The sequence below is a fragment of the Tachypleus tridentatus genome, chromosome 12, assembly GCF_004210375.1.
Source record: "Tachypleus tridentatus isolate NWPU-2018 chromosome 12, ASM421037v1, whole genome shotgun sequence".
Taxonomy (NCBI): Eukaryota; Metazoa; Arthropoda; class Merostomata; order Xiphosura; family Limulidae; genus Tachypleus; species Tachypleus tridentatus.
The window spans coordinates 84,076,613-84,148,701 of record NC_134836.1 but is presented as its reverse complement, the minus strand read 5'-3'; the positions used below and the strand labels follow the sequence as shown (position 1 = coordinate 84,148,701).

At 32.2% G+C, this 72,089-nt stretch overlaps 1 protein-coding gene across 1 annotated transcript; it reads left to right on the top strand.

Annotated features, from left to right (window-relative positions):
• The first annotated feature begins 24,127 nt into the window (after positions 1–24,127).
• Positions 24,128–69,439, top strand: LOC143233846 (secretin receptor-like). The gene is made up of 13 exons (XM_076470621.1): positions 24,128–24,487; positions 31,745–31,855; positions 33,062–33,204; positions 42,778–42,872; positions 47,699–47,867; positions 51,184–51,340; positions 52,835–52,895; positions 54,605–54,674; positions 54,788–54,879; positions 57,972–58,116; positions 62,563–62,604; positions 67,010–67,154; positions 67,643–69,439. The coding sequence occupies exons 1-13, from the start codon at positions 24,373–24,375 to the stop codon at positions 67,972–67,974; spliced, it is 1,677 nt and encodes a 558-aa protein (XP_076326736.1). The 5' UTR covers positions 24,128–24,372; the 3' UTR covers positions 67,975–69,439.
• The last annotated feature ends 2,650 nt before the right edge of the window (positions 69,440–72,089 follow it).

Here is a 72,089-nt window from a genome sequence, read left to right as displayed (position 1 = left end):
GTGTTAGAATACAAATGTTTAGAAACTATTATTTTAAAATATGACAAAATTATAATTAAAAAAAAACAAACACATGTATGTGTCATAATACATGTCTCTCATTTATGTTCGGACAACAGTGTCAGAACAGTAGAACTTTACTCGCATTTTGTAACTGAACTCACACTTTACACGAGTTACGAAATGCTGTTTTTTTGTGACAGAACTGGTACTTAGTATTTACTTAAATACCTTAACTAATGTTTATCACAACAGCCTAGTGTTACTAAATACTAAAAAAGGTCATAGAGGAGGAATAACAATTCGCATTTTTCGTTCCTTAACAATGCCCTTAAGACTTGAAATATTAAAATAAATTGAACGTTTAACATTGATAGGAAAAGAAGAAAGAAAAGAACAAAAATATTCATACTTAACACACAATTATACAACATAGGGCACGAGATAAATTTTTAGGTCTCTGATTTGATGGCTCTTGCTCTTTGTTCAGAGCCTGTATAAAGACAATACATAACACCTGTGCTTAGGCTTAAGGCTTCCAACGATCGTTGGTCTGTTCCAGCCTCTCTTCCCTGACCATTTGCAACACAGACACATTAAATACAGAGAGGAACCCAGGAAATCACTCTTCATATCGGAGTAGAAAAATAGTGGCGACTATCTTTTATAGAATTCCATACTTTTTGTCTTCTCTTGTTCGTACCGAATCATTACAATTGCCAGAAGTTCCAAGAGCGCTACTAACATTATAATGAATATAAAAATACTGCGTGTGTGATTAGTTATACAGAAGTAAGCTTTTATTTTTAAAGTGACAATCAGGATGAACTATACCTTTACAGACATTAGTAAGGGAAGTAACAAAATAAACAAATCCATATAATTTTTTTATTAATGATATGCACCATTGAAGTCCAGTAAAGCCCATTCCTATTAAAATAAGTATTTATAAATTTAAACAATGCAATCTGTGACCTGTAAAAACAAAACAGAAAACTAAATCTGGGGTTAATACGTGGTCTTCCAATCCCTGTTTCCAATGTCATTTGGATTATAGTGTAAACCGCACTAATTAGACAAGCAACTGTTAGAAACACACAAAACAAACAGAACGTGGTGCTGGATATTATTTAAAAGCGATAATTATATTAGGTTTGGTTGAATAATTCTGTAACAGCTATACATTGTGTGTGTGTGATTCACTTGAAGTATTTTTAAGTCAGTTAGTTACTTGGATCTTCGGTATATTTCTCGTTACCTTAACTGAGTATTGTTACATTATCGCGTCTCTCGTTAGTTTGTCGAAAAATCGATGTTCGGTGAATAATTTATAAATATAAGCGACCAAACGAGTACAAGTCAAGTGCATTTCGTTCAGAAAATTAGTTAGTGAAAAAAAAAGCACATGAATATATCTGGTGTGAGTGTGATTAGCTGTAGCATGCGATGAGTTTCACAATTTAGTAGAGATAAGGAAAATAACTGGTTTTGTGAAAAAGTGCTATAAAGTATTTCAACTCACTCTGCGGACTTTGACAAAAATAAGACAATTATTGTTTGTTTTTTAATATCGCGCAAAGCTACTCGAGGGCTATCTGTACTAGCCGTCCCTAATTTAGCAGTGTAAGATTAGAGGAAAGGCAACTTGTTATCACCACTCACCGCCAACTCTTGGGCTACTATTTTACCAACAAATAGTGGGATTGACTGTAACATTATAACGCCCCTAGGGCTGAAAGGGCGATCACGTTTGGTGTGACGGGGATTCGAACCCGCGACCCTCAGATTACGAGTCGAGTGCCTTAACCATCTGATCGACAATTATTTAAGGTTCAGGGTATAACTATGTTAACCTACAGGGTAACGGAAGTGATTTGTATTGTGAAAAAAATAGAGATAAGGAAAAATAATTCATCTTGTCAACTGAATTCTGAAGTATTTGAATCAGTCTGTATGGACTTTTTGACATGAAAAGAAAATTATTTGGAATTTTAGATATAACTGTGATATCCCGTAGTGTAAAAAATTTTTGTACATACGTGTGACATGTTTTAAATATATTATTTTAAAACAAGTGGACTATGTGCTGTCCGTTTATTGTTCGAATTTATCGCCAAAATGTCAGAGACACCTACTGTATAATAATTCTCAGCCCAACCTACATATATAAAACTTTGACACGTGGTAATTTTCAACATTGGTAATTCAGTAGGTGAAACGATTTGAAAAGCAATAGTTTCATATATAAAAATATATAACAAAGCACTAGGAACACGACATGCTATTAACGTCCGTAATTTACTTTATTACACTCAGGTACATAATTGGAAAATAATGAAAATTGTGATACGTTGAGAATTAACATATCATGAGCATTGTTTTTATATGGTTTTTCATATATAACGTACTGATGAATATCAAATAAATAAATTGTAAAAACTAATTTCACTTGTTTCATCCTTTAAACAAGCTACCAAACACTAACTTATTTTTTAGAAGTTAAATTCATGTACATTATGCCATAGTTTGGGAATTTCTTTAAAACAAAGCTCGTGCCTTGCATCTGTACACCGGTACTTCAAAAACGTTTATTTGTTGTATAGGCTACTTGCTGAGGAATTTGAATTCAGAAGAAGACCATAAGAGCAAATATCACATAAGGTACCAAAATAGAATTTAGTAAGGCTATTTAGCATTTTACGTTTATAATATTTTGCAAATAAAGTACTTAAAAATGCTGGTAAATAATCAATACTATTCAATTAAGATATTTTGTTAATATTATTTATTGTGTTTGAATTATATTTAGCTAATATTGAACACGCAGTAAGATCTAAACGTATAAGTTTATATGATTTGTGTGCTTTCAATTCATACGGTGATTTTTTTCGAAGTATATTGATTTAACTGAACACTTACACCAATTCATTTACTGGTACAGAAACTTAACATGTAACACAGGGGCACATTGTGGCAGCGCATACGAACTGGTATCTTGCACCTCCCTTACTTTCGTCTCACTTTTTGTGTAAAAACAAATTGGAAACAAAGAAATGGGTTCATTTATAAATGAAGGACTGAGACCTGCAATTTTTATTGGATTGTTGCCAGTTTATAAGTGGGTTTTTAACTTGGTTTTTAACTTCCGAATTTCTTGTTGAGTGTTTGGCTTCTTCGAAAAGACATAAAATCTGATAGATAAGTTACGAAACGAAGACGCAGCAGTGGTTAAATAAAAGGTATATACAGGGTGTTCTGAAAGTCACTGTGCACTTATATATTTATTGACAGACATGTTTGAATATAGAATACAGGAAGTAAATATGAATGACAGTTATAAACAATGTTGAAAGTGACCCCCGTTGGCATCAATACAGGCCTGGATCCTTCTTATTTTGATTCTAAACACCGCTATCAGTTGCTGGCTTGAAATAGACTGAATAAAATATGATTACAAAACTGCACAGTGACTTTCCGAACACCCTGTATTATAAAATGTTAGCATTTCTACCAGTATCTAGAAGAATTTACCACATCCTTGTTGGACGTGACCTTACTAGTAACTTGATCGCAGACTGTTTTTTGTTTGTTTTTTGTTACCCCCAAGGAATCGTGTCTATGACTTTAGTATTATAAGTTTTCTAACTTACTGTAGGTCAAGACTACGTTGATATTAAATATTTTTAAGGGTTTAGGCGATATGTCAATAAAGATATTCACACATATGTTCCTTTTCCATATCGAAAGTAAAACATTTTCTGTAAACGCTCTTCATTCTTAATATAAATCTTCATATTCTTGTAAATTAGAAAACAATATGTGTTTGATAATTACTTTTGCAAAACATTGTTCAATATATTTTTAAACAGTACCTAAAACCTTGCTTCTATGTTTTCATATGAATGGTGTTTTGAAATCTCTTTCACTTTATTTGTATAGGAATTTCAAGAATATGCAACATTGATCTATGTTTCTTAAAACTGTATAACTCAGTGAGAATGCTACTAGGCTACTGGCTGATCCAAAACGTTAAGAGAAATGTAACTGAAGTGGTAGAGAGTGGTGAGAGCGAATTCACGGCAATCCCAAATTAGAAGGTATTTCTTTGGCTGTGTTGACAGAGGAGACATGAGACAAAGCTTATGAGTTAAGGTGTTTAGAAGAATGATAACAAGTACTTTGTTGACCTCCAATGTGTATTACAACAGGTTATAAATGTTATTAAGACGGCCATAGGATCTCAGGGGATTTTCATATCCATCGGGTGAAATGATACGAAATATCTGTAAGGAAGCCCATCAAATAATCACTAGGTTTAAGGCAGTAGGAAAACCTCTTTCATAGATAAAGATATTGGTGGTCTATATGTTCTGAATTGTAAACTGTCCTCGAGTATATTTTGATAACAGTACTTGATTATGTTAGCAAGCATATGGTGAAAAACTGAGGAAAATAAAGTGATGTCAGAGAGAAATAAAGGAAGAGAAGTGGATTAGGATTTATATTTTATGGAAAGAATATTTCTCATGTCTATAAAGAAACATTTTTTGCGATAAAAACTGATAAACACTTGTGTTAATAGCATAGATATTGAGTTAGTTGAAAAAGCACTAGTCACTAATTTGAATTTCGCACAAAGCTATTCGAGGGCTATCTGTGCTAGCCGTTCCTAATTTAGTAGTGTAAGACTAGAGGGAAGGCAGCTAGTCATCACCACTCACCGCCAACTCTTGGGCTACTCTTTTACCAACGAATAGTGGGACTGACCATCACATTATAACGCCCATACGGCTGAAAGGGCGAGCATGTTTGGCGCGACGGTGATGCGATCCCGCGACCCTCAGATTACGTACGAGTCGCACGCCTTAACACGCTTGGCCATGCCGGGCCTTTCTAACAGTAAAAGACACAGTAGAATAATTAATAAGTAAATATAGATGTGTTTGTGTATTTTTCTTATTGCAAAGCCACAGCGGGCTATCTGTTCAGCTCACCGAGGGGAATCGAACCTCTGATTTTAGCGTTGTAAATCCGGAGACATACGGCTGTACTAGCGGGGGGCATAAATAGAGATAACACACTAGAATATATATGCAAAAACGGCTCGTTTGGGTTGAGAAAATATTTTACATAGAAGAGAAAACAACGTTTCGACCTTCTTCGGTCATCGTCAGGTTTGTTTTTGTGAATCTGACGATGACCGAAGAAGGTCGAAACGTTGTTTGCTCTTCTATGTAAAATATTTTCTCAACCCAAACGAGCCGTTTTTACATATATATTTCTCTACAAGTGGGTTTTCTCGACATCACTGATTATTATTTCAACACACTAGAATGTTTTAGATGCAAAGAAAGTTAACACAGAGTATTTTAGAAATAAAAAGATCATACAGTAGAGAGCTTTAGAAGCACAGAAAGGTTTGTTTGTTTGTTTTGAACTTTGCGCAAAGCTACTCGAGGGATATCTGCGCTAGCCGTCCCTAATTTAGCAGTGTAAGACTAGAGGGAAGGCAGCTAGTCATCACCACCCACCGCCAACTCTTGGGCTACTCTTTTACCAACGAATAGTAGGATTGATCGTCACATTATAACGCCCCCCACAGCTGAAAGGGCGAGCATGTTTGGTGCGACCGGGATTGGAACCCGCGCCCCTCGGATTACGAGTCGAACGCCTTAACACGCTTGGCCAAGCCGGGTTATTTTAGAAGTAAAGAGAAATAGATAGTAGAGTAAAATGTTTCAGAAGTAAAAGTAGGTAGATAACAGAGTATAGCCCTGGCATGGCCAAGTGTGTTAAGGCGTTCGACTCGTAATCCGAGGGTCACAGGTTTGAATCCCGGTCGCACCGTTTCAGCCGTGGGGGCGTTATAACGTAACAGTCAATCTCATTATTCGTTTGTAAAGAGTAGCCCAAGAGTTGGCGGTGGGTGGTGATGACTAGCTGCCTTCCTTCTAGTCTTACACTGCTAAATTAGGGACGACTAGCGCAGATAGCCCTCGAGTAGCTTTGCGCGAAATTCAAAACAAACAAACAAACAAACAAACAGTATAATGTGGAATTATAGAGATATAACGACAACACAGTAGGATGTTTTGGGATTACAGAGATATATCACAATAAAATATTTTAATAGTAGAGAGATAAAACAGTAGAATATTTTAATAGTAAAGAGAGATAACACAGTGGAATGTTTTAGAAGTAAATAAAAATAGATAACGTAGTACACAGAAGAATGTTTTAGAGAAATAACACAATATAATGTTTTAGAACTAAAGAGAGATAACACAGTAGAATGTTTGAGAGGTAAAGAGATTACAGAATAGAATGTTTTGAAATTAAAGAGAAGTACCACAGTATAATGTTTTAGTAATAAAGATACTTATCATAGTAGAATGTTTTAGCACTAAAGGTAAATAGGGTATTAGAATGTTTAAGAAGTAAAGGGAAATAACATAGTACATTGTTTTGTACTTTGCAAGATTTAGTTACTGATCGGTTAAGTCATCTGATGAATATTTCGATGGCTATAACATTCTTTACATTCACCATAGCTGATTCATACCGTAACATAAAGGCAAAAGACAATTCGTTTCTTCCCAAAGAAACATTGATAATTTACACCCACTCTTTTTTGTTTTTTTTTAGAAACTAGCGATCCCTCTTTTAGAGCCTCGCAAACTGTCAACCTCCACAACTATCGACAACAATTCATTTTATAAGCCAAACAATCTGCTAGAAGAAAAAACTTTGTTTTTCAAATCTTAAACTTGTGTTCTCTCGCACTCGATCTTCAGAATATAACAAAGAAATAAAAGGCCTTCATCCTATTTAACTCCAGGATAATCTAGTAAACTTAAATAATATCATCTTTTATCCTTCTTTTCTGAAGAAAAAAAAGGTTCGTTCCTGGAATCATCCTAGTTAGCCTTCTCAAGTTTACTAATAACAACAGAGCGCTTCCTCATTTATTTTAGTGACTTATTGACCAGGAGCGTCTATAGATTTCAAACATTACGAACCATTCAACTTCACAAAATTAACTTCAGACGTTAGTATTTCTTTGAGGACATTAGATATTGTTATCAGTGAAAAACTTACGCGTGCTTCAAACCGTTAAGAGAAGTGTACCCGTGTATCAACATAGAATTAATTCGCTCTCCGTGAACGTCAATAAAAGATTCGATTTCCAACCAGATTGAAGACTCAGTATAGTTTGTAACTTTGTAAACTTTTTGCATATGAACCATTACTTGTAATAACTATTTATAATAACCGTTATTATCATTATTATATCATTATTTGCATATTAAAGAACATTTATGTTATTAAAGAAAATTGTGTATATCAATCTTGTTGGCAAATATCATAAATTTGTCACATATTGACATTCAGGTAACTTCTAAATTAAAATTAGAATTTCCGATTATTTGAAATCATAATACGTAACATAATAAATCGGAGATTCGTCCGAAATAAATTATAATACCTTGCATAATAAACTGCGGGCTTGTGCCCAAGATCTGAAACTGGGATAAAAATTGGTTCTATATTCAAATTCAAATATTATTTCAGTTTATATATATCAGTGTCAGCAAGGTTTGATCATGTCTGATTATCAAGGTTTTCAAGATAAATTATAATGCGTAACAGGGTTCTGTTGTATTATTTGGTAAAAATAATGCCAAGACCAGTTCATGTAAGAATAACAAATTTATGTGTATATTCCGCAATTAACTATTGCTTCAGGCTATTTTCACCTGTAGTTATAGGTCGAAGTACACAAAAAACGTTTCAATAGAATTCCGAAACAAATGGTAAGTACGTTAAACTTTACCTGAAATCGATAAACAAACACTTTAAGTCACTGAGTAAGTGAATAGAAAAATAGACGCGATAAACTCTAGTGTTAACACTAACAACCAATTGAATATTCATATATTCACGTACTTATACCGTACTTTTATTTCTACACATTTCATGAAGTTTCTACATGAGTAGATAATCATCATCATTAGCTTCTTCTGGCTGACATTTAAGTTAAAATATTAAAAAAAATTTAAAATGATTATTAGTTTTTAAATAACAGATGGAGTGTAAAATGGGAAGCGATATGCTGTTCTGATAATTCGGTTTTGTTGCCACATTGTTTTCAGTTTTAACATTAACACAAGCGTATCAGTACTGCTGAGAATATAGTTATCTAGAGCATGTCACGTGACTGTCTCGTTGCTGCCTTAAAGGTGAATTATCAACAAATTTAATAATTGCCTTAGAAACTGTACTTTGGTTAGGTATAATTCCTGTGTGGTTGCCATATTTTTAAACACTTTAGTTTTTGAGGAAAAATTAAACAAAATATGCGGGTCCTCGAACTCAAGTTCCTCTCGGACGTTCGGCTGTTTCCGTGACGTTTTACAACTATGACGCCATAGTTGCCAAACACGCTTTGTTGCGCGCCGACCATTGTGCTCCTTTCAGTGCTGGTGTTTTATGTAAATCTATCGGTGCTTTTCTCGGATTACATACTTTGTGAGACTACTTTTTGTATTGATATTGCTACTTGATGTTTGTTTTATGATAACATAGTTTACTGCGTTGCTTATGGTTGTAAAAACGGTTCAAGATCGGGCAAAAGCTTCTTTTCGTTTCCATGCAGGGAGAAGGAACCGGCAAAGTGGCGACAGTGGGTGCGGATGGTCAATAGGAAGAACTGGACTCCTTCACTCCATGCAAAGCTTTGTCAAGATCACTTTGAACGCTCATGTTTTGTGTCGGATCCCACTGTTTTAGATTCTGTGGGTTTCAAGCCAGGCAGGTTGAGACTGAAAAAACATCGGCAGGGGACAGGATATTTTCCATCATCTTTCCTCGTGTAGAGCTGAATACTGATCTCAGCCTGCAGCGTACAGGTTCCACTCCTCTGAAGCCATCCCTTGCCATCACGAAAAGAACAAACTTAAAGGTATGTGTGCAGTATAAAGCGATAAATATAATAATTTAAAATATACAAGTTTTTGAAGAATGTAACTAGACATACACATTTCACATTCATGAGCGTGTTTTGCATTTGTGGCACCTGAAAGTCAGTGAAACCTCGATTTCCTAGTCTAGACAGTGGACAAATCTATCCCAAATAGAGTATATTCCAAGTTTAAAAGCTGGTAGATCATTCTGAAGATGTTTTTGTATCATTTTAAAATATAAAAAAGTTTGAAGGACTCTATTTTTCAAATTTAACATTTCAAGATAAATTAACTATTCAGACTGCTACATCTAGTTTGATTTTATAGACAGAATTATGACGTATAATTGAAATTCATTTTGTTACAAGTCATAAATACCCGGTACATTGATTGTGGAAGGGCCGAGTATTAGTTACCGTAGTCGGCAAAGTATAAACAAATAAAACCCAGTCTGTGATACCAATAAGTTAGAAACACCAGACAGGTTTCGAGATGCTTAAAATTGCGCGTGAAATAATACAGACCATATTTATTGTCGTGACTTCGGCTTACCATTCTTTCACTGGAGGTATGACCGACTCGCAACCGGCCTGGGCGCTATCGGTATCACTCACAGTTCCGCTACTCTCGCTCGTGGAACTGTCCTCATCACTAGAACTTGTCAGATCTGTGTCAAAAGTAACTGTTCTAGGTTCGTTCAGAGTAGGTTCGAATTGATATGGCGCTACTCGACACTGTTCAGAACACAAAGTTAAAACAGACTTCGCCTCTGTTTCTCCGTATGCACTGGCCATGTTTACTTACATTCAACGCGCTGGCGTTGGCGGTTTGTTTGACAACTATTACGTCACAGTACTTTTCTTAGCGGCAAACGTAAAAACTAAAACGTTCGGATTGCCGCTCGGAAAGAGCTCTTTTTGTACCAAGTTCTATGTTTCATTTATTAGACATATTTTTTATAAAAAATGTGAACCTGCAAAATTCATCAGTATGAGTAGTTCTTTTGACTGCAAAGTTTTCTTTTTTCTGTAAAATTTACCTTTAAGGACTTAATATATTATAAGTTGTCATGTTATTGTATTTTAAAACAGGCTTAATGTATACATTCTCTAAATAAACATACTTGAATGCCAATTACGACCGCTACCATTTCCTCAGAACTTGTATACATAGGGCATTCTCCGACTTACTTTATTTATGATAACATAAAAGTTAATTTTTCGAGCTAATTCCGCGAGTTATATCTCTAGCAAATTAACTGTTTTGGTGAGTCATCTGCGTGTGGTATAGTTTTAATTTTACCTAAGGTAATTTAGAAAATTTTGTTTTTAATGCTTGTGTTTGGTTTGGATTGAATTACTCTCCAGGTGGTAACTTGATCAAGTCACGTACCATGTTCCACATTACTATATCGTCCGTAGCATGAAGACATGCGTGTTAATAATGACGACAAAAATGAAATGTCATTAACAAAATTTATGTACAATAAGGAAATAAAGTTTGAGCCTTGTAGCACTAGTGTTCGTAACATGAAAGTGTTAGATATCGAATTGTTAATATTTAGTTTTGCAGATCGGTTAGAAACCCAAAGAATTACGTCGACAATTTGTAATTTTACGACGTTGTGCCAAACAGTTTGAAAAGTGTTTTTTTTTTAAATCAAGAAATACTGCAATAACTGGATGCATGATTGAAACTTTGAAACACTATCTGTATTAACTCATATCAAATGTTTCGCAGTTTGCCTGTATTTTTAAATATTGAATAACAAGCTATAATTTCTTAATTACGATACGAGTCTCGAAGATATTATTTTCTGTAGAAGTTAACCAGTACAGTTTAAAGTACTAATTGGACGACAGTTACTTAGGTTATTGAGATTTTATTTTTCTTACGCAGAGCTATAATTATGGCTGCTTTCCTAGTAGAAAAATACTATCCAGATCGAAGGAATAGATTGAAGGTAACCATGAAATATAGTAGGAAAACTTAGGAGGTATTTTTGAGAATGATGTTATGAACGTGCCTATACCATGGACAGTATTGTTTGGGTGTTTGATGTGTATTCTTATTTCAGCTATGTTGTATTGTAGCCGTTACACATAGTTTTGCATTTTTACCAAAAAAAACCCTGAGTCTTGTTTTGAGTTATTCATAAAGACAGAGCAGTTCTTTCTATTCGATTCTTGCTGTTCCCTAATTAGAGGTTTAAGTGAGAAGTCATGATTTGCTATAAATAGAAATAGCAGGCTTCGTTTATCAGGATGAGAATTTCTGATTATTAGTTCCATGATTTTAGATTGCGATCTCTAGAGCGAGTGGGAATTGACTTGTTAGTAACTTCATAGCAATAACACAGTCAAATAAGTCAAACTTGTACATAGCAATAACATAGCTATCTATACCATTAGAAGAAGAAACAGAAGTCAAACGATACTAATTTTAAAGAATTTCCAGTGAGCTTTAGTGAAATCGAAAACTAGAAAAAGGAAGATATTGTTTCTGGTGATTATTAAAAATAATAAATGAGGTGTGTTAAAAAGGAAACATTTTAAAGTGTGAATTTTCGAAGCTAAGGTCCCGTAGAATGAAGATTAATAATAAATAGTAACTGAAGAAAGATGATGTCTCAGTGATAGAAGATGAAAGATATAAATATGGTATTTCCAAATCAATGATTTCTTGACAACTTTTACCAAATAAAAATACACATGTACAGTCATGTAAAAAAGTTAAGACACCCTATGAAAGCATGTGTATTTTTGTAACATTTTTGGATATATAGATATTTAATCTCAATTTCAACAATACTGAGAGATTATAGGAATATAACTAAACAATTAAAACTGAAGAAAAGACTTTTCAAGATCTTCTGTAAATGTAATTCTACAAAAATGCTCTACAAACACCCATAGGAAAAGAAAGCTTGGTAAAACAACACAGGCACGCTATATATAGGTATATAATGAAAAACGAATTAGGCGCAATGTTTTGACATTATTCACCTACCTAGATTAAATTAGGTTACCGTATAGGGAATTGAAAAGTACTTTAAACCTCGTGAAAACTTACATAAACTATTTCTCGATAAAATATCAGTTGATCCCTTAAGTAATGTCCGATTTTAGCTTCAGAAAAAGAGAAAAGAGAAAGGATTTCAAACGCTTTTAAAGTTATTTAATCAATAATGTTTGTTCCATTATTATTTTGACATCTTCATTTGTTACAAGTACTTTTCCATCAAGATAGTTCTGCAAACTTCGGAATACATGATAATCATATCGAACAAGGTCTAGAAAGTAAGGAGGATTTGCACGTTTTTTTTCCAGTCTTTGCAGATGTGATCCTTGCTATATGGGGCCATGCATTATCTTGGTGTAACACAACACCTTTACGATTGATAAAAGCAGGGCTCCTTTCTTTCAGTGCAACATTCAAGTGCTCTGATTGTTGACAATGAATATCTGTAGTAATCGTTACATTGAGTGGCAGCAACTCAAAGTGGATCACACCAACAATATCCCATTAAACACTTAACGAGACTTTCCCAGGATGGAGGTTCATTTTGGGTTGTACTTTGCCAGTTTACTTGCACTGAGTCATTGTCTGCAACTCTTAACATTTTTATAATATATCCATTTTTCATCGCTAGTTACTAACTGGAGATGAGTACGGAACTCACCTGTTCAAAAAAGGTGAGTTACGTTTACGAGAGTGCAGAGAAGTGCAAATAGCCACTCTTGCTCTAAGGTTGGCTTCTGTCATATCATGGGGACCAATTTTCCAAGTTTTGACACCTGTCAAGCTGTTGCGGATGACCGTGAATTGTTGAATAGGTTGAATTAAGCTTCTGTGCTAGTTCTTCAACTGTTACAGCATAATCTTCGTCAAGTGCAGCCAGAAGCAAGTCATCATTAAACTCAACAGGATGACCTGAACGTGGCACATCACTTAAGCTGTAGTCAACTGATCTGAACTTCTGAAACTACCCTCGACATTTTTTTCATTCAGAAACTCCGCACCATAAACACCTTGAATGTTCGTGTAGTTCTGCTGCGCACTATTGCCTTTTTTAAACTCATAAAGTATTATATACCTAAAGTGCTCCTCAGACACATTCATTTTCATGAGGGTTTATTTGATTAATGATCTGAAAAAGGGGAGTTGGGTTAGTTTATTTTAATTGTCTGAACATTTGTATTTACGTCTTACGGAAATGATGATGTACTTTATGCATTAAATTTTCAGACATAACTTATATAACTGATATATCTACATTACAACTCTTACACACAGTTGAAATTAAACAGTTACTAAAAAAACAACTAATATCACCTGTTTTTAGATATAATAGAATTTGATCCAACCGTTGTGCATTTTAAGGACATTGTTGAATATAAATGTTTTTAAACATACATATAATATTGTTATATCTACTTTTAGATAAAATAGGACAGTGTAATCGACAAGGCCAAGGTCATGGACTAACAAATAAGTCGATATATAAATATTATAAATAAATGTTTCAAAACATATGGAGCCCATACAGAACTGGTTTCACAGATGTTAATGTCAAAGAAGAAAAGATTAGGAGTTTGAGCTACTTGTAATCCATTTGAGTTTTTCGTACTCTTTTGGCACGGGAAGTATATTCTATAAAAAGATCTCCGAAAATTATGTAAATTTCAAAATATGTTTGTAATACGTTGCTCTCTAAAATAAATAAAAAAATTCAAATTTTATTTGTTAAAACACATCGCGACCATTCTATTTTTTGCTAAAATTCGATATTTAATGCGTTTATACAATCGCAGGTGGCGTCATTGCAACGCATGCATTTCCTGACTTCAAACAGTTGTTTTTAATTAAAGTAATAAATGACGAAACACCAAGTATTTGACATTGACTAACTTCCCATTTTAATTCTAAGTTATTCAGCTTCAACATTCCATTTACAAAAGAAAGGATTATTTCATGAAAAAATGTTCGGTTTGTTTTAAAATTTTCGCGCACACAGTCACGAGGTCTCTCCAATATAGCCATCCCTAGTTTTAAACCGAAAAACTAGAGAAAAATAAATTAATCAACAACACCCATCGACAACTCAAATACCGCTCCTGCCTCATTGAATAGTAGGACTTAATTGTTTCTTATAGTGCACCCACGACCCCAAACTACGGACAGGGTATGTTTTCAGCAACTGGGTGCTCACCATGAACGCACGGTATAACACTACTGGCACGTTAGCCACTAAACCACGTCCACCCTATGAAAGAAATAGATGCTTGTAGACTGTTCCTAAATTTATATGCTCGACATTTCAGCCACTGCTAAATTAGGGACGACTCGTGTAGATAATCCTCGTGTAGTTTTGGCTGAGTGGACTGTCTAAGTAATATAGGATTCACTGAGTAATATAGGTTTGGCTGTCCACTACAGTATAAAAGATTTCCCTTAATTAAACCTAGATATGCTTCAAGCATCGTACAACACGTACGTATTATTTCCAAATCTGAAACCAGGAGCAGTTGTGTTTTTTTTTGTTATTGAATTTCGCACAAAGCTACTCGAGGGCTATCTGTGCTAGCCGTCCCTAATTTAGCAGTGTAAGACTAGAGGGAAGGCAGTTAGTCATCACCACCCACCGCCAACTCTTGGGCTACTTTTTTACCAACGAATAGTGGGATTGACCGTCACATTATAACGTCCACACGGCTGAAAGAACAAGCATGTTTGGCGCGACGGGGATGCCAACCCGCGACCTTCAGATTACGAGTCGCACGCCTTAACACGCTTGGCCATGCCGGGCCCTAGGAGCAGATTGTCTTGAGGATAGACTAGTAATTGCACCTTTCAGGTCAGCTTCTAGCCAATGAAATTCAGCTTCTCTACTTTTACACAAGTATAGGAATCAACAACGTATGTGTACATAAACACAAGTGTATCGTCAGTATTGCTGTGCAGGCTTAAATTTCTAGTTTCTTGAAACTATTAAAACGCAGTATGTCTGAAAAGACATATAAATAGTGATCGAGAAACCTGGAGATAATAAAGAGCAACTGCATTATAAATAGTAAAGCATGACCATTGCACTCGTTTTTGAAGCCACACTTTAACCCTTAGTTACTTCAAATGCGCTATCCGATGAACATTTCTGGTACCATTATGTTACCATTTTTTGATGACGTCATACACCCAAAGGAAAAGTTACTGCAATCGATGATTAATGTTTATCAAACACATAAACAAAATTAAGATGATATCTCTTCCTTTGTTTGGGCTTTTAAACGATCGTGTTATACATACGTGTACATACTGAAACTCTATCCGGCATCTTGCTTGAACAACAGCCAGCAACAAGCTACTTTCTCTTAAACCTGATTACAATTTTCTGGCTGAGTGGACTGTCTGAGTAATATAGGATTCACTCGGGTTTGGCTGTCCACTACAGTATAAAAGATTTCCCTTAATTAAACCTAGATATGCTTCAAGCATCGTACAACACGTACTATACTGACATAATTCCACGTATATAGCAGATTAATTGGTATTAATATCAAATTGAAACTAGGAGCAGGTTGTCTTGAGGATAGACTAGTAATTGCATCTTTCAGGTCAGCTTCTAACCAATTAAATCCAGCTTCTCTACTTCTACACAAATTATATAATTTTTTTCGCTATCTACATAATTAACTTACTTTTAAACTTTATATATCCATGTAAAGTCGTGTAGGATAATTAAGTTTACTTATTTTGCCACACTTCCCGAGTTTATTAACTCTCACGTTAAGGATTTAAGAGTGTACATCTAGAACAAAATATTATATTTTATCGTAAAATATGTTTTCAGCAATTCATGCATAAATGGTGACTTTGGTCATAATAAGTTCATCCATACTAGTGAGCTGCTGAATCCTATATTTAAACCTGTGATTTTGTATGACAAAGTATAAGTTTCCCAACAATTAAACAGATTACGCACTTGGTAACATTAAAATGGTCAGATGACACAAGAAGCTGTCTTTTGGTGGACTATATTTTTATCTTTCTTGATAGGTGTTGAAAAACGTTAATAAATTGAAACATAAGATGGAACAGAAGGTGTAAATGTTCGAGTCCTCCGCATCGCACAATCGGACAGTAAAATAAACTATTAGAATTACACGTTCTTTAAAATAGTTTGATCTTTCACTTCTGATGCATGGTGGGTCAGCGGTAGGTTTGTGGACTTTCAACGCTAAAATACGGGATTTGATTCCCTAAAGTGAACGGAGAGCAGATAGATTACTGTGTAGCTTTGTACAAAGATAGGAAGCAACAGTTGCTGACGTCATTATGTGGATTGCATTCTTATTCCCCGAGAGTTACTGGTTAATTTATCTTACGTTTGATTCTTCCGACTGTTCATTTAGTTATTTAGTCATCTTTCGCTTTATAGACTTGTCCAACACATGGATTAATCCAAAATATCAAATAGGCGAGACTGTATGGTTAAATTGTTCTTCAGTCAATTGACTATAAGAGTTAGGACTACAACATATTTCAAATATATTATTTATTGTAACAGTGCGATCTCTCTCAACACATGTCGAGGAATTGGCATACAAGGAGTCTGAGGAAGTACCATAAATATTTTAAGGACTTTGGGCGAAGCTACTTGTTGATCAATTCTTGATTTCTATAATTTATTTTGAAATATGTTTCATTTTATTCATTTTAGTAATACACATACGTTACGTACATCAGAACTTGCAGATATCTTTTATTGATTAAGTGGATCAATTAGCCAAGAAACATTTTAATTTAATTCTACCACAATGCATTTTTGCTATGTCTAATGAGTTAAGCTTTAGTAAAGGAACTTTTGTGCTTTGACCTGCTAAGCTATAATAACTTCTACCTATGTGTCAGAATTTTGTCTGTGACTGATAATTTGTATTTGTCGGTAAGGTATGCTTTTGCATTCATGTATCAAGTGTGATGGAATTACTATTATATATCTATTTTAACATCGTTTAAGTTGAATTTATATTTAGAAAACTACATAGCTTATACTGTTAAGTCTGTTCGAAATTCCTACCTATTCACTACAGTAGTACAACATTCTCGAATATAGGAATCAACAACGTATGTGTACGCAAGCAGTGAGCACAAGTGTATCGTCAGTATTGCCGTGTAGGCTTAAATTTCTAGAAATTCTCCTCAATGTAACCAACAAGACAGTATATATTACTGATTTCCTATAGTTGATATACTCGAAACCAACTAAGCTATAACTGTAATTAACACTTATTAATCAGGAACTTCAGATATCTGACCACTTAACTTCAGCGAATTCACATCGGACGTTAGTATTTTTATGAAGACGTTGGTTGTATACCTTCAACGGTGGATAACTCGATTTCTAATTAGAGAGTGACCAGCGAAGAATAAAGAGCTAGCTAGTTCCCTGTTAAGTGAATTGCATCTACTCAAGATTAATTCAATCATCGTGATATCAAGAAAGTTCCAGACCAGATAAAATATTCAGTATTGTTTGTAAGTTTGTAAAACTTTTGTACATAAATCATTATTTGTAATTACCATTATTGTAAATTGTGTTATTTTTGGTATATTAAAATATATTTGTATTACGAACTGTGAGTATCAATTTTGTTGGAAAATATCATAAACTGGATACGTATCAACTTTTAATTAACTTTTAAATCTTAATTACAAGTTAACTCAGTTTCAGGCTATTTGAAACTGCAATAAGTGTCACAAGCTAGAATCACTTTTTCATATCAACTTTTCTTTCTGAAACCAACGCTCCAACATATGCTAGTGTTCTATAGTATATTTGACCTTTACTGAACTACTGAATTTTATATCTAAGCCTGTGATTTTATATGACAAAGGATAGAGTTGTTAACTTTATCCTATAATTAAACAGATTACTTAGTAACCTTACTGTTACTAAGAGTTCATATCATTATAAATAGTCAGTATAACAATTAACTATATAACTTCAGCGGGAGATAACTGGCTATTGTTCGTTTATGCTATCATTTAAGTTTCAGGTGTCAATATCATTATGAAATTTTATTAAACTATGAATTAAGTGAAACTTCTTCACCTAATTAACATTTAAATTTTTTAATCACTGTTTCAACGGTAAACAGGAGGTATTTTGTTACGATAAATTACCTATTTGAAGCTAAATATTGTTAGATAAGCAGGTAAATACTTTAGAAATCTCGTATTGTCTAATGGTACATCTATTAAAGCTGAAGAGACAGGAGTTCAACTTAACGTACAGTCACAAAAGTTCTCTTTCTCTTCAGCTATGAAGTAATTTGAACACAACACCTGAACACTTGTAGCATTTTTTTACAAATTCTAGGAAAAGGTGTGCTGTGTTTTGGAAATATTTTCATCTCTCATGAGCTCTCGGCATTTTAATTCCCGGGAACAATTCAATAGGTATATTGAAGACAGGTTTAACGTTTGTTTTAGCGTTCTTTAAGTTAATTTGATTGAATTCAGTGTCACATTGAGTTGAGATTAGACTAAGTTTTCTTACTTTTATAGCTGTACAATATATCTATTTTATAAAGTGCATGTTAATTCCTAGGACCTATTTGATGAAACTCTCCTGTCCTCTCGTGCTCAGCTTCTGAAAAACAGCAAAACTTTAACGTTACTTTATTTACATATGCAAATAATTCAATCATAATCGTAAACTAAAGTAATAGAATACTGTCAAATGTGAGTTTTAAAAATATTTGATGTCATTTAATATAAAATAAAATACTTTCTATTAAAAGGAATGTATATAATGCAAAGTGGTTATTATAATTACATGTTGATTTTCTTAATAAATATATATGCATTTCTTTGCACTAGTTAAAAGAGTAACACTACAGTTTTTAAATTCAAGTTGTTACTTTTATGTACGTGAATTTATAACACATTTTAATATCCATTTATTTTTGTAAAATCATGCAATCCAGTCGTCTTTAGCCTATAGTCTCTAAGGAAAATAAGTGCTTTAAGCTGGAAACCACAAAATTAATTGCACTTGAAATACCAACAAAACAATATTCGAACTCTTACTAAAAACTCACATTTTATCAATGAAGTTTATAAAAATTTTTGGCTTCCGTGGGTTGTTTAGTGGGTTTTTTTCACCATTCTCGAGCGACACCATTGGTTTGCAATTTATCGTCATATGTCTTTTTTTATTAGATTCTACCATAATTGTGGATTTTTTTATCATATTTAAAGCTTCTGAGTTTTTAAAGGTCACATATTTCAAATGTCTTTTGCAGTAAATCATATTTTGTAACTGCATGATCGTGATGAACACGCAACAACGTTTTTGCTGATATTGGTTTTGACGTAGATCATTTGTCTTTCGCTTGACCTGAGTTTGTTTTGTTTTTGAATTCCGTGCAAAGCTACTCGAGGGTTATCTGCGCCAGCCGTCCCTAATTTAGCAGTGTAAGTCTAGAGGGAAGGCAGCTAGTCATCACCACCCACCACCAACTCTTGGGCTACTCTTTTACCAACGAATAATGGGATTGACCGTTATATTATAACGCCCCCACGGCTGAAAGAGCGAGCATGTTTGGTGCGACCGGGATTCGAACCCGCGACCCTCGGATTACGAGTCGAACGCCTTAACGCGCTTGGCCAAGCCGGGCCCTGACCTGAGTTTAGTAAACACCTTGAGTGGCACAGTATTTCTCCTCCATGTTAATGAAATAGTTCTCTCTCTTTTCTGTTCTGAAATTTTTTTTCTTGTAGAATATTTGATTCATGTTAATATACAAAATACTTATCTAACGGTGATATATATATACAGAGTATCTTCATTCTTATAGTGACAAGTATAGAAAATTTTCACACCTACAGTGCAAGGTGTAGAATATCTCCATTCTAACAATCACAGTTACAGACAATTTTTACTTTGAGAGTATCAGATATGGAGTCTGTTTTTTTTAAGTGGCAAACCGATAATTTTCATTGTGACGGTGACAGTTATAAGGTATTTACTATTATTAAACTCACACTGATAATTTTTATTCTGACGGTAAAAGTGGTTAGGGAGCTCTACTCATAATCTGAGGGTTGTGGATTAAAATTTTCATTGCACCGAATAGGCTTGCTCTTTCTGTCGTATGGGCGTTATGATGTTACGGATAATCCCACTATTCGTTAGTAAAAAACTAGACCAAGAGTTGGCGGTGATGGTGATGACTAGCAGCCCTCCCTCTAGTCTTACACTGGTAAATTAGGGACAGCTCGCATAGATAACTCTCGTGTTGCTTTGTGCGAAATTAAAAACAAACAAACCAATTAAAGCGGCACCGATAATTTTAATTGTGGCGGTAATAATTATATATAATTTCTACTCTCACTGTAAAACTAAGTAAAATCTCTAACGTTTAACGCAACAAAACTATATTAAATTAAATCTTTGAATCTCTAAAAGTCTTACAATCTCAAAACTTTAAACCAATTTTATTCTAAACTGAAACCTCTATTATAATCTGAATCAGAAATCTACCTAACACCTCACTCACATGATTCTTAGATACTTTTGTTCGAACACGCAATTCACTGCAAAAGAACTACGACTATCTTTTTTTTTTTTTTTTGGAACATCACAACTGAAATCACGGCTATCCTTCTACAAAGAAATCGTGCTTAATAACATGTGGCTGAAGTGAGGGAGAGTTCTTGTGCTTCATTTATACGACTCTGCATTCAAACTGAAATGTCCAAAACTTTGCGCATTAACAAACAGCATGACATAGGTAAGGCACCGCCCTGTACAGTTAAGTTCAAAATGGAAGAGATGATGGAAAGTCGATTTTTTAATATCAAAAATGATTTCTAAAGGTAGAATGTTACGATAGTTTTAATCATGATACGATTCAAAATTGAATTTTAAGATAGTGAATAAATAATGTCATTGATGATGGAAACGAGATGTTTCATGTAAACAATGCTACTGTATTTATCATGTTACAATAATTTCAAGGTTAATCCAAAGTAAAACTGTTAGATATGCCATTAACTACGCTATGAAATATGAAAATGGAAAGTATTGAAGTCTCATGCTGATACAGCGGTAAGTCTAAGAATTTACAATGCTTAAAACACACACACATAAATGCTGAATGTCGTGATAATAGTATTAGAGGTTTATTCTTAAATAAATAACATTTTTCTTGAATTTATAAGTTCATTACATTTTTATGTCTTAACTGCTGAAGTTAAAACGTTATTGTTTTACTGGTTGTATATATACTATCTAAAAACCAGAACTTTGAGATTGTGGGAGGTGTATGCTAAAGTTATTAAAGTGAAAAATATTTATATATAATTACATAAATTTGTATAGTATGATAAATAATGTTACAACTGAATTATAATGACGAATTTATAAATAGCTTATTATGGATTGACGTTGGGATTACCGCTGCATTTTCTTATGAGTTATAACGTTTAATATCATCCGTTAATGTGATAAAATTCTGTTTTGTATTTCAAAGAAAATCATCCGTTAATAAGAAAAGAAATAGTACTGCCATTTATTATTCGAATGATGATAGGAAGTTAAAATATGTTAGCTAGAACAAGTCATCATTAAGAATTACAAAAAAATCAATTATAAGAATCTTACAGATAACCGTAGATAATTTATGTAGATAGCACCCTTCACTTCATTAATAACAAAGGTAGACCAACAAACACCATGTTGCTTGATCTGGAAATAAATAAAATAGCTCTGAAAACGTCATTGGCGCCACCAATATGTAACGTAGGAGCGGGTGTGAGACAAAGTATACATATTTCCTTCGTATGTTAGAGTTATAAACTTCACTAAAGCAGATTACTTGCACACGATGAGTTATTTATAGCCTTTAATAACACAACGTTATTAAATTTGAACATGGAAAATCAAACTTCATAGGAAAGGTTAATATGAATTACGAGAAAGCTGTATTATTTAACCAGGAATTTAATGTATTTCAAACAGCTTACTATATGTAACAGTTGGACCGTCATTTCTTACTTTCATGGGTATTAATTATTATAAAGGCTGTTTTCAGTTAATGTGCGTAAGAGTGTAATGAGAAGCAGAGGGTAATTAATAAATTCCAAGTTAAGGGAGCGTATTCTGTAATTTACTGGTATATAAATTATGCGTAGAATTGTTTACCCAAGATTATGAATTCTTTCAAGCACTTCATTCGAGTATGCTGCAATTGAAGCAGTGAAGTTGAACGGAATATTTGATTTAAGTCATATTTCAAACTATAAATAAAGGTACATAAAAACCGATTCCATAATTCAAACTTTTTAAAATAAAATACATTTGACTGAGTTCACAGGAAACAGTTTTCTATTACTTTCAGTCACTAATCCAATTTTACTGGTGATGTTTCGTGAAATATACTAAATAGTTTTAGTTTTAAGATCTGTGCATCAACACGTCTCTTTATTTGTTTGGCTGAAAATAAATGTCAGTGAAAATCCTGACGAACCCGCTTTTCCGAGATGGTGAGTGGATTCTGCCATCTTTATATACTGTTCATCTTTCGAGTGAATGCTTCCTTGTTGTGCTCATTTATTTGAATCATATACAATAGCAGTGGGAACGCTTAAATGATCCTTACACTAAGGGTTTATTTTTTTCAGGATTTCACGCATAGCTACAGAGGTACTATCTTAGAACAACTCACCAATTTTTAAACTGGTAGACTACAAGAGAGAGCAGGTATACGACAGAATCCACTGCTATTTCTTGAGCTACTCTTGTCTGATCGAATGGTGGTATTTGACCATCACTCTTATAGCGTTGTGGTGGTGGAATGACAATAATTAGGAAATGTTTAGCGTTGTAAATCTTCCCGGGGGCTGCTTTGATACAACTTACGATTATGTGGCGTAATAAATAAAGTACAGAAAAGTTTGCTATTTCTAACTCTCACATATGTTTATTTTAAAATTAAGAACCAGTTAGACAAGTTATGAAGATAAAGTAAAACAAATAACTTACTTGAATCAATGTTTCCATAATATTGGAAAACTAAATTCACGTTTTGTACGCCATTTATTATTATTGTTACTAATTTAATACTTGATCGTGGTTTTAATTTAGTGAAATGAACATTCTTGTTCGGCAAAAAGTTTAAAGCTTATACACTGCACGTGCTGAATTTAGAATTTTAACATAAATGAATTAGAATAGCACTTAATAATCCTCGACTGGGGCGAAAGAAGATTGTTCAATATTCGAGAACCCCCAAGACTAATTATTATTATTATTTTTAAGATAAATAATGAATTTAATTGAAATACCTGCTATACTGTAGTATAGTCTAACCTAGATCGTAAACTGAAATAGATTTACCTCAGTGATTATAAAAACACGCGATTGACCAGTGTAGTGTATTCTTCAACTGACTGAGATAAATTGTTTGGATTTTTTTATAGAAAAAATGATTTTTATGTCTTTGATTCATACAAATCAGTACCGATTTTAATTCCCTAATGCATTACTTGCTGATCACATCCTTAAAGCGTATTATATTCTTACCAGTGAGACATTAACAGATCTGGTTGTACCATAATCTAACATAAAATCTGCTTTAGTTGAAACAGTATACGAACATTCTACAAATATGTAGGAAGGCTAGCTTCGTTCGCTTCTCGTTATTTGCGCCGTCTGTTATTTATTAAGCTAAGATTACTAATTGGATGAAATTCAATTCAGTTGCTGGATTTTCTGTATGACCAAACATTTTTGGTCTCCGTTTATAATCAATTGTAATTATACAGTAATATCTTTTATAATTTTTGTTGAGGATGACAAAATTTTGTACAGAATAAAACTTTTAAATATTTTTATTTGTTAAAAGATAAGAGACTAAATTTTTAGCTCCCTAATAGATGAGCTATAAATTAGCCGACTCCGCAGTATTGGTCGAGCTGGAAATAAATTTGTATACGAAGCACCACTAAAGTTCAGGATGCTATTGATCCAGAAAATTTTCGAAATTGCCATAGAGGGCACCACAGTTAGTTTTACTCGACTGATTTCACGAAACATTATAAAATGGTGTACATGAATACAAAAGACAGTTTTTAACTCGCCGGTGCGAATTTGAATCAGGTCTAACGAGTAAATGAATAATTTATCAGTCGTTAAATATTCATTTCCTTGAACATAAACTCGAATTATAAAGTGATATAACTATTCCGTTTTAAGTACATTAATAATTTCTTCAAATTTTTCCAGCAGTTTTAAAGTTATTATTTCTCAGAAAATTCAGTCTCAGAAGAATATTTCTTAACATTGTAGTTATGTTTGTATCATGTTTCATGTTAGCTTAGACATCACATTTGATTAAAGATGGATCTCCCTAAGGACAACCTGTACCAGGGCTATATGGATCAAAAAGCAACGCTACACAGTAAGAAAATACTTTGCGAGGAAACAATTGCCGAGAGCTTTCCACCAGATAACGGTAGGTCACATATACATTAAAATTATATAACCCTTATAAAGGACTTAAAGAGCATTTCAGTAAGATTAAGGGTCTCGAGCACGCAAGAACAACTCTTTTAAAAACACCCACATTATATAGATATAATACAAAGGATGTTCAATAAATTTCGCATATGGCACACATTGAGTAATAATCAAACAACGTAACATTTGAATCCTTTTTATTTACACTTCATAGTTTCAGATTTTGAGAACTAATATAATAGTTTCATGTCAGCATTTTATGATACGTTAAGATTAAAAGTTTGTAGTTAAACGCAAAGCTACAAAATGGGCTATCTGTGTCAGTTTGGATACATGACATGTCTTAATAAGAAGTTTTCCTTCGTCCTTGTGAAAAATACCTGTGATTTAAGAAGGATTAACAATATTTATATACAACCTGATTTTGTTAAAAAATTAACAGTACGAGAATTAACATTACATCACATAATAATCGTAAAAATAGCAAATAAACCTTATACTTTAAATGATGAAGAGTATATAGCCTGTGGAATTATGATTTATACTTATTGTGTTAACTGTAATTATCAGCTATATCATAACAATGGTCTGTTAAATTAATGCAATTAGTCTTATGATAAAGATAATTAAAAATTAACATAAGATATTTTGTGAAGACGACTGAAGTCCAAAGTTTAAGTTTTGAATATTTAACAGTCACAAGCTAGAAACATCTCTATAGGAATATTAAATCCAAATTAATTGTCTTACAAAAGTCTGAACTTTCAAGAAATGTTTTTTTTTTTTTTATATATATATCAAGAACGCGATATGACTCACCCAAGGAAAAGTAATCCCATTGGGGCAAAAGTTAAACTAATTCCAGGTAAAATGAAATTGAGCCAATCACAAATCCAAAGTAATTCGAAGTTAACACTAAAACCGGAAACCATGAAATTTCAAGTATTTTCACTCAAACAAGTAGAAACTCCCAATAAAAAAATATTAATAGACACTGCTAATTTGTAGCAAATACTGAAATTTTATAGTACGATCTATTTTATATTGTGTTCAATGATAGAATAGACTAAAATTAGTGTTTATTTAAATTAGGGTTATGGCAGTCTGGTTTGTAATGAAACAATCCAATGCCCTGTTTTACAAAATAAGGTATTACCACGTCACGGTAGGTATAATAGACAAGATAAGTGTGAAAATCCAGTGTTTAAGCTGACATGATACTTGGATGTAATACAAAGACTCTTCGACTCGGCATGGCTAGGTGGTTAAGGCGATCGCTCCTCCTCTGAGAGTTGCGGTTTCAAATACCAGTCGCACCACATATGCTCGCCCTTTCAGGCGTGAAATATTATAATGAGACGCTCAGTCCCACTATTAATTGGTAAAAGAGTGACCCAAAGGTTAGTTAACTTAGATAGCCTTCGTGTGTCTTTACGTAAAACTCAAGATACAAACAAAAACTCATCACGTACTGTTTTAATCACTCAACTGAACATTTTCCTAAATTTCTAGTTTTTCATTAGAATACAAGCTTCATTTAACTATACTGTTCTGAATCCACACATTATATTATCAGGGATCTATCTGATATATATATATATATATATATATATATATAAAGGTTTCGGGGTATGAAAATTGGGAACGTATTAAAATGTAGACAAACCTAAAAATGAAAAATGATAAAATAAATAAATATGTATACTAAATATCTATACTAAATGTGTATACCAAATATCTATACTAAATATCTATATTAAATATCTATACTAAATATCTATACTAAATATGTATACTAAATATCTATACTAAATGTGTATACTAAATATCTATGTTAAATATCTATACTAAATATGTATACTAAGTATCTATACTAAATGTGTATACTAAATATCTATATTAAATATCTATACTAAATATGTATACTAAATATCTATACTAAATGTGTATACTAAATATCTATACTAAATATGTATACTAAATATGTATACTAAATATCTATACTAAATGTGTATACTAAATATGTATACTAAATATGTATACTAAATATCTATGTTAAATATCTATACTAAATATGTATACTAAGTATCTATACTAAATGTGTATACTAAATATCTATATTAAATATGTATACTAAATATGTATACTAAATATCTATACTAAATGTGTATACTAAATATGTATACTAAATATCTATACTAAATATGTATACTAAATATCTATACTAAATGTGTATACTAAATATCTATACTAAATGTGTATGCTAAATATCTATACTAAATATGTATGCTAAATATCTATACTAAATATGTATACTAAATATCTATACTAAATATGTATACTAAATATCTATACTAAATGTGTATGCTAAATATCTATACTAAATGTGTATGCTAAATATCTATACTAAATATGTATACATCTGAAAGATGTTTAGAACAAAGCTAAAGTTTTGTGTATAAGAAAGAAAACTCGTTTATTTAAAATAAAAATAGTTGAAAGAAACTAAGTTTGTTGTTTCAAATGTACATTCAGTATTGGTAAATTTTCTTTGGTGAGCAATTCATGATCAGATGAACATGAATTTATTATTTTGAATTATCAACGGAAATAAGACATTTTCTTTCTTTGATATGTATAAGGTCAGAATATTGTTTGTTTTGAACTTACCTTGAATAATTACTGAATAACTGATTTCATTTATTTTCCGTTTGTGAGAGTGAGACTTAATGTTTGTATAGACTGCATTGCACAAAAAAAACTAATAAATAACCAGAATATGTAATAATGTGTAATACAAGGATGTCGCCCTCTTGTTTGTTTTTGAATTTCACGCAAAGATACACGAGGACTATTTGCGCTAGCCGTCCATAATTTAGCAGTGTAAGGCTAGAATGAAGGCAACTAGTCATCACCACTCAAAGTACTTTGTTGGGGTATTCTTTTACCGACGAATAATGGGATTAACCGTCACATTATAACGCTTCCACGGCTGGAAAGGCGAGCATGTTTGGTATGACGGGGATTTGAACCCGCGACCCTCAGATAACGAGTCGACCGCCCTAACCATCTGTCCTTGACGGGCTAAGGTAGAAGAAGTATAAAGATTTAAAAGTTTCTGACGGGTTTTTTAAACCACATATTTTTAATTAGCGTAAGTTTCTGCTGATACATATGGCCTTACATCTTGGTAAATGACCAAGAAACGCAGCAGATATTCCATAATTTGTAACAACATGCTAACTATGCAAACATAACAGGTAATAATGTAAGAATAACATTAAAGAATACCACCAAAATATGCACAACATTCACATTGCCAATTATGGAACGTGCTTGCTCTGCATGAAGCAATATAAACAAAACTACAAACAATAAAATTCGTTACTTATAGCTACATTCAAATTTCGCAGAACAACATTAATAATTATGCAAATATAAAACTATTATCTGACAAACCCTACGTAACGTGATCAATTATTTTCAGAAAACATCCACAAAAATGGGGTAATACGTGACTTAAAGAGCTACCACATGCATGATGGAAGTACTCTAAGTACCTCTTCCCAGTTAATACTTTCTATAAGAATAACAACAAGCAACGTACTGACAGTATTTAAACATATCACCAGTGTGTATTAAGAAAGAATATTTATGTACGTACACACCTACTTAGTTAAAACAATAAAAGCGTACGCTCGTCATTGGAATTTAACACGATTTTATTACTTTGAATTCTAAGTTAGAACACTTTATTCAACTAAGAAGAAATATATATAAAAATATAATTGTTATACAGATTTCAAGTCACTTGGATTAACAGGAACAGATAATGAAAGTTTATATTCTGCTACTTATTCCATGATCCGGGAAACGAACTTTATTTCGTTCGGAAATACCTTGTTGATTAGATATATCAGTTTCAATGATCACTTTATTTTTCTTTATATAATATTAGTATTGGTATCATTATTTGTTTGTTTCTTAATGTTTTTGAATGCTTCAATATATTTAAAGTACTTATATTAATTTTCATTTTTTACCCATAAGCATATTAACCTTGAATAAGAAATTTTTCCATTACTGGTTTACATATTTTAGCTAAAGGCAAGTTCGATACGGAACTTGATATGAAAGTGAAGCTATAGTTAACGATAAATAGATTTATTATCAGTAGACTTTATTTGTGGAGCAAGTGTCCATAATTCACGTATCATTGTCGAAAAAATTCGTACTCCACAATTTGAGATTGCAGATGCGTTATAAGATTGGAGGGTAAACCCAACTGGTAAATTAGCGTAGCCCAAAAGTTGAAGGGGGAGTACTATTCACTCATTGTTTTCTCTCTAGTCTATCAATTCAAAATTAGGGATGAATAGTGCAGAAAGTCCTTGTGTAGTTTTGCGGAAAATTTTTAAAGAAATCAAATGATTTTTCTTAGAAGAAATAATATAAACTCAAAATATTCATATACAATCATAATGTACATAAAATTCACTTATAATATACATATATAACTATGTGAGTAATTATTTAATTACAACCCGTTCAAATGTTTCATAAAATCTTTTACACTGAGGCTTAAACGCTTCCTCGTACATCAACTAAATTAGCATCATAAACCCAATAAATATCCCATACAAAGATGTATGATACTAGAGAACTCTTTATTAATTTAATTTTATAATTCATCATGAAAAGTTTCATCTAAAATTTTACCTTAGTTTAATACAACTTCAGTTTCATATCCCTGTGCTATTTTTGTGTAGTTAGTTTTTATGCTGTCTTCACTAGGGACGGAAAAAAGTGCGTAAACGTATTTCACACCATGGATCGGCAGGTGGTTTATAAAAATAACCAATGTCAAACTTTTACCTTGTATAGCTTTTCTATCAGTGTTGCTTAAAATTATTAATAGGCTATAACCAATGTTTAATGTCATAACTTGAACTTTAGTGTACATGAAGTTCCCGTGGGATATCGATAAAAAAACATAATTCAAATTGAATGAATTTCTTTAATCATACAAAGTCATTAGTCTCGTATGAGAAAGAACATTTTAATGAATTTCTTATAAAATTTTGATGTAACTAATACTAATGTTTAAACTGACAAAAGATCGTTTTGGATTCTGATGTTTTTTTGTGGAACTTAATATAGGTTTTAGTTTTTCAGTAGATTGAATCTGTAACATAAATCAAGAGCTTAATTATGTACTATATATTTTCTTCATTGCCACCTGGTAAATTAGCGTTATGTGTATGGCCTTACAATTCTAAAATCCGACATTTGATTCCTCGCACTGGACAGCGAAGATAGCCAATTTTGTAGTTTTGTATCAATAAAACAACACCTTGTTTTTATTCTCGTTTTTTCATAGTTCCAGAAAACAGAAAAAGTAAAGGTACGTTTAAGTAAAACATGATTACACGAAGGTAACGGGAAGGCTGTGAAAATAAAAGTTAAAGAGAAAGAAAAATAATTACGAAATTTAAAAAAATGTAGCGGGAGAAATATAGCAGAAAGTGAATAAATAGTTATAGAAAGAAAGTAATGAAAAAACCACAAGACGAAATATAATTACCAAAAGCGTTGATTTATTTGGAAAAAGAATACAAAAACTTGTTCTCCGTAGACAATTGCCTTGAATATAAGTATTTAGAGCTGAACCACGTATATTCTTGTTTTGCACATTGGCCGCTCGTACGTCTAACTAGCTAGGGCTGGTTTTAATAAGTTGTTGTACCTTCAGAAGACCCTGAGAAAAATACTTCATTATCGTTTTGATGATTACGAGAAAATTGAAAGAGAGTGTTCCTTATTAACTTAGTAATATAAATCGTTGGTCTTGTATTAAGAGGTTATTTCCTCTGCTAATGGACTTTCATCTTCGGTACAATTTCGCAATAACTTTTCCGATCTAATTTTTTTTGGAAAGGTTTCTCTAAAGTTCTTGTTACAGCACTGAGGCTTGATATTAAAAGTAGTAAACATGCTTACGCAAAAGCACTTTGGTGAAGGAAGTGAACTCTGGATGCTTTAAAGATTATTTAATTTGAGACAATACAATCACAAATTGATGCTTGTCGTAGCCATCAATAATCATCATTTACTTTAGACCTTAATATACGACGTTCTATAGACGGGGTATTATAAAGTTTTAAAAATAGAATCTGTATACTCGCTACTTTTCTTGCCCTTACTGCTTCTAGAATCAAAATTATGCATTCTTCTGGATTCACAGACCTTTTTACAGTAGCTCAGCAACAGTTCAGCACATGATTATTTTTATTTCAATAGCGAATTGTTTTTTTTTTCATTTCGAGCAAAGCTACACGAGAACTATCTGTGCTAGCCGTCCCTAATGTAGCACTGTAAGACTAGAGGAAGGCAGCTAGTCATCACCACACATCGCCAACGAATAGTGGGTTGCCTGGAACATTATAACGCCCCCATGCTTGAAAGAGCGTGAATTTTTGGTACGACAAGGATTCGAAGTGCTTTAACCACTTGGCTATACGGGTTATTGAGCAGTAAAAATCAATCTTGAAACAAAAAAAACAACTTGAAATGTTATACTAGAGGTAAAGTTTTGTTCCTGTCGTTCTTATTGTCTGTTTGTTTGCTTTGAATTTCATGCAAAGCTACACGAGATCTACCTGCGCTAGCCATCTCTAATTTAGCATTGTAAGGCTAGAGGGAAGGCAGCTAGTCATCACCACCCACCGCCAACTCTTAGGCTACTTTTTTGCCAAGGAATAGTGGGATTGACCGTTACACTATAACGCCTGCACGGCTGAAAGGGTGAGCATGCTTGATGCGACGGGGATTCGAACCCGCGGTCGTTCTTATTAAGTTGGAATGAGTTGGAATTGAAAACTTAACAAGAATAACTTATCATGAAGAAACAGAGATAAAGCACTTTAAGGTGCTCATAATGACTTTATGGATATCAAATACTAACGGTTTGTTCCTAATTTCTTATCAATAAAGTAAACGTTTATTCCATGTCCCATACTTCTCGATAAATTATGTAATATCATTTCTCATCGCACATATTAAAACCTTTTTTTAGTTATGAAAATGAAATACAGTTTTAAAACGAAATGTTCAATAAAAAATAATAGAAAAGCTGTGCTTTGTTTATTTTATTAATATAAAATGAGTATAAATTTACATTTTTATTATCAGCTTACAGTAAATTTAGACTAGTTGATAGATTCATATTTGTTCAAGGCCGTTTGTTTTTCAGATATATATTGTCCCATGATTTGGGATGGCGTTATGTGCTGGCCGTTTGTACCAGCAGGAACACATTATAATATGCTCTGCCCACCCTATGTACACGGATTCAATAAAAAAGGTGAGTGTTGAAAAAATTGGTCGTCCTTTTGAGCTCAATCCTGAAAAGAAAGTAATTGTTTATAGGACAATTGGAGATGAACAGGTATCATAATCAATACACATATATGATTACAGCATATCATGTTTAATCTATTACGTTTATACTGATTTATATAATAGAAAATATGTAACTGTAAAATATTATAATTGTGACCTTTACACAAGCTCTCACAAGTAATGATATGAAAAGAACAGCAAATATCTAACATGTAAATTCGAACAACTTTTAATATTTCAGTATATTTCTGGTTATGACTGAAGATTATGGTGTTAAATAATCCGTTGTTTATACCGAATTATATGACCAAAACGTGCTTATGTAACTATGGAATATTATTACTTTAACGTTTACTTATACTATGGCGCATCTCGGTGACTAAGACATAAAAATCGGGTTTCGATACTTGCAGTGGGTAGAACAAAGATAACCCATTGTGTATCTTTATGCTTAACAAAAAATAAACATTTATATTCTCAGAAATAATGACATGTGTACAACAAAAGTTCAGTATATAAATCCCAAACCCTTTCAAACGTTTCAGTTATTTAACTCTCACTTACTCTATAAGTAAGAAGAACAATTCATGAGATTAATATACAGATATTGTGGTTTCAAAGTCCGAATATAAGGTAATGTAGTTTAAAAAACGACCATTACACTCCAGAAAATTATAAGACAACTTTCATATTAACCAACATTGTTTCTTTCGTCTTTGCGGCTTCTTCCATAATTTTGGAGAGTTCTTTCCTATATTAAAAGGAAATTTTATTCCAAATGTCTACAAACTTAGTTGTAACATTAAGAGATGAACACGGCAAGCTCTCTAAATTCTGTTGGTATATTTAAAGATTCTTAATCTTAAAATATAACGTTATTGTTATACAAAGAGACACTAGAATTGTCAACCAAGCTGTGAATCATACAGACATTTAGAAATGTGAAGTTAAAAATTAGGCTGACTAGTCAGAAAATTTGAAATTCAATTAATATAATCACAATGTTAAGATACTTCATAAAGAGTGGTGTTATCTGTTATCGAGATAGCACTGAAGCTTTTGCCCTCCTTAGATTGTTTTTATATGTTTTATTATACTTTATTTCACTTCCACTTCACATGTTTATGATTTATATTCATCTATTCTTATCTTTTATATAACTCATCAGCTTTAGCAAGCAAATTTTGTACAACTGAAGGCACGTGGTGGCTTAACGAAAACTTCAACCAAACCTGGACCAACTATTCTTTGTGCACACAGAAGGAACCAGTAGAGTTAGAAATCACTACTTACAGTGCCGGATTCTATCAGGTAATAGCGACTGTTATGTATGTATATATATAAACATATGTGTTAAAAATTTCAAGCTAGAAAGCACTTTACAAGGTGGCCTTTATTGGCTTATCTGTAAGTTTGAAGGCTTATAACATTAAATATCGCGTTGAAACCTGTAGTGTTTAAGAAACAAACAAACTACGTGGTAATATTAAGATTAAACATGTAGAATCTTATTTCTCTACTTTTATGATGTCACGTTAAAAACTCAAGCTTGAACAAAACACATATTGAGATTTGTCCTGTGTTTTTCTTTGGATAATCATGCAAAGCTAAACAAATGACTATGTGCAATATCTATCGTTAATTTTCAGCTGATAGACTAAAACAAATATTTCTAGTGAACAGCATTCACCGCCAACTATTGGGTTATTCTTATCAAATAGTGGTATTGACCGTTACTCTCATAACGCATCTATGTCATATTAAGATGTGAGAGCAATGTAAGTTTGGGTTTCCGAAAAATCAAAACATCGACGTTGCTGAGAGTATGAAGACTAACAATAATAAAAAATGCGATAATTAAATTGTCATAATTAGAGGGTTTATCTTTGATAAAAGTTAAAATGCTTACTTCAAATGAACATTAAATTATTGTAAATACAAAAATTCTACATAATCAATACATTGAGGAATGATGACGAACGCAGGTTTTTTAATAGTTTGTATAAGTACCTTTATTGGAGCAAGTTTTAAACATGGCATCCTCAAGATCCTAATATGGGTCAAGAAAAGGATGTACGGTGTCATATTCGGGTTAGGCTCCATCATGCCTGCGTGAGTATACGGACGCGTTTAAGCCATCTTAATATTAATAAAAACACACAAAGTCCACATTTCAAGATAAGTCCTCTTTGCTTCAGGGAAGAGTTCACGGACATACAAACAAATACATAGCATAACTTAGCTTAGGATGCTTTAAATACTACTGAAACTAACGCTGTGCTGTGAATCGAGTTAATAATTCCACTTTACGAACTTTGTCAATAAATGTATGTTTTATGGTCATTTCATTCAGCATTTTATTAAATCATCTTTGCGCCAAAATTTTTTTCTACCATACGACACGAGATTCTTTCGGCTTTCTATAAAACTTCATCTCATTTTACTGTTGCAGCCTTCCAGGTACGGCACATTATTAACAAACATATGATCGTTGTGACAATTTTTGTGACATAAGGATTAAATTACTAACCTCAGGTTATTCGCCACAGATTTCAACGACCACAGATTTAATCGCTAAGAATAGTGTGCTGGTATCGATTTCATTGGTTTCGTAACTTTCTTTCGTGTTCACTTTGGTAAGTATTCCTCCCATTGTAGTATCCAACACATTAAACTTTGTTAAGTATTCTTCCATTGTAACATCTAACACATTAAACAGATGCATGCTTTGCCCTAAGCTACCATATAAATGAACAATCTCCTACGAAATATTTTATACTAAAGATTGATATTTCTCAGATACTAAAGCAACTTTTATTTTACCCTCAAAAATGTTAGTGTTACAGAGGTGACATAGTAGTTAGCGAGGATTCAATTCACGTCCCTTGCGCATTGCGTACCTTTATTTTTCGATGTCCTCGATAAAATTCTAAACATATAACACTAAATTTCTGGATTTGTTACCCCGCGGCAACTACAATGCAGATAGCCTCTTTAGTAGATTTATCCTAAAACAAACAAATGAAACGTAAGATATTTGGAAATGGTGCAAGACAGTGCAGGTCAATGTGACCATTAGCATCGATAACATACATACATCTAGCCTAAAGAGATGAAGATTATTTCTTGCAAAACGAACTAGCTACATAAAGCAAATGTTTGTTTGTTTGTTTTGTTTTGAATTTCGCGCAATTCTACTCGAGAACTAGCGTTAACCGTTCGTAATATAGCAGTAAAAGCTAGAGGAAAGCAGATTGTTAACACCATTCACCACCAATTCTTGGGTTTCTTTTTTACCAACGAATATTGTTATTGATAATCACGTTTTAATATCCTCAAGGCTGAAAGATCGAGCATGTTTGATGACAAGGATTCGAACTTGTGACGTGTAGTGACCAACTGTACACTTCCACTGCATACAAAGTATGAAAGTAACTAAATAGAATATACCATAAAACTTAAAAAAATCACTCAGAATGGCAGACAAGCATGTTAAATATCGCACTTGAGAATCCTGAGAAACTGTTCTTACATGGGACATTGAAAGTAACTTCAGCGATGGAAGCATACTTAATATATTATTGTAAAATCCTCAAGTAACCTATTCTTACTGGAAGAACATTTTTCCATATATAGATTATTTATCTCTTCCACTTCGACATAAGTGATTGTTTGAATATATTCGATTTTAAAAAAACTTAGCAGATTAATATTTATAATTTAATACAACTGTATTAATTGGTTAATTTCTTAGCGTATTCCGTACCGCCAATCCGTGAGGGCGTTATATGTGACAATAAATCCCTTTCAGCTTTTGGGGTGTTATAAGGTACGGTCAATCCTACTACGCGTTGGTAAAGAGTAGCCCAAGAGTTAGTGGTGAGTGGTGATGACAAACTGCCTTCCCTCTAGCCTTTCCCTGTAAAATATGTAACTTTGTACGAAATTCAAAACAAACAGAAATCGTAGTCTATTTATTATAATATTATACTTTTTCTCTGTCCTGAAAATGCTCATGCACCTTACTATATAAATATGTATGCGTTTGCACTGCACTTCAAAGGATGTAAATATATTAAAGTAGCCATTTCGTAGAATAACTAATTAAAAGCCTGTCTAAGTTAAAAAAAATGTATAATTTTAAGTCATAGAATAACACTACAACTTTATTTACTGATATTATTAAATATGATAAAGTTTAGCCCTAATTAAACTAAAGCAAAAATTACGCAAAAGTTGCATAATTAGCTTATCGAATCCAGGAAAAAAAAGCCACTGGTATATTTCGTGAAAACATGATTATAGTTATAATTAATTCTTGTTTCATTTTTTTTCACATCTGGAATTTATAAATTAGATCTACAGTAACTGTTAACTAATGATGTATTTAAAAAACATAATGTTGTTGAAGTTATGGTGATAAAATAAAAGAAGTTCAATATTACTCAAACAAACCATTATTTATTATTAAAATACCTTTTTTTTTAAATATTGCATTTTTTTGCCCACTACTGTATGGGTGATGCCATCACACATAATTTGTGTTCTTAATGTCTACAATTAATGTATTGTCAGTTAATAAGCGATTTAAAATATTTTTGTTCAGCACTTAATTAGTTATGATATTTAAATAAAATGTCTTTTTTTTTCTGTGACTTTTTCTACCCAGTGACTTCATTTCCTTTCAACAGCTTATCATTGAGATATGATTGCTTATTCAAGTGTTCGAATTAGTAAAATTAATATATATTTTTTATTTCACCGAGGTTTGTTACACTTTGACTAACTTACTGTATAGCACACTGCAAAATTTACTCATTGGATTATACATCTCCTAGACTTTGGGCCTGTGAAATATAGTTTAATCAACTATAAATGATTGTTATTTTTTTCTTTTCACAATACACAGATTTCACAGCTTCGATGTTGGTTAAATATAGATCAATCAGTAGGGGTGGTCATTAGAAGTAGCGATGGGATTTACCTAATTTCCTCTTTTACCGTATGGGATATACATACAACCTATGTACTTTTAGTCATTATTGACATATTTATATTCAAAACATTAATTCTAGCTGTCCCTAATTTAGCAGTATAAGACTAGAGGGAAGACAACTAGTCACCACCTCTTACCGCCAACTATTGGGCTACTCCATTAGTAAATTTTGTTTGTTAGTTTGTTTTGAATTTCGCACAAAGCTACTCGAGGGCTATCTGTGCTAGCCGTCCCTAATTTAGCAGTGTAAGACTAGAGGGAAGGCAGCTAGTCATCACCACCCACCGTCAACTCTTGGGCTACTTTTTTACCAACGAATAGTGGGATTGACCGTCACATTATAACGCCCCCACGCCTGAAAGGTCGAGCATGTTTGGCGCAACGGGGATGCAAACCCGCGACCCTCAGATTACGAGTCGCACGCCTTAACACGCTTGGCCATGCCGGGCCTCAGCCATTAGCAAATAATAGTGTGATTGACCGTAAAATTATAACACCCCCACGGCTGAAAGAGTGAGCAGATTGCGAGTCGAATACTTTAACCACCTGGCCATGCCGGGCCAACTTATATTAAGTGATATGTTTTAAGGCCAATAAAAGAAAGAAAATACTGTTTAAATAATTGAACTCTGAATCATTTCGGAATACCTTTTTATATTCATAATTATTAAAAATCATAATTGTTCTTAATTTCGTTTACAAATCGTATTTGAGGGATTTAAATTTAACTGATTAATAAGGTCATAACAACACCTGTAAACAGTGTTTGTTTTATTATAAGACATCTAAATAAACACATTATTTCTTTTCTGTACTTTATCCATCAATTTAGGATGAAAATACGCAAAAGAAGCTTATGAAGAACAGAAATGATTTGGTTTTGTACTGACGTATTTGTTTGCACATTTTATATTAAATATATGTCTCTTACTACAAAACTTGTTATGAGCATATAACGAAGAATACGTAATTATTTCAAATTATTTTTAGTTCAGTTATTATAAAGAAACTAAATATATATATCTAAAGAAATTATTACAAATGGAGATACTTCCTGTGTGTGACATAGCAACAGAATACCTACACACCAACTTACACACATAACAATAAACCCAATAAAATCAATAAATGAATCAAACAAACTATTTGTTACCTTTCGTAAGTCTGTCATCATGAACCACACAGATAGATCTGCTAGTATATTAGTTTAATTTACATCCAACATCCTAGAAAAGAAATTTTTGTATTTAAATTTATACATGAAACACTTAATATTATTTTGTATCTTCTTCATCGTAATCATATGATCATCTATATACTCCAATTTATGTAGTTCTAAAAAAGGGATTATTTTATGTTACTTTATACGTAAAATCAATATCTTTAAGCATTCACAGCTCAAGAAAACTTCAACTTCCAAAAATTCAATAAATGGATAATTAATCATGAAACACTACATTAGTGAAACAATTGAAATAACGTTAGAAGTTGAGTTAGACAACTTTGTGCTCCAAAGTATTTCATTGATTTTTACTGAATGATTAAACAAAACCATTTTCTTTACAGAATGAGCAACTATCGTCTTCCCCATCTTCAGGAGGAATTCCAACAGCCCAGTGCGAACAATTTTTGCAGAATATTAAAATGTTTAATCATGTTCTTACACAAATAAAATTATATGAAAACAAAAACATATGGAGCACTCCCAGAGTGATTGATCTGAATATATCAAAGGTGACTTCATTTAGGAAAAAACAATGAACATACCACACAATTCAGTTTCGAGAATCGATTGGCAAATACAAACTTATTTTGTTTATTTGTAAATTTATTTTATTTTCCAAAATATAAATATCAGTGAAAAAAAGATGATTGAGATTTATTTTTCGTTACTTTTGCTGCAGTAGACTAGTTTCACTGAATTCACGGCTCATCCGTGTTGCTTGAAAGAATGAAGGACGTCACATGTTATTTAAATGCTTAAAGTATTTCAGGTTATTAATGGTGAGTAAAGGACTATACATCAAAACCAAAAATTATTTTATTCATAGACAAAGAAAATCGTATACCTTCAAAATAATTTTTCAGATGAACACATTTTTACACATTAAATGCAGAATGGTATATAGATATTCAGTAAAGATTGAGCGTCTTGTTATGAACCTAATTTTTAATAGTTTGTGAATGAAACCAAGATGTACATATGGTATATTTTTCTAAGTATATTTAGTATAGCATAAACTAAATGTACGTTTTCACAGACCTTCATAAAGATATTCACATTGTTTGCTTTATTATAAGACACCTGATTGATTGTTTGAAATTAAGCACAAAGCTACACCATGGACTGTTTGTGCTTTGCCCACCACGGGTATCAAAACTTGGTTTCTAGCAATATGAGTCCGTTCAAAACACATTTGTTATAAATGTGGATAATCAACTCACCTAGTCGTTTTTTTTTCTTCTTCTTCAACAGAAGTATGGCAGTTAAGTAGAGAATAAAATATCAAAGTAACCATAGCAACTAATTCAGACTTTGTAAATTAAGGTTTAAAATTGTTCACCTTTCTTGTCAGTGTTATAATTATAGGAACATTGACTGATCACCTAATACCTTGGTGAGCTGACAAATTTCTTTCTTTCGAAGAGTTAAACATAAGCCTGAGTTAAAAATCTCTGTCGCTTCCACCTCCAGAAACGTCAGCAGTGAGTTCCTGATTTGCAATACCAAAATTCAAAGTTCGATTCTTCATGATAGACAGAGCACATGTAGTCTATAGTTTATTATTGCGCTATATACTTCAGTAGCTATTTTTATATAAGGAGTATGTTATACAAACAGCAATATCAGCATGGTATTTGTCTTTTAAAATGTAAAATCAAAACATTGTGTGAACCGAAAGGGTTAATAATCCAATTTTTTTTTATCATTAATGTCAAATATCAGTTAAAAGTGATATAGAAATAATTCTTAAACTGAATTAAAATCATACGATCCCATTTTCATACTAAACTGAAATCCTCTGTCATACAAGTTTAACGTAAATTCTGTGTTGAACTCACAATGTAAACTACTAATAGTTTCACAGGATTAATGTGTTAGCGATTTTACCAAATATCATATGTTTCAAAGGAACTTGAAGTATCAATTTAATTTTTAGTTTTAAGTTGTGTTGTTCAAGTTGGTTTACTTAAAGACTTTCTGAATGAGTGTATTAAATAAACATATACCGTATGGGTCCTCCGGAAAATCGAACAAAATTTGTATATGGGACACTAAAATCAAATTAAGCAAGCAAATATCTGATCAACTAAAAATCTAGTATTTTACCAATTATGTTAGTGAACAGTGACCCTCAGATTGTAGACTTAAAGACTGGTACCGCTATATCTGTGAAATAACACTAAAATCACACTTTTGAAAACTGGTATTTCTATGTTTGTGAAATAATACTAAAATTAAATTATGTTGGTTTTACATTAAATAAATAATATTGTTTTTTATCATGCAAAGTATTTGTCCAATATTTTTAGTTTTGTACACATTAAAATGAAAACGTGTTTATTTCTAAAATAGACTACAAACAAATTTGGTACACTAAATAAACACATTTTAAATACGCGGACACACGAAACCTTTGGAACGAACACTATAACATACTTGAAACCAGAATTCTTAGAATATGGTATAAATTTTAAAAAACGAGACTTGTTATAAGAGAATGCGTGATTGGCCCTTACAGATTCACCTTACAAACCTTATCTTTATATATTGACCTTATTTACAAAGAGTATGTGAAGTAGTGTTTCTATGTTTAAATTAAATTCTTAAGCATTTTCATTATTTCATAAGAAACATGTTTGACTGTAAGATTATAAAGTTTTATAAATTATAAACGTTTATCATGTTTGTTTGTTTTTGTCTTAGCACAAAACATAATAATGACTGGATATCTCAATAATTCAAGGAAGGAAGGTCTATTCTATCATACCAGTATTTCAAAGTGAATGGGCTTCAATAACTTAAGTGTAAACGGGCCTGGCATGGCCAAGCGCGTAAGGCGTGCGACTCGTAATCCGAGGATCGCGGGTTCATTCCTGCGTCGCGCTAGACATGCTCGCCCTCCCAGCCGCGGGGGTGTATAATGTGAAGGTCAATCCCACTATTCGTTGGTAAAAGAGTAGCCCAAGAGTTGGCGGTGGGTGGTGATGACTAGCTGTCTTCCCTCTAGTCTTACACTGCCAAATTAGGATCGGCTAGCACAGATAGCCCTCGAGTAGCTTTGTGCGAAATTCAAAAAAAAGCAAAACTTAAGTGTAAGATCAGACGCGATAGATTCTAAGAACAAGAAAGGGATAATACAAGTCATGATGAATTGAAAACAATCCGACCGTATTTTCAGTTTGAGTTTGCTCTAATAGTTTTAGTTTATATGATTCAGATATTAATATACAATATTTTAACGTTATACATATTAAATCTTCTTTTTCAGAGCTAATTAGGTTGCGAGTTAAATTAGTGTGTGGATGATTATATGATTATGATTCAGAGTATGAAATTCTAGCACTAAACTTTTTTAAATTTATATGGAAAACAGTTCTTTTCGGGAATACATAAAATTTAAATTAAACTAATTTACTTTCTCGCATTCAAATACTATGCTTATTACAGAATAAATAGATATAAAACTGAAAGTTAACCAAAACATTAATGGAAGATTAAAATTGTTTCTGTAGTTTTCGCAGTTGAGATCAAACGGTTACAGATTGAAATAAATAGGTATTACCAAAGGGTTGCCCTGTGGCGACGCTTTAAATAATAAAACTTGGCATTCATGTTTAAAAAAATCAACAATAACACTGTAATGGTGACAGTCAAATCTCACTGTTCAGTTAAACAATGACTACTAAAGAGTTGGCGATAGATACTGTTCACTAGCCGCTTTCCCTTTAGTTTATGCTGTAAAAATTAAAGACGGCGATATGTAGATGAATCTTACGTAATTTTGACAAAAGTTCTAAAAATCAAACAAATAGCTACGCCCCAGCGCTACACAAATACGTACATAAACTGAGTATGTTGCATAAAATGATTTCGTGCCTTACCATGCTGTTGCAGCCTATCTCACCACGTTTGAATATGTTCTCATACTTATTAATTCTTATTACTTCATCTTGAAAATTCAAAATCGTTGGTTTGAACGCATCTCTGTGACCTGAATGTACGAATATTTTTCATTAGAAAGGATTGTTAGAAATCCTTCCCAAAAGAAATCAGTTTTGGAGGGCATAGCTCTACCTACAAGTCCCCAAGTCGCCCAGCTACATGTCTGCGGACTCACACTGCTAGAAACCGGGTTTAGATAGTCGTGATGGGCAGAGCACAGATAGCCCATTATGTAGTTTTGTGCTTAATTACAAACACAATCTCTCTACCTACAAAAATCCAAACAGTATCAGATGTAGCTCTCATAAATGCCTTTCTATGGCGCATTCGTATTGAATGTGGTTGTCACGCGACTTGCCGATTTGCATACTCAAATCGTTTTAATGTAACATTCTAAGCAAACCTTTCTATTAAAGAAATTTATTGTTAGCTTTATGCTCTTTTAATCTTTTTTTTATTTATTGGAAAATTTTATAAACAAAATTAGAATTGGCTAATTTTACTTTATAGCACGTGTACCACTTTATGTCATGAAAGTACCATTTATTGTCAATATATATGAGTTTGTATAAGTGGCATTAGGGACATCAACATTTTCTCGATAATTCAAGGTATTTATATAACATACAGCTTTATTTGATATGTTTTAAAACACCATGTTCACTTAGTATGTAATAGTTGTTCGACTATATTTCAATGGTTTTATTTTGTTCTTTTACAGCCACATTTATCTGCTATCAAACTGATATCCAAAATAGGCTATACTGTATCCTTTTCCACTTTAATTGTTGCCTTCCTTATCTTGACCTTCCTGAGGTAGGTTATTGTTCAGTATGGAAAGTTAGTTGCACTTTATAAAAGCGATTTGTATATGTTAATGTAGTGATGCCACGAACATATTTGGCGCCTATATGTGCGTGTGTGTGTGTACGGTTGTTTCTATTTGATTTATTATGAATTTTCGATATTCAATGCTGGTTACAGCACTTGACTCTACGTGAAGCGAGATAAAAATCTAGCGCCAAATCTGCACGCCTTTTCAAGCGTGAGAGCGTTATAATTAAATGTTTAATCCCACTATTTATTAGCAGCCTAACAGTTAGCTTTAATAGCTTTGCTATAAAAAAATAAAATAAAAAAAAATAAATGTGCCATTAATCAAATTATAATTAGATTTACACATCACTACCATTCACAAACAATATACTCGTAAAAGGAACTGTTAAATTACGTTGAGCTATAGGACAAAACATTTTCAAGAACAGAATTATGCTAGAAATGCATGGAAAACATTGTTAGATATCAAATTATATACATATATTATTTTTATAGTTATGGTTTTGTTTATGGTTCGTTTATTTTTTTCTAAGAATTTTTGGTTTCATTAAAATGTGGGAGTGTGTTTCTTATACCAAAGCCACATCGGGCTATCTGCTGAGCCCACCGAGGGGAATCGAAACCCTGATTTTAGCGTTCTAAGGCTCTCGATTTACCGGTTGTCCATTCATTGTCCTGCTCAACATTTCTAGCAACTTGAACTGTTATTTCCAGATCTTATGTAGTACAGCATAAAGTGTGTAACTGGTTCAATATACACCATCAAAATTTATTAAAGTACTTATTTCAAAAGAATAAAGTATAGCTCAACTTTGATGTAATTCATTTAATATAAAGAGGTTGAACAGATTTAAAACATAAGCTTTAAATAAAGACACACTGGCTGAAAAATCCTTAAGTTTATTACTTTTCACCATATGTGGCTTAAATCAGAATAGAAGGTTTTTGTTAACAGTTACACTCTTAACAATGCTGTCTAGTCTAACCAATACTGAACTTGTAGAAGCTGAAACATGTTTAAAAATTCATGTCCAACTACACAAAGATCTCATTAAAATCACTATAGATAATTTGGGTATTTAATACAACAAGCAGTCTCAGATTAAACACGTGCTAAGCGCACGAAGTTACCTGCAGCACAGACATTAAGGTCAAGTGATGTGACGTGTCAGCAGCAACCAATGATGGCCAAGTAGAGCATGACGTCACGAATCATACGAGTGGGGTGAACACACAGTGTGTGTGTTTTGACCTCCGCCAAATCCCTGGGGTTCGATTGAACCCAGGTTAAGAACCTTTGCTGTTGGATCTTGGAAAAATATGACAAAACGCGTGTCCTTTCAAAGAGCTTTTTAAATGGGAACTGTTGTGTGGAGCAACAATAAATAGCCATAGACATCAAAGTGAACATGGACGATGGGAGAAATAGGATGTTGTTGTGTTTTACAGTATGAAATACAATAAACCCAGTATTTAGATGAACATAAACGAGTGTTATGTGTTGAAGTTTACTGATTTTATCTGAACTAGCATAACTGACTGTCAGAATTATAGCACCGTCTCAGATGAAAGTGCGAATTGTGTTTAGTGGTATATCACGAATCGAGCCTTGAACCTCACGATCTGCAATTTCTCACCCTTAGGAGTGCTGTAAGTTATTGTGCTGGCAGATTAAAAGGAATGTTCAGTTTTATAAAACGAGGAAATAATCGAATGACATTATGAAGGAGCTCTTCGTATTTCATATTCAAACTTGAATGAAATATGAATAGTTAAAATAGTGTATTTCTTGTTTACGGTTCCCCGCTTGTACAGCGGTAAGTCTACAGATTTACAACGCAAAAATCAGGGGTTGGATTTGCCTCGATGGACTAAGCAGATAGGCCAATGTGCCTTTGCTATGAGAAAGATACACACACACAAACATTCGTGTTTACATATTTATATCTGTATTCAAGAAATGGTCAAAATAGTCTCTGCTAAGTTTGTATTTGGATACAATGTATTCCAGAAGAGATTTAAGAATTTGTGAAAGAGAAATTGTAATGGAGCTTTATCTGTCTGATGGATGTGTAAACAAGAACGTAAAGTTACTGATGTGTAAAGTGAAATGGTCTCTTAGCTGCATTCTGTCACAAAACAGAAATAGAAAATTCAATGAAAGAAGCCTACGACCAGTCATATATAAATTCATACGTGATGCCGAAGTAAAGAGGCTATATAGAATATATTTGTCATGTAACGGCTAAAAACAGCAACAAATTGTAGAATCGAACACTACTAAAATCCAAGAGGTTATTTGGTCACATGAATGGACTTGTTCATAAATTGGGTGTGTATATATCTGGAGAAAGATCTTGATAAACGTTTTATGGGCTTTAATTAATGAATATAGAATACTTACAGTAATTTCATTGAAAAATCATAATAACTACGATGAATTAAAAGAATATCCCAGTAGGTTAGGTTTACTGCAAGTACTGGTGCTTTTCAGGATGACTAATTATAGACCTATTTTCAAGGAATCTGTTGCAGACTGACTTGCCAAAGAGGCCTTTAATAATCTACGCTAGTCTAATCAGTCGCAAGATCTCTGCCCCTAAACCATTATGTTTTATTTTTCTTTCGAAAAGAGATTTAAATATCATCTTCTTTCTCCGACATCCCTATAAGAAGTAGAGACATTTATTGTTAAAGATTATAAATCCCGTTAAAACCTCCTTATACAATATTCGTTACATATTTTGTTTTTTAACATATTTATGTTTTTATCTCCATTTTTCTTATCAGAAACTACTTTTTCAACTATAAGTATCTGCATTTTAAGTATATTATCATTCTGCATCTCATACTTGTAAATAATGGTTAAATGTGTTAAAAATTTGCCTATTCGTTAGGTATCATTCAATCATATCCAAATAGTATCTTGTATTTTGATGTAATTTTTATTATGTGCTATTCGTGTACGACTTGGTTTGGTTTATTTTGAATTTCGCGCAAAGTCACAGAATGGCTATCTGCTCTAGCCGTCCCTAATTTAGCAGTGAAAGACTAGAGGGAAGGCAGCTAATCACCACACACCGCCAACTCTTGGGCTACTCTTTTACCAAAGAATAGTGGGAGTGACCGTCACATCATAACGCCCCCACGGTTGAAAGGGCGAACATATTTGGAGTGACGAGGATTCAACCCCGCGACCCTCAGATTACGAGTCGCACGCCTTAACACGCTTGGCCATGCCGGGCCTTATTTTTTTTACAAGTAGAAATAGTTCTCTGGTATTATGAATTGGTTTAATGAATTAATATATATCAATATTTTTCCTGATAGTCAAAATTAAGACCTATCAATAAAACAAACTGGAGTAAAATTATACAACGTTTTACTGAAGTGAGGTATGTTTAGGTGAACTGATTCCTCAAAGATTATTAGAAAGTTATACACGTTAATAAAAGTAGGTTTGAATCAGAAAATAATTATAATAATCTGTGTTTGATACGTTAATTGGGTTTCAACTTGCATGAGGGGAAAACGGATTGGATACTTTTTGATAGACTTTGAAGAAAATCTTTGTTTGAACACATATAATAAAACTGTGTGTGTACTTACATAGAAATAAGTTGACGGTCGCCTCTTCTGGATCAGCGAATAGCCCATCAGCATTCTATTCCTTAAGAAGGATTTCTGTTCGACTTATTACGATTAAAAACCACGAGAAATGAACCAAGAAAGCGCTTGAATTCGACGCGTTAATTTGTTTTCAAATTATTGTTTGGCTGTAGCATTTAAGTAATAGCAAATCGGATAACAAAATAAATGACAGTGTTAATCCTTTCGACCCGAATGTTGTATGATACTGCTATATCATCCTAGCAATAAATGATATCTGTCATAGAAAACAAAGAAAGAAAGCAATTAAAACAAGGTAATCGCATCGACTTTCTAAACAACGTCTTTATACTAAAACTAATTAAACATATTTATTTAAAGTTACTGTATCATTGAACCTGGTGTAGGAAACATATTATGTGTCTGTAACGAAGAAGATTCTCTTCATAACTCATTATTTGTCATAGTGAACTATATTGTGTTAAATACTGAATAATATATCATTGAATACATATTTTTAAATATAATACATTAGCACTTTACATATATTAAAGTAAGAATATGAGAAGGTTTTATTCTTGAGCTACTCTTTTACCAATGAATAGTGTGAGTGACTGTCACTTTATAACGCTCCCACGGCTGAAAGGGCGAGCATGTTTGGTGTGACGGTAGTTGGAACCCGCGACCATCAGATTACGATCGAGTGCCTTAATCACCCGCGACCCTCAGATTACAAGTCGAGTGCCTTAATCATCTGGTCACGTTGAGCCTTCATTTATTGTCTTCTTTTTTCCACTACAAGAACAACAAAAAGACTTTCTTTTTGTCATATATAGAAGTCGCTTATAATTGGTCAGTTTTGTGGTGACTAAAAACCGGGTTCTGCTTCTCACTGTTAGTTTAGCACTAACGATCCATTACGTAGCCTTGTGTTTAACAATAAAACTAAACAAGTAAACAGTTTTTAATTTAGAAAATAGTTTAAATCGCAATTTTTACTCTGAAACAAAAAAATTATTATATTGGTTTAAATTGTCTTCATAAAAACATTTTACTGCCAGCCGTATACTACCTGTTGTTTGTTTGCTTTTATAAATGTCTCTGCTTGATATACTTAAATACGAATTTTTTGGATATATTAGATATTAAATGACCCGAGTTTTGATTTAAGTTATCCAAACCTTTATTTTTTTCAGGAAACTTCAATGTCCAAGAAACAACCTACACATACAGCTCTTTCTGTCATTCATGATGAGAGCTCTAATGTTTCTTCTAAAAGATGCTCTTTTTGTAGCTGGAATGGGACTTCAAAGTAACGTAGTTGTTTCAGAAGATGGATTACCCCGGTTTCTGGAATCAAAAAACGTACGTAATAATTGTATTATGAATGTGCTTCTCTGTTGCATTTCTTTATTTCCTGTGATTATCTAGCAGTCGCATACTTAATTATATATACTAATCAGTTATCGTATATTCTAATTGGTGTGCAATTATTTATAACTTAGAAAAGGCTTGAATTTTGGCTTGATTTGTCATTACATATTTACATTTTTATTTATTAATGGTTTCATTAACATATAAACTCACATTCAACCTAAACAATTCAATTTAACATGTACAGACATAATAATAATAACAAAGGTGATACGACCAAAATTAACTAAGAACCGGTTTTCCATTCTTTCATAATAATCACTTTCTATTATAACGTTTTTTTTTTTTTTTGAAGATAATACAGGCAGTTCAACACGTTATTATTTTAGTCTCAACTAAAGTTTGTTTATATATTTTGTAAACGCTTATCGTAAATCAAATTTTATTTAGGTATTTTGAACCTACTAAAATGGTTTTGTGGACTCTTTTGAAATGTCAATTTTTATAGACCAAATTTATGGGTCTTTTATATGTTATGAGAACACTAGGCTTGGTAAAATCTTTTCGTACGTCAGTGGTTTTTGTAGTGTAACGAGTTGGGTACCCACATTACACAGGAATTCTTTAAAATGTAAAACAAACGTGAATAATGTGGTCTTTCATAATTTGACTATTTAGTAGTCAAACAGAAAAACTATAAATTTCCAAAGGGTGTCAAACAACGCAGGAACTATATAAAGTTACATAATAAGAAAGTATACGTTTCCAAGGCATGATTAATACCTCAAAACTGTCAAACTGTTTTTTGAGTTACTAGAATAAGACCGGTTTTTATCGCTTTCTGGCAAAGCTGGAAGTATTATTGTATTACTGGAAGTATTACTGGAAAGTAGATATGTAGTACATATGACCTATGTTCAGAAATGAAAGTGCCATTGGTCTATAAATAGTGTTACGTGTCCATTAAAAAGCAGAAAAAAGATTTTTACAAACTCTTGTCATTATGGAAACAAAGATTATCGCAAAGTCGAGACAAGGTTTGTGAACATTGATGTAATTTTTGCCATGGTAGCATTCTAGTCATTTCCCTTTGATGATCAACGTCTATTTGTGATGAAACAATGCTACAACATAACAAATTTGTATAGACACATAAATGGTGCACGGTAACAAACGTAACAAAGAGCAAAGCTGCACTATGGGCTATCTGTGTTCAACCTTCTATTGGTATCGAAACCCGGTTTCTAGCTTTGTAATTCCCTATACATACCACTATGCTATTTGAGGACTTAATGCCAAGAAAAACCTTTTTTCCAAAAAGACAATGACTGGATTACAACCAAAACAGACTACGTTTCAGAGATATCACTGGTCGTAGCAAATGATGTTAGCTCTTTCAATCCCAGAAGATGAAGCTTGTATGAAGACGCTAACATCGAACGGGCTCTTTATAGATTGTTTTCCAAGAGGCAGCAAATTCATGCAAGTAGCTGATTAATTATAGTTGCAAGAAAGCTTGAAGAATATAATATATTTTTTAATGTCTCCTCTTCCATATATTATTTGCTTGGAGGAGGTTTATGGTACAAAAGGGTCATGCTACAAACTTATAATGATTAAGATAACTTTATGTAATTGTGAAGGGACATGCTTCAGACACAATGAGTAAATGGTTTAGTTTCACGATAATAGTTGCGCGATAATGAAATATGGAAGTGCTATTTTCCCACCCTCTAAGGCCGCTATTATTGCTTATTGTAAGATATAATATAAACTTTGAATAGAATCTTTGCAGTTGCTATAGAAATAAAATGAAAAATAACGTGAGCTATATACCTTGAAAACCAGCTGTTTCTGACTGCTTCAGCTGTACTTATTTCGATCAGCTGTTAGACTCTTTTATCTGTTGCAAATTCGGTTCTTGCTGTGTTTAGTTCGAAATGAGTGATCAAGGGTCTGCATATAAACCATAACTTCCTTACATTACAAAGTGATTTATGCTATAACGTCAGTTAGATACTTTTTTTACGAAATAACTTTAAAAAACTTAGGAAATTCAAGATGTTCATGATATGTACATTCCTAGCGGCACTATGAGATATTTTATTAGCTATATTTTTATGCACCCGCAATACAAACTTACCCTAAAATTAAAATTCTTTTAAGTAGGATTAGATTAAATTAACCTATGAGACCATGGGCGTCAGCAAATACAATTCGTTTTCCTTTATTTTGTTGGTTTCAAAAAAAAATCACATTGAGCTACCTACTATGCCTCAGTTGTGTTAGGTTTTATATAAATCATACCATTTTTAATGCTGCAGGTTACTAAATCACACAAAATTCTGTTTGGAATTGTCTCATAATTTACATAAACAACACAAAATTTTGTATAGAATTATGCAATCGTACATGTAAACAACGCCACGTTCAGTATGGAATTGTGTCAGGACCGGTGACTTTTAACACTCATTGACTTTGTGTTAAAAAATCTGTATGTGCAAAACATTTCCGTGTTAAATCCTCAGTATAATCGGGGTATGATTGCCTGCGGCGGACAGAACCCATACAACCCAAATATGCTAATATGACTTTAAAAATGTGTGAATGCCCGTTGCGAAGACCCTAAACCAGAAAGTGACCAACACATCCAACTGTTAATCACAACTACTTTGTCACTAACGTCAGTTTAAATCTAAATTCATTCTATGTGTTGCTGAGCAGTCCACAATGTCATCGCTTAGTCGTAATAATAGGTAGTAATTAAAGAAAAAAACATAATTTTAGTGTAAATGATGTTATCATTTCCTCTTGAAATTAGCCTATTTACTGAAATTTGGGGTTCTTTATAAAAGCTTAAATCTATGGTAAAAAAATTACCAACCGATAAAAGGTGAATATTGGATAACTGTACATGTATAGTACTCAAAGTACCATATTATGTATCAACTAAAGGAGTAAAAAAATAAATACACATGGCGGTTTTAACTTTTATTATATACACTCATAGAATATACCAACTTTCAGTTAGGCAAAAAAGTAATAAAACAAGTAATAAAACCTCTTATAATGAAAATGATGTAGGGATTGTAATGCCAAAAATAATTTTGATATAATAGCGTACGATACTCGCTTACTTAAGATTCTTCCTTGCTGACATATAGATTAGAAAAAAATTACGTTTCTATTGTTGTTGCAAAGCATAAAAATGATGATAACGGTTGAGTATTTAAAGTAATAATTTTATTCCTATCCAGACGTACTGGGATTTTCATTCGAAACAATGAGACTTGTTTATTTATTACAGAACATAGACTGCAAAATCTTTATAAGTTTCTGGCACTATTTCTTGATGGCGAACTACTGTTGGATATTCATGGAAGGACTATATCTTCACAATCTTATAATTTTGGCCATGTTCACTGACACTAGCAGTATTTCTCGCTACGTTATTATGGGCTGGAGTAAGTAAATGCTTTGAATGTCTTTATTTTATAACGTCTTTTTTAATATTTCAAAGTGAAATAATTCTTAAACAAAATATGTCTCAGTTTAGTTAATGTAAGATTGTTGATAACCGTTGTTTTAGCCTTTTTTTTTCGAAAACCAAATAGAAGACTTTCTGTATCCTCAAACTCTTGAACGTTACTGCTAATAGTCACATTATTTTTCTTTAGATTAACCTTAATTAAAAAAGCCTGAGCTCCATAATAACGCCAGAACAACTTATTTTTTACAAATTATGCCATTTCTCAAAAGGTACAAGTTAGGGTAGGATCTACATTCTTAAATATTTCAACTTTGAAATAGTTGCTTCTGGCATCTCATGTTTACATCATCCTTTAGCTCATTATGGCAGTGAATAGATTGTTTTTAGTTGCATCATTTTTATAAATCACCAGCATATGTCCCGTCAGAAATTACAGGGCAAGTACTACCATCCTTATCCTATAGTTTATCCTAATCTCACGTTTTGTGGCTAATTAAAATAAAGAACATTTTGAAATCAAGTTTTACCAACAAAGATCCAGATGCAGTCGCGACAGCCAAACATCAGTAAAATTCCTTTGTGAGCTAATCAAAATTAAGATCTTTCATAAAATGAATTCGTGGTGTATTTATAGAATGATTATTGGCAAAAATATCTTAGATTAACAACTTCTAATATATAGAAAAGCCAGTGTATTTTAATAACAGTATGATCCTACGATGGCTTTTACGTCATATTGCTTGACAACAAAAGCATAACCTGATACTGTTGTTAGTCTATGTACTGAATGTATAAAATGCAAAAAAAACAACTGGTAATATATTTGTTAATTTCTTAATTTACAATTTTTGTTGTTTAAATAGGTTTGGTTTTTATTAAAAACATTACTTATATAACAGACAATAGCTTAATTCAAAAACGATTTATGTTTATAATTGAATCCATAATATCCAACAATTTCATAATAATATTTGTACACATGGCTTTAGGGTAGATGATCCCAGTCCCCCAGTGGCGCAACGGTATTTGTGGGGACTTACAATGTGTCGGTTTGTCCTTAATAACGAACAACGATAGATGATCTCAAACTACATCTTTACTCTAGCCTTATTATATTAACACTCACTACAACTCTAAGGTTTTACGGCATCTCTCTCCCGGTCATCTTCCACTCCCATCGCTAAAATCGTTATGATCAGATAGTATCGAAATTTTGGTTTTATGACTTTTCCTATTTCGAGAACTCAAGAGAAATTGAAAGTGACATGTCGTGATACATACTGACTTCTATATAGGTCAGGTTATGACCTCTCTAGATTATATCTAGATATATCATACCTACAAAACTGAAAGTACAATACTCATTAAGAACATTTTAAACTGATATAGATAAGTATGCTCAAATTTAACATTAAAAAGTGAATAACTCATAAGAATGTTAAAGTTTTTATAAAGCATTGTTTTGCAGCTCTTCCGATTCCCTTCATTGTTCCATGGATTATAATACGTGCATTGTTGGAGGACAAATTGTAAGCTACCATTCTGAATATCTTGATTAAATAAAATAACTCACCTTTATTTATAAACAGTTTCTATGGACTTGTCGATTTTAATATATGCAGAGGACATTTGTTGAGATAGAAAAAAAAGAGTAGCACATATTTTAGTTATAATTTTTATTTTGATGCAGTTTTGTTTGCAGCTCAAAATGAAATAAAGGGTCATTCGCTTTCTTAGCCTTGATTATTTTATTAAAATAGTTTATTAAAATTCGACAGTTTGTCTTCTCTCCTTATTACTCTACAATAACGACGAAGTTTTATGCAAATAAGAATTTCAATAACTAATTGTACTTTAAAACTAACAATAAAATTGTTAACATGAAATAAAAACAATTTCATACCATAAATATTTCATTCAAAATCAGTACATGGACGATAAATTTCAATTTCAGAAATAAATGTGGTTTTAAGTAAATAAACGGATAATTTTGTGGAATAATATTTTTTTATATTATCAAATAAAACAGAACATTTAAATATCCTTTATGAAAAAATATTATTGCTATCTTTATTAGAAACAAACCACACTGTCCACAGGAAGGTTCTATATGCCTTTTTCAGACTAAATTCTCTGGAAACATGACTTTTATTTCTGAGCATGGCAAGGGTTTTCTGTGTTACCTAGAACCTGAAAAACCCGTGATATTACTGAAGTGAAGCAAGTATTAAAGGAGAATTTCTTTATCGGTGCTAAAAATAATTTTTTAAACAATTCTAAGTCTTAAATGCTTTAATCATGTAATTAAAAATAATAAATATGTATCAGAATTTCTTTAAAATATAGATTTGTTACGTTTATAAAATCTTTGAATTAAACCTAGTTCAATAACTTTTTAAAATTTCCCAAACATATCTTTAAGTTTCTTCTCTGTGAAAAAGGCGTTCTTTAAAGAAAGTTATATTACAGCCTTTTTGCGTATTTAAGATGTTAAATTTCAGTTTAACTCTACAACAACATGTTTACAAACTAGTCCCCATATTTACTGCCTGTAAACATTAAAAAATATATTGCTCTTAAACCAAAAAATATAAACCGACTGATTGATTGATCCATGAACGAAACAAGTTACGTGCATTTTATCTATATCTTAAAGTAACATATCACTTAATTTATTAAAACTTGTAATAAACAATGTATATATGTCTAAATTATGCTTTTTGTCGACGTTTAATCTTTATTTAAATGTTTATCTAATGTTTTTAAAAACTAATTTTTAAACTGTTCATTATACGCATAATGGTTCCATAAGTTAAAACATTTTATAAATGTATTTGTTAACCATGTACTTCTGAACTTTTAATATAATATAGATAGTTAAGTCTGAAGGCTGATTTAGCAACCTGAGTTCCCTTCGACATCATTAAAAGTTTAAAACAACAGTAACAGCACGACTCACAAATGTTTCTGGTGCGCGTTACGTGTTGTTTACCAATGTAACGAAGGTAATTATTATTGGCTTCTCAACTTGTATTTCCTTCGTTATCAGACAGTGTCATTCTAAACCCGAACGAGACATTCACATATCGAGATTGAATTTCGCAAGTTTTGTGTAATTAATTGATTAATTTACCAACTGTTTACGTCTTTTGTATAATAAATAATCTCACGTATAATGTAGAGTTAAGGATATATCTTGTGGTCTTTTTTTCAAACGTGAATTGTATCTTTTCTTTAGATGTTGGACAACCAATGAAAATTCTGGTTATTTTTGGATTATTCGAGCTCCAATCACGTTGTCAATATTGGTAAGTTTTCTTTTTCGAATCTATTTATTCGTTCTTTATTTCTACAAGCATAATTTTAATACAAGTTAGTAACTGGAAATTAAATTCTTTACTCATATTTACCTGTTTTTTAGGTTAACTTCATATTTTTTATCAACATAACCCGTGTGCTATTTTTGAAGATGTTTGTGCCACTAACCATGCAGATAAGAAGATATAGATATCGGTGAGTCTGGAAATATATAAACAGTTCTGTTTGTGCTGATGATTATTTTTTATGTTTAAACTAAACCTTCGTAAATTCTGAAGATTTTAATTATAATTGTTTTGCGTTGGTGAAGTGAAATTGCAGTATTTTTTATGTTATTAATTGATTATATTTTCTAGCACGGAATATACACACTCACATTAGTATAAGCTGAAAATTATTACATGAAATTATTCCAGGCGTCATCTTTACTCGATGTAATAAAGAACAACAACAACAAAACAAAAACCTGACAGGTTTAAATATCTCTGTCCCCAGTGCTCAGAAACAGAGATAACTTTCTCTTCACCTCGTAGACCACAAGATTTAGATTTTGTTCATGCTGCCCGAAAAAACCAAAAACCCTACATACGAGCAAGCGGATGAAAGAGAGCCGATTAGACGCACCGAGTGGGGAGTGTGAGTATGATATTAATGACCAAAATTGGATTTAGGGTCCATTAGAACGGCGGTGATCCCTAAATCCTATGCCAATTTTTGGTGTAGGGAAAACGGGAGAACCCCTGAGAAACCCACTTTCGCAAGTTGGTGCCAATAAAGCCAGATAGTGTCAATTTGGCTAACTTAAAGAAGAAGGAAGGGCTGACAATTTAAACCTACTTTTTGCTGATCCTGGTGAAGACAACTGGCTTTTAGCGTATGATATTTTTTGTGTCATGACTGCAGGTCACTGGTTGAATATCATTGAACATGGACATAAATATAAAGGGCGTAAAGAGAGGCTGCTTATGTAATAAAGATTGTTGTTACAGAGCCTTTAAAAGTGTGATGAAACGTGTATAAGAGAGAGTTGGTTTGTTTGTTAATTGTCAAGTATAAAACTAAATTGTAAGTAATCTGTTACGCTTCCAAGGACTGAACCCTAAGATTTAGCCTTATAAACCCTCAAGCTTACTTATGAACTACCGGGAAACATAAGAAGAAAGAGAGAAGGAAAACATAACTATGTATGATTAGCAAAAGTTTTATTCTATCACAAGTTTATTTGATTCAATTAAAATTATAAAATAAAACATAATTTCAAGCAATTTTTCCGTATTCATTAAACGTTTATGACGAATATTTATTTTATTCTCCAAAGCCGAGTAAATTTAAAATAAACAAGATGTTTGAACAATTTTAGTGATTCTCTTCTCAGGTTTCTTTTTGATGTTCTAACTTCTTTAAAGTTGAGATATATAAACTAAATTAGCTTTACTTATGGAAAATCAATCCCTTTTTCGTAACATGTTTTACCATGATAATTGGAACTCGGGCATGAAGAGTCTATATTTGTTTTCATATTTTTGCCAATATCTCGATAAAAGTAACTGTTTCGTATTAAGTAATTAATAGAAACGTATTTGATGACCATAATAATTACAGTACTCTCTAACAAAATTTAAAATTTTACAATTTGAAATAATATGTATTTTTATTTTTAAAAAAAGTATATTGTTCACACTAGCCCATTATGGAGCTTTGTGCTAAATTTCAAACAAGAAATGTTCACACTTTAATGCTACCACCAATTTCAGCTTGTTGTTTATATCTCTGATATATGCTTACGTAGTGTTGTTAATGTTATCATTAATTACGTTTTTAACCATCCCATTAATAGACCCGAGGGCTTAAATACTTCTGATAAAGATAGGATGTAATAAAGAAACATTTCTTACCTTTAAACTTTCTCCAACAATCACTGCTATCGCGGGCTTTAGTTCACGCACTTAGATAATGTCACACTGAACAACTGCAGACTTGTTTGTTTTTTGGGTAGTACAGAGGTAATAGGAACAAACCATTGTATAGTTTGAAGGCAAAATTCACCGGAGACAGCTTTAAATATGGACTCCATATTAATAATTGTTCGCCAATAAAATATAGAAAGTTAAGAGAAAATGATAACCCATGTGATAAATACGCCGTTGAAGTGGTGAAAGGTTTACTATTCTTGGACACATGTCGAACGAAATAAGTAAAACTATCAATCTGAACTCGTAGTTTCTAACCATGGTGTGTGTTTACATGATATATATAATGTTGCCACCAAGTTGAACTCGTGGTTTTTTTTACCATGGTGTGTGTTCACATGATATATTTATATTTTGAAACCTTCGGTTCTACTTTAATTTAAATCTGTAACAATGAGTGATTCCAATCCAAGCTGTTACCAGTACCATGGCTTCATAGTTATATATATATTGCTTTTCTGTAACAATGAGTGATTCCAATCCAAGCTGTTACCAGTACCATGGCTTCATAGTTATATATATATTGCTTTTCTGTAACAATGAGTGATTCCAATCCAAGCTGTTACCAGTACCATGGCTTCATAGTTATATATATATTGCTTTTCTGTAACAATGAGTGATTCCAATCCAAGCTGTTACCAGTACCATGGCTTCATAGTTATATATATATTGCTTTTCTGTAACAATGAGTGATTCCAATCCAAGCTGTTACCAGTACCATGGCTTCATAGTTATATATATATTGCTTTTCTGTAACAATGAGTGATTCCAATCCAAGCTGTTACCAGTACCATGGCTTCATAGTTATATATATATTGCTTTTCTGTAACAATGAGTGATTCAATCAAGCTGTTACCAGTACCATGGCTTCATAGTTATATATATATTGCTTTTCTGTAACAATGAGTGATTCCAATCAAGCTGTTACCAGTACCATGGCTTCATAGTTATATATATATTGCTTTTCTGTAACAATGAGTGATTCAATCAAGCTGTTACCAGTACCATGGCTTCATAGTTATATATATATTGCTTTTTTGTAACAATGAGTGATTCCAATCCAAGCTGTTACCAGTACCATGGCTTCATAGTTATATATATATTGCTTTTCTGTAACAATGAGTGATTCCAATCCAAGCTGTTACCAGTACCATGGCTTCATAGTTATATATATATTGCTTTTTCTTTTATAGGAAATTATTCCAATCCACGTTGCTACTAGTATTATAGTATAATCTCGTGGTTTATATTACAAGTACCATGTTATAATGTTATAATTTGTGCTACAAGTAACTTTATTAAGTGTTTTTCTTACAGGAAGTGGTTTCGATCCACGCTGGTACTAGTACCGTTGTTCGGTGTCCACTATGCTATACTATTAGGAATGTCCTTCTCCGCTGGAGTGAACAAACTTGTTGAGCTCATCTGGCTGTATATCGACATCTTGTTTTCTTCATTCCAAGTAAGCCATGAATGTAAATATCTAAGAAATATATGACGGTTTCACAGCGGTTAACATTTATAGTATGTTAAACATGCTAATATAAAATGACGGTGCTATATACCCTAATTTTACTTAGAGTGTTTCGTGGAAACTAATGCAGAACTACTGTATTACATGAATCAGTTTACTGAATACTTCATTAATACATCAATACTAGACGACAGTACTATGTACCTTTAAAATTCGTCGAATATTTCGTTAGTTTGCTAGTAAAGAGTGATGCTACTATATGACTTTAAGAGTTTGTAAAATGTTTAATGGAATATATGATGAATCACGATAGTGGCTAATAATAGGTATCTAGATTTGCAGATTTGCACAAGACCTTAATAGAACATTCGCACAAAAAGCATCTTAAACATCAAAGATCCAGCTCAAACAACGCTTAAAAAAAGCCAACGCAACAATAAACTGTTGAAAAGCATGTAACATTCAACTGCATACAGGTGCACGTACGTAGCTTCAGATACATTCTCTGTAAATTAGCGTAAATTTAAATTAGTAAACATTAATAATTTTAAAAAGGAGGGATAGGAATTGTCAAAAGGTACAGAAACAAATTGAATCAAAATGTAAATATTATATTTTTAAGCCTACAACCAGGGGCTCTAAAAATAAGTAAACAAAACAGGCCGGAAATAGTTTCTGCACATTCTCACGCTACCAATCCTTATTTTGACTGCGTGTCTGTAGTACTCATCAAGTATAGTTGTAGGCTTGAAAACAAACTTTGTATTTTGATTCAAGTTGTTTGTGTAATTTTTTACTATCCCTATTCCACATTTTAAAATTAACTATATTTACTAATCTTGTAGCTACATAACAGTTGTTTATGTTGACATGCATGCTTTATTGGAAATGTTTAGATACATGATAAAAAGAATAAATTTGACAAGTATTAAATAAAAACTTTCTATGTTTATTTTGTGCGACGTTTAGAGAAAACACCCTTCGTCAGGCAGTAAGACCGTATTACAATACCACTAAACTGATTGAAAATTGTTTTTATTTGGAACATAATGCTTATTTCATAGAAAATTTATACATACTAATCAAAGTAATATATAGCATATAATATTAATTATGTATCATATTTCAAATGTTTATTTTTAGATTAATATTTAAATGTGAATGAATGGGCAGCAATTTGTGGATAAATGTGATAATAAAATGTGATTCACAGATTAACTGTGCATGTATGTGTATAAACATTCACAAATGCTAATTGTGAATATACAGCATCATAATACATAAAATGTCTACGAACACATGAATACTGTTATTAGATAAATTAGCACTGAAATTAGAAGAACGAATGATTACAAAGATATAGACATAAATTAGGAAACTGTGATTGAAAACAGTAGTGTTTAAAATGACCAAGTGTAAAGTATCAATATATGAGGCAATCATAACTGTATGAGCAGGAGATATTAATAGATTATTAATATCACATTTACATAGTGTAAATAACACACACGTATGTAGAATACATATATACAATTATCATATGTTCATGTCCTACCTGGTTCTTCTGGTTTGTAGTCCTGTTGATAGCATTTATTTTATCTACTATCGTAATAAAAGAGTCAGAGGGTTACTCTATTTAATTCTATCAAATCAAAGAGTTTGACCTTATCCACTGACAAATCAGGCAAATTACCTGCAATAGATGACAAATTTTAATGAATGTTTAGAACTCGATAGAAACTGTAATTATTGTTTTCTTTACATAAGCTATTTGAATAACAGCATCGAAATTTTAGCCTGAAGGAAGTTCATCTGTATACACTTACTAGATATATGTTCACACGCACATTTTTAACGTAAGAACAACTTTGAGTATGGGAAATGTTCTAACTCCACATAGTATATATTTTATACGTATATATAAGCTAAGTATGTAGCTTTAAACTTGGCAACTTAACTGCCAATAGTTCTCTGACCTTTCACGAGAAATGTTTCTAAAAGATGTATAAAGTTATTTCTTAAAATCGATTTCGTTGCTATGGGAAGTTTGTTACCAGGATTACCAAAAACTATTGCTTGCATACTTTGCATGGATGTGTTATTTGGTGTATACATATTCATTATTTCATTCTTGTTCTAATTATTCAACTCCACAAAAGGAATGTAAGTAAATTATTTTAATTAGATATATTTGTCATCATTTGTCTCAGGCTGAAATAACCAAATATTTACAAATATGAAGATTCGAATGAGTTTATTAGCAGCTCAACAGCCGTACATACAGCACTTCATGACCAGGCAATCAGAGCGCTCGACTCACATCTGACGGTCGTGGGTTCGAATCCTTGTCACATCAAATATGCTGTCCCTTTCAGCAGTGGGTGCGTTATAAAATTACGGTTAGTCGCACTGTTCGTAGATAAAAGAGTAGCCTAAGAGTTGGCTGTAGGTAGTGATGAGTAGTTGTTTTTTCTCTGATGGAAACAGGGATAGGCAACTTATTTTTCTCAGTGTCCACAATTGTGGCGAATAAAAACAACGTTGGATACACTATTCAAAAAATAAATAAATTGAAAGATGTTAGTTTAAACAAAATAATTGCATTTCAACTAACCTTTAATGTAAAAATTAATGGGGGTTTTCATTAACAAGTTTCGTGAAATTTGGCTTAATATCTATGCTCAATGAGCATCTTGCTCAGACCCTAAATTTATGTCAGTAAGCTGAGATCTGTATCTAGACTTGAGAAAATCTAGCGTAGAAAATGTTGACTCACACGTCCATGTGGATCCAAACATGGAAAATAATTTTGAAATTGCTATCTTTAAATTGGAAAGACTCTCATTTATCAGAATAGTGAGCACAATCTCTCTGACAGAACATTTGTGTTTACCTTTAATGTGTTCTACACTTTGCAGGGTAAGCATCTCGTCTTTAAATCCACACTTATCAAAAGACAAAGAAGGTGTAATTTCCTTACGGAGAAACGTGATTCAAATTTTTGAAATAGATTTTTGATCCAGTTTACATAGAGATCATCTTTAGCATTAGAAAAATCATAGTCCTTATTATTTTCTAGAAAACTATTCAACTTTGCAAAGTGTCCAATCATTTTTTTTGTAATTGTTCTGCAAGGAGGTTTAGCTTTAACTGAAATTCATCAACAAATTGTGAATTCTCGCTTATTATTCGATGAAATAAGGAAGTAAATCGTTCCAAGACTTTTCTTCTACTTAACTTGAAGGTCTGAAGTTACATATCGATCCAAAATATTAACTGTGCAATGTCATTAACATCTGTTGACTCATCTAGTCTAAAGAAAAATACAAACAGTCTTTTAGTTGTTCAAGCAATTCACTTTATATGTCTTTTGCTAACTCTTGCAAATTGCTCTTCGACTTAATTGCAAATTATTCACCTTTCGAAGAATATCATCTCTTATTTTTGAATCACAATTCTCCAACAGAGTTTCAATGACCACAGACAATATTTTTTTTACTTGTTCAGCATCAGAAAATGATTTCTTTTTCTGAGCTAGAATCCAAGCTACTTTATAGCTAGCTAACGTAACTAGTTCTATCGACGATAAAAGACTTTTTAGCTAACTTCATTCATACGATTTTTGCTTTCAACTGGAAATTTTTCAGCAAATTCGTTGTGAAAATTGTTAGAGTGTTCCCTAAAGTTGTATATTTTATTATTCCTACAAACTTTGTAACACATTGGCTTGTTATTTGCTTAAAACACTGCAAATTTCAACTCCCTACTTCCACTAATTCTCGTTTCACATTTTTCCTGTCACGCGCCATCCTCTGGAATCAATTAAATTTTCTAAGTGTTCACCATCATCTAGATTCTTTCGTTTTCGAATTATCCATTTATCCATATCATGAGATTAAAAATAAAAATATTTCAACAAGAAATCTTAAAAGTAAGATCAAGCATACTTTTTGCATAGGTTTGGTTTATCCTATCAGACAGTAACACTATCAACATTTAAGAAAGCTCCTGATTTTAGAGTATTAAAGCAAGTTGTTTGTTTATTTGTAGAATTTTCGAGTAAAGCCACTCGAGGGAAATCTGCACTAGCCGTTACAAAATGTAAAATGACGGTTGATCAACTCCAGGCTAATATTTTACCAGCAAATAATAATATTAATCGTTGAACTGTGAGACCCCCATGTGAGCAAGTTCGGCGATGGGTTTCGATCTCCCCACCCAAAAATTTAGGTCGTAGATACGAGTTAGTGTTTTTAACCCATGTCTAGCCTATTGAAAAGAAAATCCGAATAAATAGTTTCTTATTATTCATGATTTAGCGCATGAAAATTTTGGAATACGTAAAGCTGACAAGTATTCATTTACTACTGGAAAAGTTGCTTGTCTTGAAAATATCTTTATTAACTGTTACTAACAGTTTTATAATTTTTACAGGGGTTTTTCGTTGCGTTATTGTACTGCTTTTGTAACGGAGAGGTAAGTCAACAGTTGTGAGCGTTTGAGTAATTTTTTTTGTTTATTTATACAAAATAACTTTCACGTACAGGTAATTTGAGTTAAAGATTTGACTTTGTAATAAAATTTGTACTATATAATAAATACCACAGAAATAAGTTTTTGCAGTAAAACATGACTTCATTTTTGATTTTTAACTACAAGCAATAAATAATTATGAATATCTGAGCATGCTCAGTATTATATATATTTTTTTGTGATTTGCTTGTAAATGTATCAAAATATTGTCAAAAATAACGACCAAAAATGGTGTTTATTCATTACAAATTATTGAATATATGAAGTACCATAACATTTGCCATGTTAATATTAATTTTACCTGAGTTATTAACATAACTTATTTGATAATAGCAATGGATGAAATAAAAGAACTCTCGTTTTGCAGGAAAATCAATTTAACAATTTGGTCCTTTTTTAGGTAACTGTTTGTATAATGGATTTTAGTACTTATTGTTACGGCTTGGCATGGCCAAGCGCGTAAGGCGTGCGACTCGTAATCCGAGGGTCGCGGGTTCGAGCCCGCGTCACGCTAAACATGCTCGCCCTCCCAGCCGTGGGGGTGTATAATGTGACGGTCAATCCCACTATTCGTTGTTAAAAGAGTAGCCCAAGAGTTGGCGGTGGGTGGTGATGACTAGCTGCCTCCCTCTAGTCTTACACTGCTAAATTAGGGACGACTAGCGCAGATAGCCCTCGAGTAGCTTTGTGCGAAATTCCAAAACAAACAAACAAACTTATTGTTATACATCATGACGAACACTGTCGAGTTAACAATGAAAATATCATTTATCGTAGTGTATAAATAAAAATAGTTATCAATAATATTTTGTATTATATATTGGCCCGGCATGGCCAGGTGGGTTAAGGCGTGCGACTCGTAATCTGAGGGTCGCGGGTTCGCATCCCCCGTGGCACTAAACATGCTCACCCTTTCAGTCATGGGGGCGTTATAATGTGACAGTTAATCCCTCTATTTGGTGGTAAATGAGTAGCCCAAGAATTGGTAGTGATGACTAGCTACCTTCATCTAGTGTTACACTGTTAAATTAGGGACGAGTAGCTTTGCGTGAAATTAAAAAAAAAATTATATATAAATAACATCAAATATTTACAAGAGATATAGCAATTCACTTTATTTTATTTCAAATATGTTTAATTGGACCTTCTCTACTGATCACTCTTTTTCAACATTCTTCAAATGCACTTATACCCATAATTTTTTCTTCCCAAACTTAAACTTCTGGTTTTAATTTACTCTAATTGTCTCATAGGTATGTTGTTTTTCGTTTTCCGTCATATACTTTTGTCTCTTTACTTAATCTGTTTCTTCACTTCTCTTAAGAGATTATCGCATCTTTCTTTAACATTGGATACTTTTAATTCTGCTATTGTTTCTTTATAATAATCACAAAACTTTTGATACCACAGATTTTTCTGTATTTTGTTCTTTTCTTTTCATAAGTTCTTACTATATTTTTGTCGTTTCGACTCCTTCTGTTTTCATTACATATACTTCAGAACTTCCCACTTCATAAAATGTGTTTTTTATTTCTTGCCCACGTCTATTTTTTCTTATTTAAAATTCGTTTCGTTATTTATTTAAGCCATTTTTTGACATCTCCCTTTTTTCATCTTTAATACATGTCTCATGTGATGATTTAACTTTTCATATTACTAACTGCCATATGTAGACTTCCAAACTCCATTAGCTATAAGTATGAAAGTCTAATTCAACATTCCACTTTATATCTTTACCTTGATTCCTTTCAGTTCTTTTTCAGCACCATATTTCAACTCCACATTTATTGTGGACGTATATAAATTTTCAAGCACTTATAACTTTGTTTCCATGTCTTTCACCTCATTTTTATGGCATTTCTAGACACATTTATAGCAGTTGTGACTTCGTTCATATATGTTTATATGGTGTTTTCGTGCATTAATTATTTATTAGTTCAGTACTCCTGGTGCTAAAACAATATTTAGATATTTATCAATATTCCGTCTATTCGTACTTGTTTCTCTTGTCAGTTTCTAATTTTAACTTTTACCTTTGTTTATTTTTATCCATTTTTAAAACCCTTATGTGGGGAAAAATCCTAATTTAATTTTTGTGCTACATTTCCCTTAGTCAATTGTTCAGCCAGTGGTTTTTCCAAATCTTTTATACAAGTTGAAAATAACAGGCATTTATGTGGAGTTGCTTTAAAACTCCAAAACCCTTTCGTTTGATCCTAATTTCTTGACTGTTTTAGACTTTTTCAAGAATTTCCTTAACGTTCAGTATTTTGCTATATTTTATATCATTTTAGACAGCAGATGTGACAAGTCTTCTGATGTGTAGCATATTAGGATACTTTCAGAAATCATGTTCATTCATCTATGATATTTAAATTCCAGTTCTAGATACGATTTATGAACTAATATAGAAGTAAAAAGGCTCTTTTTAAGTTCTTTTTACGCATACATATTTATCTGCACTTTTATTAAAGGCAAGACCCCCCGAATTTCAAATAGTCAATTTCAAAGCGGAACATTTCTCTGAGCATGATAAGTTTTCTGTCATATCAACTATTGAGGGTTTTATATCTTTTTTTCAACTACTTATTCAGAGATAAATTGGTACGGTATTTTTAATTTTATTTTTTGTTAATCTACAACCACACTCGGTGGGCTCAGCAGATAGCGAGATGTGGCTTTGCTATAAGAAAAACACACACACCCTTGTATGTAAAATATCGATAATTTCGATAAACAATTAATTAAGATGGACATTACTTAAAAGGAGAAAAACAAGTATTTTGGTTTTGGACTGTTAAAAGACTTGGAAATTGGAATTTAAAACATAAAATATTGAGTTAATTAATCTGTTTGGTATGTGTTCAAACAACCAAAGGTTTTAAAATTTTATTAACAAAACTTAATAATCTGCTTGATATATGTTGAGACAGCCAAAAGGATTCAAATCTTAAAGACAAAATTTAATTAATTACTTTGCTTGGCGTGTATAGAAACAATCGAAGGGTTTCAAATTTTAAAGACAAAATTTTAATGAATTAAACTGTGTGGTATGTTGGTTCTAATAATTGGTAACACGAAGCTTTTTACTTTCAACTTTATACGAGCCGTTTTTCTTTCTTTGTAATTAAGCACAATCATGTATGATAAGCTATTTGTGCTCAGCTCACCATGGATATCGAAACCTGATTTCTAGTACTGGAAGTCCGTAGACATGTCGCTGTGCTACTGGATGGGTAGAGGGTTAGAACCAAATGTATTTTGTAGAAGAAGCAATCCGTTTAATTGAAAAGCCGTTATATGAGATCGTGTTCAAGCCGACAAACGTATATATTAAAAAAAAAAAAGTAGTTTCTGAGTAATTTTCAAATAAGGCAAAAACGAAAGAAAAATGATGTCGTCGAAATTTGTTTTCAATTATCCTAAATTGTTTTAAGTAATAACGGTAAGCATCAAACTGCTATACACCAATAAGTGTGTGTGTTTTTCCTTATAGCAAAGCCACATCGGGCTATCTGCTCAGCCCACCGAGGGGAATCTAACCCCTGATTTTAGCGTTGTAATCCGGAGACATACCGCTGTACTAGCGGGAGACATACACCAATAAGATCTCTTTAATCTATCTCATAAACCTAATAGCAATTTAAAACATTCCACCTTGGTCTTCAGGCACAGAAGCGTGTGTGTTTTCTTATAGCAAAGCCACATCGGGCTATCTGCTGAGCCCACCGAGGGGCACAGAAGCTGAAAGTACGCCATTCGGAGAAAACAGCAATACTTGAGGCTCCACCCAATCGAATCTTATTTAAAAGATAAACACCTACTGCATTGCTCTGGACTATATATATATATATGTGTCAATCCACTTTATTTTCTCTATATAGTTAGTTAATGTTACACTAAACACATTTCTTCAGAAGATAAAATAGTTGTGAAATTGTAACATTATTTCATATTTGCTAAACTTACTTATCTTCCTTGTCATGAACAAACGTAGCTTTAAGCTGATTAATGTTGCTTAAAAATGTTTCCCTAGAAAGCAAGCACATAATTCAGTTTTAGTAGACTTATAAAGTACGATTTTTTGCGCCCATGTGAGCGCATATAATAACTGAGGTAGAAGACAGATCATGTGTAATTAATTATTTTGATCAACGTCAATATATAAAATAAGAAGTTATGTTCTACACTCAGTAGATAAACGTAAAGAAAGTAACAAAATGTGCCTCTTTTATAACAATAAATTGATTGTGAGTTTATATATTGAGAGAAAATGTTTATTCTTTTATCTGCTATCATTTGTAAAGTGTTCTGTGTGAAGCTATGGTTTCTATTATTTGGTTTATAGGTACAGCAAGAACTACATAAACTGTGGCTGCGCTGGTCAATCAGAAGGACTTTTTCTCTCCGTTCTCAACAGTCCATCCTCACTCAGTCCCTAAGTTACCTTAGCCGTGGCCGAAGCTCTGTTCAGTCTCTCCATTCTACAGCTGGTGAACAGATTTTTAACAATTATTCTTAGCTTTAGAAACAACGTTTGAGGTCGTAAATGGTTATGATATAACAAAATCTGTTATATCTTGACTTCATTACTGTTTTGTACGTTCATGATTGTGAGAATTATATTTTTAATTTTTATCATACAACTTTAGTGTATTAAAGACTGAACCATGATTTCTTGTACAGTTTTTCGATATTTATCTAACGATTTATAAAACTTTTTTTTTACTTTTCCTTTAAAAGTTTCTTTAGCTTTTTTCATAAATCAATTTCTGTTTTCAGATTTTCTTCTAACATTTAATCTAAATTATATTTATTCATATTTTACGATTATTCTGATAATTATTCTAGTCTGATAATTACAGAACTAAGCGCTAGTTATCTTTTTCTATTCCAACATTATTTTTTATAGCCGAAATGTATTTTCCTGCTGTAGGTTAGTTAATAAACATTTCGTTTCTTTTTGTTTTAACATGTTCAGTTGAAAGACGAGATGTCATTCAAAGCACAAATCCTTCACCATGTATATCTCTTCAGGATAATTACTGTGAGAGTATGTCTATACGTCCAACGCCCAACACGTCCAGCTTAATGCACATGTTTTTATACGACGATTGCAAAAAACAGGACCATTCAAGTGTGGAATTAGTTCCCGTTAGTTGTAGTAATAAAACCTTATCGTCTGACTATGATTCTCCACGAATGTCATCAAAAGACAAAAGCTTCAATACAAAAGCAGAGAAACACAAGAAAACCAAACTTTTCCAAATTACAAAATATAGAGAGCGTGGTCACCGAGAAAGTTCTCTATGAAATAATTCTACTTTTGTAAACTATAGAGGCTACCACAATTTTTTTGAACCAAATTATTGATTTGATATTTTCTCTACCCTTATCCAAAGTTACTTAAAAGAATGAGAGAAACTTAGAACATTAAGGTTTGGCTGTTAAGTAAAGTTCACAAAATACTGGGAAACAGTATGATTAATCTTTATAAAAATGATCAAAAATTAATTAATCACAGGAAAAATTAATATTGCAATGTAATGGTCAATCATTTTTAACTGCGTTAATACGTTAACTTAATCGTTATGTGAGGTTAGCTGTTGTTTTGTTTTTGTGATGTTAATGATTATGAAAGATATACTGTTTCAAACACAGTGGAATATTAAAAATCATCAAATAGTTTTCGAATTGCCTCACATTTGAATTGATTTATATATATATTATACCTGAAAATGGATACTCTGTCTTCTCTTTCAGACAAAATAGTACAATGAATAAATTATGGTCCGTTCTAAGTGTTCCCAAATCAAATATTCACAGAAAGCTTACTCAGAAAATATGTTCAATTCTCCATCAATTTGGGCTGATGAGAACTCGAAACTGTATTTCTCGTCTGATCAAAATTAACATAATTACATCACATTTGAGAGAACTGATAAATTTTAGGTTAATTTTTATGTTAGTATTAAATGAGCTTACTTTTTATTCTTTAAAAGGGTGTATTAATATGGTAAGTGTTAAATGAATCAATATAATATTAACTGTTATTCTTTCGAAATAGTTTATTTTTTTATGTAAGGTTAACCCTGAACCTTGAGAACACTTACTAAAACCATACAATTAACCAAGAATAATGTAAAACTATCTCTTATCTTTAAAAAGTGTATATAATAAAATAATGTAAATGTAATTGTTACGTAAGGTAAAATATATCAATGGAGAAGTATACATAAAAACGTTCTCTAGTTTCCCACTCATATAGAGTTTACCGTCTTTTTTTAACAAATGTATGTAACGACAGTGTGTATTAGGTAAGGTATTATGTAAGGTCAACTGCTGTTTTTGACAAATACAGGATGTGTTAGGACAGATGCTATGTAAAGTTAGTTGCTGTTTTTAACAAATACATGTAATGGTAGACAATGTTAAGTTAGGTGGTATATGAAATTAACTGTTGTTAGCAAACACATTTAATGGTAGTATGCATTACGTTATCTGTTTTGTAAAATACCCTGTTTTAAAAATATGCAGAGTAATATGATCAGTTATCTCTTTGTGCAAGAGTAAATGTTTTCTTTAGTGCGATCAAGGATGGTTTCAGTTCATTTTATTGACAAACGACAAAGAAAAATTTTATAAAAGTCAAGTTTACTGTAAAATTATCATGCCTCTTATTATTTTACAAATATACTATTTTTATCATTTCATTGAAGTAAAAGAACATTAGTTGCTTTTTTCATGGACAGTTAAATAAAGTAATCAATATTTTAACCAGAAATATATGTCATCATTAAATACTTTAGATAAAAAAGAAGCCACTCTGATGTAGGTTGTTAAACCACATTTGATTTTAAACTTTCATCTCATTCAAATAAAATATATTTTTCCTCCAAATTCAAAAATTTTTGTTTTCACTTATACTACTTCGGTTATTAATAGCATTTTCAAATATAATTGTAGTAATTATTGTAATTACGAAATTGTCCAATATTACGAACTTTAAAATTATGAAAGATAAGTAAAGTACTTTTCTTATTATGATTATGAATACTTAAGAAGAATATTAGGTCCCATAAAGCTGGTAATGACAGTAGAAGGTGTGTTTTAAAACCTATATTATGAACACAGAATACAGCTAGTTTGGAAGTGACCGTCTATAAATATGCCATGAAGTAATACCTTGAATGCATTTTAGGTTTAACTTTATCTTTTGACAACTGTTGCAACAGGTCCTATGTTTTGTTGATCAAACAAGTATTGTCAGTATGCGGTACGTTTTCTGTGAAGCTTAATCATTTCCCAAGTGAGGCATGCGCAATAAGATATAACTGTTCAGCTTAACAAGAAAACATTCATCTTTTTTTTAAAACTGTAAAATGAATGTTTCTACTTTGTTTAATTAATTCACCACTGGACGTCCTTTCTATATATTTGATATTTATGAAGGCCCCACAATTTTTAGAGAATTAGATATGTTCCTTATTAAGTTAGTTTTTTTCTTAATAACATATATGATGGTATATCACAATTAAAAATCAAATGGGTTTGCAATCTCAAAATTAAACTGAACCAAATCCAAATTTTATTTATGATTAGTTGTCGATTGTTTGTAATTAAACATAAAGTTACACAAAGGGCTATTTGTGTTCTGCCTATCGCGAGTATCGAAGTCTGTAGCTATATCTCAAATCATCGAAATTTCGAAAACATGCTATACGTACATTACTACTAAATGCTATAAGCATTGAAATTTCTTGAAGGAAAATTTTGTATTTAGTTAAATAAACCAAAAATATTAACTTTTTTCCTCGTTTAAGTCTAAGGGCATGATTTACAGAATCACTTTTATAGCTATTAAATTCACTTTTAAAGGTGTATGGTTATTGAATATATGGACATCTTACATTACTTTTTATTGTGAGTTTAGAGCCAGCAATACCAAACTCATTAATCTGATGTACTTTTTTATTGAGGATATATCAAATTGGTCTTAAACGCACATTAAAGTTACTTCAGGAATAGTAAGAGTCTTAGAGCAGATGCTCAGGAAAGCTGAACCCAACTCCGGCATCGGGTCTTGTGTTCCTGGTCTCCTCTACCCGAATTTCAAGGGTGTCATGTTTGAAACTGTGTTGATAGCTCCCGCAGAAAACTAGAGTGATCAACCTCATGCACAAATGTCCTAACGGGATTTGGACACCTCTAGAGGTTAACTACAAAAGGGGCTAAAACACACCCGGAAGCTCACTTAGGATGATTGGGTCTCGGATAGGTCTCTCAAGGTTGCTGAATCGTTCTCAACTTTAACTTTATTCTAGATATATCTTTGGGTGTGGACCCCCTTACAATATCTATCGAAGTAAATGGAGATAATGGAAGAGCCAAAACTGTACTTTGAAGCTTCTGTGAGTTATGAGAATATTTTATAATAGTTCATGTATGATGTACGGACAGTACCCCTATTCGTCCCTCACAAATGAAAGCGAGAGCATGTTTGGTGCCGGCTTATTCAAAAATTATTCTATTATTGCGTAATGTATGGAACATGAGAATAATTTAAAGACTATATTCAAAAACGATACGCCAAAATTGGGTCAATAACACAGTTTAGCAGGCAGCGCAAAGATATTTAAGGAATATAATATAAAACTATTTATAAATTAAGTTTTAAAAATAAACAGTTACTTTTGTTGAAATTTTATAACCTTTGTAATTTAAGGTTTTACTATATACAAATCTCTTTTATTAATTAAAATAAACAGATAAATAATTGTTAAAAGTTCAAATGAATATATAGTTTTCACTTGCTCTCCACATCTACCTCCATCTTGCTCTAAATTATTTATTAACAGATTATTTTCTAAAACCGACCTTTCATTAAAGTTATAACCATTAGATAGATTAATTTCAACTGATTGATTGACATTTGTTTTATGCTACGTGGTGTTACAGATAATTAATAATTTAGCTGAATTTCTAATAGCTCAAGTCAAGTGATTAGAAAGCCAGAAAATTTCTCACAGAAAGGCCAGTTTCTCAAGTGTTTACATTAAATTATGTTCCCTGCATATTTACTTTTAAAATTATTTTGTGCACTAGTAACACTAGTCGATGGCAAAAATAAACAAACTAAACTACACAGGTGAATGATATATTTCTTGTTTTAAACATCTATTATTTAGTTATTTTTATACTTGGTAATTAAAAATGTAAAACTTAGAAAATGTTAGGCTAGATAAAGTTAAATTAGATAATATAAATATAACAGGTACAGCTCATGAGTAGAAAGAGCTTTATTTAACTTGATTCGTGTAACATTTGCTTCACGTTACCGCATCTTTTTATACTTCTTATGTCAATAATTTTTAAAATCGTCGTCCAAAATGCAAATTTTGAGGAATACTTTGATAGATTACCTTATA

Excerpts from the sequence above, each read along its gene's own strand:
- LOC143233846 (XM_076470621.1), top strand. The coding sequence starts at position 24,373 with ATGGATCTCCCTAAGGACAACCTGTACCAGGGCTATATGGATCAAAAA. Across the intron at positions 31,856-33,061 it reads ACACGGATTCAATAAAAAAG|CTTTAGCAAGCAAATTTTGT; the intron begins GTGAGTGTTGAA and ends ATAACTCATCAG. Across the intron at positions 52,896-54,604 it reads GCATTGTTGGAGGACAAATT|ATGTTGGACAACCAATGAAA; the intron begins GTAAGCTACCAT and ends TCTTTTCTTTAG.